Genomic DNA, 72089 nt, shown 5'->3' with positions numbered 1-72089 from the left:
GGGAGGATTCTGCTCTGCTGCCAGTGGGACATGGATCCTCTTGGCCCTTCAGCCCCAGTTTGCCCTGTGCTCATTCCCAGCACAGTGAGCACATCTGTGGTCAGGGGACTGCAGAGAAAGTGGAGGAGTTTGATTCTTCCACTTCTCATGGGCTACTGACAAGGATTGCCTTTCCTTCCCCCCTTCCACATCTATAAAACAACTGCTCCCATGGACTTTGAATTTCATTACTGGGAATACATTTTGTAATAGCTCCTGACACTTCTTTCCCAGCTGTTAATTTAGTTGAGCTCTCTGCTGCACAGGCTAATGCTTCAGTGTGGAGGCAGTGGAAAATCATTTAATAAAACTTAACGCTGCTTTCATTTCATGGCTGTTATTATTGAATATTAGTCATTGCTGAGAATCATTCCTTGAACAGTTTGTTCTTATCATCTGAATGCATTTGGCTATCACCCCTTTGAAATGCAGCAGCATCTTGGGTGGTAAAGGAAGGCAGCTTTCATTTTGTTCAGTTGTGCATCTTGAAAGCAGTTGTGATCTTAACAAACAGGAGTTGTTTTTCAGTGTCTTCTGTGGTAGTTCAGCATAAAAGATGAAGTTTTAGCTGAAGTTTCATGAAAGAACACCAGAGCTGAAAAATTTATGAGTGGTTCTGTTACCAGTGAAACTTGTTTCTCACCAAAAGTGTATGTGCTTGGTTCAGCCAAAGTTAAGAGACAAGCTCCAGAGTGGGTCAGAAATACCCTTTGCCTTCTGATAAAATGAATTGATAAGAGCTGGGAAGAAGAGACCCAGACCTTGCAATGCTGTCTATGTGTATGTTTATACTCAGGTATTGACTAGCACAGTTCTGCTGCCTATCTATATGAACAAAGCTCCATGTACAAATATTCAAAGCACTTTCAAGTCTGGTAATGTTTGCAGCATAGACTGAAACCCTTAAATTAATGTTTATTTTCTCCTTATAGAGATGTGTTTTCTCCTAATAGAGATGTGTGCTACCAGTGTTACTTGGGTGAAAAACCAGTGCATTCCCACCTGTGATATTCTATTGAAAAGGGTGCAGCTGTCTCATCAGCCACCCTGCTCTCTCAGGGCAGAAAAACATTGTGTTTTATGTTAGAATCTAGATCTATAGAAATAACAACCTACAAACAGCTGTTAACACTTGGGAGGCATTTCAAAATATACACTGCTTTGACATGTGTTTTTTCTTCTAATTTTCCATTCTTAATGCTGTGTTTTGCAGTCAGACAAAATCAATTTTTTTCTGTGCTTGATGCTGATATGTGTTCCACCCAAATGGCAGCACTACTTACACTATTTCTTTTCTACAGCTTGGGTAAATTCTAAGAACCTGGTCTGTGTGATGGTGCTGTCAGCTGCATTTTGCACTGCTGTGGTAGGGCCAAACCTGGCTCACCAGGAGGTGTGGAGGGAACTTTGGGAACACCTGGAGCATCCAAAACACACACATTAAGTGAGTTTGATGGGATGGTGCTTACAGCCTCATGGATCAAAATGTCAGTGGTGGAGGAGGAAGTGCCCCAGTGGTTTGTAGGGTTTGGTGTTTGTGTTTTGGGCTGTGTCCAAGCCCCCTGTTTCCTGAGGAGGAGTTTATTGCAGGCACTGCCCATGGCAGAGCCAGCCAAGCCTGTCCTCATCACAGCTGTTCTGTGCTCCCTCACATGCACCAACACAAACACAGGAACCCTTCATTTGCATTCTGGAGTGTGGGTGTGAGAGTCAGCTCCAGCAGAGATGTTTTCTTGCCCTCACAGCATTGCTGTGCCTCTGTGGATGGCAATGGCTCTGAGAAAATGAGGAGTCTGCCTGCTCAGGGGGCTCTCTGAGAAGGCAGCAAAACAACTGAAACTGAGAAGAGTTCCCTTGTTGTTTCCAAGGTCATCCTCACTCAAAGTTTACTTAAACATTAATTATTTGCTAAATGTTTAAATGGCTTTTACAGAAGCATCACAGACCCCGAGCCAGAGTTTTCTCCATCTGGCAGAAACTGGTCCTCCCCAAACTTTTATCCAAGATGTGTTGCCATTTCATGAGTCAGATAGAAAACCTGATTTTGTCAGAGAACTAAATCCCCTGCCACTCAATTTCATTTAATTTCTATTTGGAGTAAGATGTGTGGGAAGAGGGAATATCTCTAATTGTCACATTTAGAAAGAATAGGCAAACTTCTAGGTGCACAAGTGTTTCTCAGGGGACAATGCAACTTGTGGAAAACTGTGTCTACCTGCCAAGCTTCCTCTCCTCTCCTCTCCTCTCCTCTCCTCTCCTCTCCTCTCCTCTCCTCTCCTCTCCTCTCCTCTCCTCTCCTCTCCTCTCCTCTCCTCTCCTCTCCTCTCCTCTCCTCTCCTCTCCTCTCCTCTCCTCTCCTCTCCTCTCCTCTCCTCTCCTCTCCTCTCCTCTCCTCTCCTCTCCTCTCCTCTCCTCTCCTCTCCTCTCCTCTCCGTCAGATGATTTCTACATGCCCCAAATCCCAATAACACAGACATTACATATTTGTAGATATGATCAAATAACAGTAAATCATCAACAAAGAAAAAGAGAAAGAATTAAACTCATTCATCATTAACTAGCACATCTGTAGCAAATCCAGAGAAAGAAAAAAAAATTACTTCTGGATATTTCTTCCTAGACCTAATTTTTACTGCTGTAATAGATTAGATCAGCTTGCTCACAGTGAAATCTCTCTTTATTAGGACTTCAGGACTGTGTTTGTTCTTTGCTAAGCATCCCCTCTTGAGTATGGCATCATACTGCAAAATGTTCTTTTAAATAACCAGACCTGTAGCCATCCCAGTAAAGGAACTAGGAATGCTTTATGGAGCAAAACATTGTTTTTGTTGTGTTTTCCCAATTACTTTGTAATTCATAAGGTTCAGTAGCTCACAATGGGTCTCCCAGCCATTATTGCAAATTTGCAGTTCTGCTGTAGGTAAATTACAGGCTAGAGAACTCCAGCTAGAAAAGAAGCTGCTTTACTTTCTGCCATGCCTTCCTTCCCCTTGACTTTCTCCTGCCCCTCTGTGTTCTCTTTGTTCTGCTCTGGCCCCAGGAAATGAGTTTCTGGGTGGTGGATGCTTCAGAGAGCTTCCTGGAAAATCAGTGAGGTGGGACTTGAAACACTTCCTTTCTGCTTTGTGAGAGTCCTTTTCAGCTTCAGGAGGAGTGAGCACACAGGCTCAGCTGCCTGGGGCAGGAAAGAAGCCTGCAGGGGTGTCCCTGTGTCTGTCTGTGTTTACCAGGGGCAGCTGGGGTAACATTTCTGTCCTTCCTGGGGAACTGGGGACTTGGAGGAGAAACAAGCCTTTTCATCTTCTTTCTCCCCTTCTTTTTTGCTCTATGCTCTCCATTACCTCTCCCTCCACCATCTCTTCTCTCTTCCCATTTTCTCTGAGCTGTGTGTGCTGGTGCAGGCTGTTTAAACCCCTCCTGCTGCTCCTCTGATTGTTACAGCAACAAACAATGGCCCTGTGGAGAGATCAGGAGCCACTTTATCTGCTGAGGGCAGATTACCACAGCATGGCGAGGAAGGAAAAGTTTATTTGGAGGAGCAAACAGTAAACAACCACCTTTGCAAACCATCTCAGGACTGCTGGGTCCCAGAGAAGAGGTGAAACCCCTGACACCTCTCTCTGTACCCAGCCCAGGCAGAGTGAGCTTTCTTGAGTTCAGGTACCAGGTGCAGGCTTGACCTTGTTGCCCAGACTCTGTGTGTCCATCCATCCCTCCTGGAAGCTTCTGGCACTGTCAGGCAATGTCACCAGTTTGATAGAGGGATGGTGGCTTAAAGAGCTGGTTCCTACAAGATTCACAGCATAGATGGGCAGTGAGGTCCCTGCTGCCTGAGGTGAGCAGAGGATGCCATGGAGCCAGGTCTCACTCGATGCAGGAGGGTCCAGGTGGATTTTGTGAGTGCCCCAGGCACAGAGAAAGCTCCCACTGAAGTTTGTACCTTCCCAGATCCGAGGGAATTTTGTAGAGCTCCAGAGATGGATGACAGGGCTGCTTCTTGTTCTAGCTGTGTAAGTTCCCAAAGACTGCACAGGGTCCAGATGAAATCAGCACAGCCATGGGGCTGCACTGGCCAGGGCAGAGGATCCACGGGGGAAATGGATGGGAAAGAAATGCCAGCTCAAAGCAAGAAGGGAGACCTTGGGCAGGGGTGGGGGCAGCAGAGAGAGAAGCACTGGAATATGGCAGTGGAATATCTCAAACTGATAGAGAAGAGCACTTATGGCTGGGGCCAAGAGGAGGTGGCTCAAGGCAAGGTGTTTATGTCCCAGCAGGAGATGTCAGAAGAGAACGAGACACCTTTTCTCTTTCTGTTTCATCACACTTCTCAGGAAGAAACACAGGGCAAGGCAATGCTGAAATCCTCAGAGGAAGTTGGAAAAGCATTTATTTTCTTCAAATCATGAAAACAAAACTATCAGATGAAAACTGATCTGTTTCTCCTACTTGCATCTTGAATGTCTAGCATTTACCAAACCTTATCTAAGAGGGTGGCTCTTCCTTGATTACTTCTAATCCTGTTCACTACCAAAGATTAAACTGGGCTGGAAACTTGACCAGAAATTGCTGGTGAACCAAAATAAAAATGAGGGAAGCTGAGTAAACATAAACTAACTGTGCTAAGTGTCTGTCTCTGAAGAGTCATAAAATCTATTTTGGAGATCTCAGCTGTAAGTTTAAGCATCAGGGTAGCTTTAAGTAAGCCAGCTTATTTTACAGGTGATTTCAAGCAGCCTGGAAAGGAAGAGGAGGATTGTTCATGTTGCTGAAGGTCTCCAGGACAGGACACACTGTCTCTCTCCTGTGCTAGTGCAGGGATGTGCCATGAACATGACAGCACTCAGCTGCTTCCAGCCTGTGGAGTAACTGATGGATAACACAAGAGAGGAGTGGGGAAAGGACTCTGTGACCACTGTCTTTTATATTTACAGAAACATGACATTCTGAGCAAAGATTGAGGCTCATGTGATAGCTCTTTCTTTCTCTCCCTTAGATTTTCAGTTCTCATTTATTCTTCAGTCCTTAGAGAGGGATCTGTGTATTTACTGGAGAAACTCTGGCCCTTAATCAGAACAGCTCAGCTGACAGTAAATTTGATAGCTGTACCCATGAGATGTCATGGTTATTTATTGCAGGCTGACTGATGACAAAATGTTTGGGTAACAATAATAATAATTAGAGGCATTTAATCCCTTTTTGTTGCAGTAACTGCTCAGGGCTGCATGCTACAGGATGTGAACAATTGTTCATACTGCATGAAGCTGAGCTTGGACACCTTTCTGGGTGAACCATATTTATTTTAAGATAATAGAGCTTTTCACTCAGCAATTCCACTGATTATCTCAAGCATATGCCACATACTGTCATCCCAAAAGGTTAAATCCTAGCTCCTGCTGATTCTTCCCCCAGGGGATGTCAGCACTGAGATGCAATGTTTCAGGAGAGTCTGCTCCTGAGCAAGCTGCTTAAATCCCTCTGCAGATCTGCAATATCCACAGTCATTATGAGTTTCCAGGGGCCACATCCTGAGACAGCACATGGAGGTGATGAGGATGTGCAAACATGTGTCCATCTACTGAGAGGGAATTGATGTGGCTGTAGTCCCTCTAAGATGAGAGTGACACTGCTGTTGGAAAGATAGACTAGTCTTCACCAATGTTGTAGCAGCATTTGCCTACTAGCAGATCAAAAGTTACTACATATCAAACATAATCAAATATCTAATTGCAAATATTCAATAAATGAAGACTTTTAGCTCCAGTGCTAGCTTTTTTCCCCCAATATTTAAGCCCTAAGATAAAAAAGTTATCCTGTTATAGAAAAAGTACCATGCTTTTCAACACACTATTGAGACCATTCCTTACCTTTCAGTAAAATGTAGTCTACAGAACGCTCCATATTTTTCCTTTTCTCCATTTCAGCACTGACAGGTGGATAATGGAAATGTTCTAGACAGTCAGAGTGCTGCTGGAGATGACATATGAGAAGGTGAGTGAGCAGCTCTGCTCCTTCATGACAGATCTCCTCTGCAGGACCAAGAGGCAGATTTAAATTCCCTGCTGAAGGGCCCTGGCCAGGAAAGCTATTTGAGAGTATCTACTGCTCAGTATTCAGCACATCAGCAAAACCCAGATTTTTCTGTTCATTCTGGAAGAGGGAGAATGGCTGCTCCACACTGCCCTGGGTTTGCAGGTTTGTATCTGTTCAGGGCCAAAGTGGCATGAGCACAAACTCTGTCAGGTTTGTTTTCATGAGTTGTCTGAGCACAGGCAGTTCTTTGGTGAAACAACTGCTTTTCAGCTATTTGTCTCAAGTCTCACTTTCAAAATTTGCCTGTTTTTCCAGAAAAATCTCTGCTGGAGTGCATTTGAGGAGGGCCTAGATTCCAGTTATCTGTGTAACAGCTGAGATCAAAGAACCTTTACATGTGCTCTCTTTTTAAACACTACTGGATCCAGAGCTGGGCAGGGAGAGGTTAGGAGAACAGGAGCTCTGGAAAACTGATGCAGTTGATCCAGGAGTTGTGTTCCCAGGTGTCTTTCCAAGGAGCCAAATCTGGCAGTGTGGCTGTTTGCTGCTGCTGGGAAAGCTCCCTGTGTGTCCAGCACAGAGCCCCTGTGCAGCCCTTAACCCATTAACTCAATTAACTCATTATCAAGGTGAGATTGCCTGTTCAGGGCTGTGAACGTGCCTAGAAACACACAACACGTTTTTTCTCTAAAAGTTGGGCATAAGCCTAAGCATGGTTAAAAGTGGTTTAGGAAGTTTTTTCACAGCTGGCAGGATGCCCTGGGCAGCAGCCTGGCCCAGGCTGTGCTGCTGCCCCCAGCACACAGGCAGAGCTGGGGCTCTTGCTGGCCTAGCTCTGCTCTCCAGCTTGGCAGAGCATCTTCCCTGGGAGCTGTGAGAGGTTTGCAGAGGCTGCAGAGCTGTGCAGGGAGGTGGGGGACACAGAGCTCTCGGGGGTGCCTGCAGGGAGCTGTGCCCCTGAGTCAAGGTGTGCCCATGCACAGCCCCAGGTGTGGGCTGGAAGCAGCTCTGGCACTTGTGTGGCACTGGTGTGCTCCTGATTTATCTGGCCATGCAGGGCTTTGCTGGGGCTGGGGTCACCAGGTGATGTGTTTGTGGTTTTTGCTGCTTCTGTTGGAAAAGCAGAACTGTCGTGTCTTATTTGGGTAGTGCCCTGCAAGGCTCAAATTGTACATGAAATCCATGGTGAAAAGCAGTTCCAAATTCTGTGCTTGAGTGTATTCTGTGTCCTAGAAACTGTTAAACCCTTTCATGTAGTGGCAGGAGGTTAGCACAGCTGCAGAGGGAGGGAGACTGCTGGTGGTTTAGCAATAGATTAGCTGATGTAAAAAGATAAAGGTTCTCTATGTGTTTTAACCTCCTAAAGCCAGTTAGAAGTTGGGATATTGATCTAAAAGGACTGGAACAAATGTTAAGTAGCCTGAAGGCAAGGGTCAGAATTCAAAACCTCCAGCATGATGATGTTTCCAAAGAAGATGGGTAAAATCAGATTCCCCAGTGCCAGCAGAACATGCTGGAGTGCAAATTGTGTTCCTCGTCACAGGGTAGGGTTTAACTTACAACTGATGTGTCCAAGAAAGAGAAGAGAATTCTAGGTTGGGGGTCCAGTAAATGCTAAGGAAATGTGTTTCCCTAATGCACCTCTGCTACAAAAACAGTGCCAATGCTGTTTTCAGCTGTAGGCAATGGGATGTGCACAGTTATGATCTGTTAACACCCAAGGCAGGATCTTTGGTGCCTTCTCATCTATGCTAACCAGGCTGGAAAGGACAAACCAGCTGCAGCTGGGGGCAGACATTTGTGCAACCTTTCTATCTTCAGCTTTTGATAGGTTGATTCTGGGGCTTTTAAAATAATTTGGGGTTATTTTTTATTTGGAGCATCCCCAATTCATCAATTCTATGTTAGCAGGTGGGAAGGGAATGAGAATTCTGGCTGCACACTTTTCACCTGGACATTTGGTACCACCCAAGGGTTTCTTCAAATCTAAACTGGGTTGGTCCTGTACCTCCTGAGCTCACAGGTGTCTCAGAACAGTAAAGAAGTCTGAACTTCTTATATCTGATAAGATCTGAGCTTGTTGCAATATGAAGTAAAGTTTCATGGGAAGGGCTTATGTTCCTTTCCAACCAAACAGGGTCACTTTCCCTTGTCATGCATAATCCTTTATTATACCAGCAGAATTATGGTACAAAGTCCATTTAATTTCCCACACATAATGATGTCTTCATCACTCATGACAACTTGTGATGTCTCTTTGGCAAGCAAATATTTAATTTTTGAATTAATATATTTGTTTGTTGTTAGAAGATACAGAACTAATTATTCCCTGGGTGCTATAACAAAATTAAAGCAGCACAGCCATAGTGTACATGTACAATGAATTTTAATTGCAGCAAGAGAGGGGAAAAGTAGAAATTTCATTAGGGAGAGGCAATGTTTTACACAATTCCTGTGATAAAGCAGATCCCATGTATAGGATGAGCTCTATGAAGTATCTGGGCACAGGAGGTTGAGTTTTGTGAAGCCACTCCATGGCTTATATCAGCATTTGCAAGAGCTGCAGTGAATATTTCCACTTGAATAGAAATGAGTTATCAAGGATGCAGATGTAGAATTTCTTTGAGATATTCTATACACATCATTACAATCCAGCCAGGTTTTGAAGCATCTAGATCTCAGGATGCTGCATGAGCAGAATAGAGTGAAATAGCTCTCTGCATCTGCAGAAGGTCTCATGAAATGCAAAATGAATAGCTGAAAGAAATATTCCTACTAGGGGGAAAATGAGGCTTCAATGTGTGTCATAAATTTTGCTAACAGAATTTTAAACAAGGATACTGGTTATAGATTTCAACACCACTCCCCCACTTCCACTCCAGCAGCAACTAAATCTTCCTTCCCTTTCAGCAAAGTCCTGTTAAAACAACCCCATTCCCCACTAATGCTGACATCCTGATCCTGCTGCTGCACAGGAGTGTTCTCAAGGTCACTGCAGTCACTAACAACTGCTGTCAGCTGGAATTTGGGGGTTGAGAATGGAAACCACCATGGCATGGCACAGAAACCTTAGGAGAAATAGAGCCACTCCTCTTTTTCATGAAGGCACACAGAATGTGTTACCAAACCTTCTAGGTCCATTGTAAATGATGGGCAAAAACCTTGGAAATCTTGAGGAGCAGGGTAATGACATTCAGTGAGGTAAGACACAGCCAGTCCTGCCCTGGGGACACCCCATGGGCTGGCAGTGACAGCTCTGCAGAGAGCACCCAGGGGACTGGGGCACTGCAGGGGTGTTCAAGGTGCTGACACCTGCCTGTGTTTTGGGCTGTCCAGGTGTGTTCAGGTCAGACACTTCTCTCCACCCAGCACTTGTGAGGTTGCAGTTCACAGGTGGAAAACTGTGGGTTTGGTGGAAGCAAGTGCAGAAATTCAATGGGGTGTTCAGGAGAGTGCAGCCAGGTGTGCCAGGAGAGGCTGGGGTTATTAATTCTGGAGGAGATAAGATAAGGGGGCATCTAATCACTCTCTACCATTCATGGCAAGGCACTGGAGAGATGATGGGTTCAGACTCTGCCACAATGTGCTGGAAAATGACAAGGCAGTGGCCATACATCGCAGCAGAAGGAAGGAGAAAACAAACAGAAAGAATTTCTGTTTGTATATGGAAAACATTCCTCAGAATAAGAGTTATGCAGCACAGGAACCATATTTCTTGGGGAGGCTGTGGGCTCTCCATCCTTGAGATTTATCAGAAGAGAATTGGAACAACATCTCCCTTAGCATAGAAGTTGTCCCAGACTCAAACAGGAGGCTGAACAGGAAAATTTCATAGGTCCCTTCTCACCTCAGTTACCCCCTAATTCTCTGACTTTATTTCAGGAAGTTGCCAATACCTGTGAAATTTGGTCCTACCACGAAGAAATGGTTGTTAGCATGGCATCCATCCCTCAGTAAATATGTTCCATGTGGATATTTATAGTCCTGCCTGCTCCCTTCAGTGAGAACAGGACGTTCTTCCTCCCATAAGCTCTGTACAGCTGCCAGCAGAGATGGTGGAAGCCTTTCCTCCCCTCACCTACTGTGGATGTTCACTGGTTTCAGCTCCACAGCCCCTGCAATACCCAAGGATCTGTGAAAGTGTTTGAAAGGATCTAATTTAGAAAGAGAGCTGTCTCTTCTAGGCACTGCTAGTATCCGTGGGTGAGTTTGATTGGCTCTCAGACCATGTGCTGATTTCAGGGACAGGAATAAAAAGAGGAAAAAGCCAGTTTCCATCTGCTCATGGAGCTGCTGCTGTCCTTGGGGACACACATGTCCTGTGTCCTGGTGCCTCTCTGACAGTGCTGGGGTCCCAGGCAGATGTGGGGTGACCTGCTCCCCTCCCTGTCCCTGTTGGTCCCCGTGCCCAGACCATTTGCTGAGACCCTTCAAAGCCACTGAAACACAAATTGTGCTAAACCAGGAAAGAAGGAGCTGAAAAACAGAATACCAGGATTAGAAAACCCAAGATAAATGTGGGTGGTGAAGTTCTGAATAGCAACTGATCACCACACCTGAGGGGCTCGTACAAAGTGCATAAACAGCATAAAGGCACCAATCAAAAATGTGTGATCACGTGGACTGTAGTCTTAAAAGGAAAAATTAAAGCTAAAAGTAGCTTCTGCATAATCACATTAATTTACTGTCCAAAAGTTCCTCCCACAACCACCCCTGGAGCCTGGGGCAGCTGGATCAGCCCTGGGGGTGAGATAAAAGGGAATTCCTTGGGCACCAAAACTTCCAACAGATGCACCTGGAATTTGTGAGAACTGTTCTCTGAGGATGAGTCCGGGTACAGAGCAGCAAGAAATGCTCAGGAAGGTTGGATTTGGATGGGGGTGACTCCTTTTCCCTGCCAGCTGTTTCTCTCTTAGCTGTGTTCTCTCTAATGAAATTGCCCATTCAGCACTGGGTTTGTAATTTAAACTGAGTGCTATAGATTAAGAGTTGTTGCTGCTTTATTATTGAAATGAGAGTCATGGGATCAATTTAGCTGTTCCTGGCTTCATTATTTGCTTAAGACAATAGACTCATCCCTGCAAATTCTATTGCTTTGTGGGTATTTTTAGCTTGATTATCATAGATATTAGCAACAATCAACAAAGATTTCTTAGGTGCAAGTGTTTGCTCCTTGGAACACTAGTTTTTTACAGATTTTGTGCTTTTAACTTGTCTTCCTTTTTGGTAGTCAATCCAATCTGCTCTCAGAAAAAAGCAACCAAGCTGGAACAACAACAAAAGCAAAATAATCCAACTTACTTTGCAACGACTTAAATGTTTTCTTAGTAGTTTATTTTCAGAATTAAAGGCATGGTGAAAGTTATGGCTTCTGTTATACACATAGCTAAATATTCAGGCAATCGAGCCTGTGCAGGTACAATGGGCACTTCAGCTGTTTGGGGGGAGGTATTTAAAATGGTTCAGAATAAATTAAAAGCTTACTTTGACATGAGCTATCAGTAAGGCCTGGCTATTCCAGCTTTCCCTTGCTTAGCAGAGTATGAAAAGCTAAAGGCAGGTTTGTTGCTCCAAGGTTAGTGGCTGAGCAGTGATCACAGGTCCCAAGGCAGAGTTAGTGCCTCCAGTGAAGGGAGTTAAAGTCAGGCTCATCCAAGCTGCATTGGCACAAAAACCTAGTCTCTGGTATTGACAACAATTTTAAAAAAAAAATCTTTCAGTGTAACTTCCTAGACTCCTAAATCAGACATTCACCTCTTGCTGATAATTGGATTAATGGCTGAGCAGGGGGAGTAGGTGCCAGGGAATGTGCTCTTTGCCCACTGAACACACAGAGCTTTGGATCCTGGCATGAGTTAAAGGTTCTTGGGCAACTTTATGCAGAATATGTAAACAAAAGTCTGTCTGGTGGGTTGAAGGATACCCCAGCAGAGCAAAGAAATCCATCTACAGTTTTGTTTACACCACCACTTCCATTTAAAATACAGCAGGAAAAAGTCTTATTAACATTTCTTAAGAGTGACAGTAGGACTACACAGCTTCCTGCATTTGAAGTGCCAAAAAAGCAATTTTAATATCTAGTTTCATATAAAGATGTTTATCTTCCAGTCAACATTCAACATTTTACTAACCATTTAGATTATTTCTACATACATTAGCCATAATTGCTGAAAACCTCTTAGGCTGCTTTCAAACTGCATCTCTCACAAGATAATATTCTAAGATGTTTTTCTTTATTAAATAAGCAGAATTATTTTTATGTCACATCATCCTTTCTCCATATTTTCTGTTTTTCCCCTTGTTCCCAAACAGGTAAGACAGTAGGAATGCAGGGCTAATTTTATATCCATTTTAACAAATGACAGACTAGTAAAAAACTAGTGGAGAGTGCTGTGGGGGCTCTGTTTAAACATTGCACCGTAAATCTTGTAGGACTTGGATAGCTGGATATTCTGCTGCATTCAAACTAAAGTATTTTGCCCAAGAATGCAAAGAATTATTAAAAATGAATAAACAAATTAGGGTTCAATGTCATTTACATTGGAGTGTGCTTTCAATTGCTTTACTTTTAACTTATTGGTTTGGATTTTGGTGAAAATTTTTGGAAAGGTGAGCTTTGGCAGGTGTCCTTGCCAAGTGAAGCCTTGCTGACTGGAATTCTGGTGTCCAGAGGTCAGGCACAGGCAGGAGGCAAAAGTGGCTCCATCATTTTGCCTCAGTAGAGAGGTTCTCTTCTTGAAAACAACAACTACCAAGATTTAATGAGGAGATTTAGCTTTCCTTTGGTAAGACTGTGGCTGTAATAGAGTTTGCCTGCCAGAATAGTCCCATGGCACAGGCAGAAATTCCAATATTTCCTTCTTTAGCATTATTTGACCAACTAAAAATTCAAGCCAAGGATTGCTTGCATTGAGAGAATACAAATGGGTTTTTTCTCAATATCAGAACAAAGAGATGCACACATATCTGTAGGTGGTATGGAAATGAGTGTTTGTGAGTCTATAACAGCAGGAAATAAATTGCTCCCAAATGATTGTTATTTTTTTGTCATGCCAGTTTAGCATATCCCAATTCTGAGAGATGCTAAAGGAAATTTTCAAGTAGAAGCTTCCATGAGACTGTGGGGTCTGCACAAAATAACATCAGGCCAGAAAATTGAAAAAAATATGTATTTTAGTGCTTTCTGGAGCAAGTGCTGCAGTGAGCTAATACTCACCCCAGCCAAGGTGGCTCTGCAATTCTCACCACCCCTGTACAGTGAGCTGGTATTCCCAAATCTGCTGCAGGCTGTTCCTATCCTCTGATATGCTGTTCCTTTGCTGTGCTGGGCATGGTTCCTGCCCTTCAGCCTCACCTTGGAGCAGATTAGCAGAAACTTCCAGTGTGTCTCCACTGTGCATCTCTCCTTTCTTCAGCTGTTTTGTTGTAACCATGACTTGGCTTCTTGAAATAAATATCCTGCAAGTTGCTAACCTGTCTTCCATCATCTGAAGGCAGATTTTTCATCTGGACTCTCTGAGGATGTCTAAAAGGAGTTCCAAAAGTACAGGAAAGAAGGTGGCCCTTTGCACATCACAGAATTTTTGGGAGCAACGCTAACTCATTCACACCCTGGTCAAATTAGCATTGACTAAGGAGGTGACAGAAACAAAAGACTTTCTCTTACAGCCATAATTCAAACTCTGACACTCACTGATTTGGATAAAAAGCTTTGTTTTTGTAGTAAATGCTCTCCTGTAAGAACCCATTGTTCAACAAGGTGAACTCTGACTTACACCTCTAAATTCAGTCCATGGTTTGAGCTTAAAACAAATAATTTCTGTACTACTAATTTGATTTCATCTGCCATGAGCACAGAGCCCTCTTCAGTCCTTACTGTGATTCTTCTCAGGTTCTATCTCACAATGTGACCATGGTGGGGTTTTGAATAGCCCATTTCTATACAGAACATAGATTAGGACTGTACAATGAGATATGTTGATGGCACTGTGTGATAGTGTTTGATCCATATGGATGTTTTTGTTCTTTTTACAGTGCATGGCTTGTGTGAACTGGAATAGAGCCTAGCAGAAGAACCTGACTTGCAGTCCTGTCCCACACAGCCACAAAGCACAGCCAGGGGGAAAATTGTGCTCCTTGCACCCAGCAAAGTCAGGCTGCAAGAGGGAACACACCTAACTCAGCTGGCCCCAGAGGAGAACTTGGAGAACACTAAAAAGTGTTTGCCTCTTGTTAGCAATCCCTTACTGCACACCCTCCATTCTTACTCAGCTGCTCTGGCTGTGTTGGGACAGGAGATTTTCCACATAATTAGCTAATGCAGAAGGAGAAGAGGATCCCTACTGATAATTTGAGTGCAGATACAGTAAGATTAACAGTGTGGGACAGCTGGGGTGGAAACCAGGTATGATTATTTTCCATGAGCCAAGCACAGCTCTTCCCTGATGAGAGTGGCTATTGCATGGCTCCTGCCAGATCCAAGGAAAACACATCTGTCCTCTTTGTCCAGGCAGTTTGTAATGTGCTTTGGGATTTTCTGAGGTGAGGAGAGTGTTTGTCACTGCTGTTCAGCTGAGAAATGTTTTAGGAAGCAATTACCATCTGCCTGCTGCCTGAAGAGTGAGAAAACCAATAAGTTCTGGTAAGATAATGACCACAATCTCAGGTCACAGGTTTTCAATCAAACCTTGATTGGGATGACGAAACCATGAGGGACCATTTAACATGGCAGTGACTCCAATTACAGGATCTCCAATATCCAACTGAAGCCAATGGCTGTTCTATTTCCCCCCATGATGGTCCCTGCTCTCTCAGATTTCCTGCAGTGAGGATCCTTGTCCTCAGTGATTCATGGGTGGGACAGTGTTCTGTGGGACACAAGTTTTGCTCCTGTGATTTATCCATCTAGGCCATTGCCAGTTGCTGCAGTCTCAAGGCTCCTTCTGCAAGGACAAAGGACTCGGCCCTTGGTCTCACAAATATATTTGCTCACTGGAACTGGGTTATTATCCCATAAAACTTTTCATCCTGTTAATGAGGAGAGCATGAAGCATGTCAAATAGACAGTAATTGATATGAGCTGAATGCTGCAGCCTGGCCTGATAGGGAATATTCCATCCTACTTTATTTTCAGAACTATCAGTCTAAAAAATATTTGTGGATGGGTGGATTTTCCTACTCTTTCTAAGGCTGAGAAGTAGGTGGCTGGTACAATCCTACCCATTTGTTTTCAAATATTTATTCATCATTGGATGGCTTTCTCAAAGGGATATAGAAGCATCCTTTGCTCAGGACAGCAGAGAAAGCCAAGAAAACAACAGCATGTTTGTTTTTGCCTGGCTCATTTATTGCTTACAGTTTGTCTGTGCATTTAGCAAGACAAGGTGAGTTTAAATGCAAAGCAGCAGAGAAATCCACTGAGAAGAAGACAAAAGAGTCTGAAGCCATTACAGACAAGTGGAATAATTGATGGTAGGAACCTGAAAAGAAAGTGCACATGAGACTTAATGACATCTCTTATTTTTGGGATAGTCATTTTCAATTGCCAGCACTTGAGTATGGCTGGGATAGGTACAACCATGCAGCCTCTGCTCATCAGGAGAGAATTCCAGAGGCTCAGCACTGAGGCTCAGAGCAGCCCCAGTGCTCACTGCTCTGCTTCTGGCCCCAGGGACTGCTCTGTGCACAAAGCCTTGGGGCTTCTCAGGCTGCTGAGTGCTCATCTGAACCTATTCCATGTGCTGAAAAACAAAAGAAATGGTTCTTGACAAGGGGGTGAGAAAAGCAAAAGGCTCTCTAAGTTTGCAATTCAGAGCCCTATGCCAGCAGCAAGTGCCCTCTGCAGCAGTGTGAGCACTCACTGCCCAGCAGCAGCTACTGACACATGGCAGGGCATTATTCCTGCCAGCCTGGCTGTGGAACACACCCAGGCACTGCTAAAAAGTTCCACACAGTTCCTGTGCTCTACCAGTGCAGAAAGTCTGGTCCCCTATCCTGAGCACTTTAGGTGCTTCAAGGCTGCACTGATTTCACTGTGGTGGAAAAGTACAACAGCAACAGTACTGGAACTATTGCCAGTGACAAAGAGCTGCTGTTCATTGCAAAGCTTTCTGTTGCAGGTCATAAAGCTCAAGTGGAGAAATGCTTTCTCAGGTGATCGTTCACTTTTTGCTGCTAATTTTCAATATTAGGAATCATCTTGGCCATGGTTAATAATGTTGAGTGATGTGTTGTTCCATCCCATGGGATAAGATGCAAGAGATTCAGCAACTTGGAGTGAGCTGAAAAATGAAGGGGAAGAGCTGAACCAACCAGAGCTTTACAAATTCACCTTATGATAATGAATACCTGTTCCCTTCCTTCTCAGAGGAATCAATTCCATTTCTCCATCCTGAGGGGCAAAGAAAATGCCAGTCCAATAGACTGTTAGTGTGGATTGGCTGAAAGTGCAAAGAAAGAAAAATTGTCTAAATGCCCATATGAGAGCAAGAGCAGCTCCCATTCTGCATCCTAAAGGCAGCAGAAAATGTCCAGCAATTCTGCAGCAGATTAAGGGTCACATCTCTCATTACTGTGGGGTATGCAGAAGGCAGAGAATGTAACTACAGATCCCACAGTCCTGTCTGCTTCACAAAATACTGCTCATTTCATTGCCTTCTTTCCCTTTTTTTTTAATAGCAATGGAATATGCTGAACTGCAGATGCTGCTACTGGCTGTATTTTTCCTCATCCCTGGAGTTATATATTCTTTTCCATCTTGTAAAAATAACCTGTTTATTCCATTTCTAAGGCCTGCATGAGATGGTTCTCATTTTCCCCGTTCCCTGTGGTTTTATCACAACTGCCTGCCCACCCATGTGCTTTGTCTCAGCTACAGAGTTTTCCTTCTCCAGAAAGCTGCCAAGCAGTTCTCTCCAGAAAAAAGAAAGAGAAGAAATTTCTTTTTATTGAATTAATTGCAAGCTTCCCTACTAATTTCAGGGAAAGCAGTACAGTGTCCTAACTTATCCCAGGTGATCTGGGAGCTCATTTATTTCTCTGGTTGTCTCCAGTCAGCCAAAACAGATGATGGTAAGCTCTGTGCTCCCACCTCCACACACCTCCTGCATCTCACCCCACCCCATCCCTGTGGGCTGTGCCAGCCCAGCCCTCAGCAGGAGCAGCAGAGCTTCAGCAGCACCCAGGCTGGTCTCCAGTGCCAGGGGATGGACAAGCAATGCTGTAGTGCCAAGGCAGACTGAGGATGGATGGCCAGAAAAATGCACTTTCCACTCAAAAATGTTCTGAAGCCCAGGGATATGTCCTTAAGAGGTGGTAGATTTTTTTCTAGGATGGTTGATCATGTCTCAGCCCCACTGTGGCCATAAATCTTGGAGCTGGAGGGTGGGCTGGCTGCCCAAACTTGGCAAACTACCTGCTTTTCCCTAGCTGTACAATTCTTTGGTTTCCAAAAATAAATGTAATTTTATTACTAGCTGCCTTATCATTGCTCTATTATTTTCCATTCAGAGCCTGCAAAATTGAATTACTGAGCATCCCCTAAATCTACCACTTCTCACACAGCTCTGGTCTCTTCTGAACTCAACCAGAGCCATCAGCTCTCAGGCAGGCTTGTGCAGAAGGATCCCTGGAGCATCTGTAGGCCACACTTATGAGTAATTACCTATCATCTAGAAGGTTACAGAGCAGCAGCTTAAGTGGGACCAGCCTTCTGCATTTGTATCCAAGTCAAGACTAAGAAACATCTCTAGCAGATGGGAACACTCTCCAGCCTCTCAAAGCTCCTCCAAGATGGATTATTTACCATCTAGCACCTCTCAGAGCAATGAGAGCTTATCCAACAGTTTCTCCTACATCTACTTATTCTGCCTTCTTTATTCCATAAGGATCCCAACCAGGTGTCACCAAAACACTGAATGAGGAACCAGCCAGCATAAGGGGTGTATATTTTTTTACTACTTTGTGTCCTATTTTTCATTTGTTGCATGCTTGGTTTTGACACCCTGTGTGTGACAGATGCAGAAATATTTCCTGACCAGTCTGTGCCAGAGCCTTTCAGTCCCTGGGCTGTCTAATGCTGTGCTCACTCTGGTTATTTGCTGCTCCCAGTGCAGGACTGTCCCACACAAGGCAGACAAGTGGCACAGGCTCTCTCTGCCCTGCAGGACAATCTTGGGACCTGTTGGGACCCTCTCCATGAACCTCACCAGGAGCTTCACACACATCTCAACAAATTTACTCTTCTATCTCTAATACTAATATAATAATCTCTCTTTTTTATGCCACTCTGGCAGAGAGTGAAAATACAAGCTTAGCTTTATTTGGCTTAGGCTGCTTTTGCAGATTCAATCCTGATCTGAGATGCCCTTTAGTGTGGAAAACAGGTGCTGTGAGTAGAGAAAATGCTGTAACCAGCTGAGTGAGTTTATGGTGTTAAAAGGGACTCCTCCAGCCAGAAAAGGTGTTTGTGCTCCTGGGGCAGGACATGCACTTTGCTCACTCCCTGTGCTTCACTCTGAGCTGGCTGCAATCCACACCCACTCTTCTTTGTTGTTAGCTCCTCCCAGCAGCCAAAAATCATCCAGATGGAAATCACTTGTTTGGCTCTCTGTGAACAAAACCAAATCCTTTTGGGGAGTTCCTATCCAGCAATCTAAAAGCTTGGCACAAATTTGGAAGTACAGAGGAATTTCTTGAATTGCAACTTTCTAACAACTTTTTCCAAAACTCAGAGGTTGAATTTGGCCTGAGTTTTAGAAAATACCCTGGCAAAAGCTTGTTATGTGCAAACTGTTTTGCTTTCCTTTAAACCAACATAAAAAAGGAAGGAAAAGCTGACATTTCAGTTCTACAAACAGTTCAGCACTGGCTCAGGGGCTCCACTCCAAGACCTCTGTTGCCTCTTCCCTTTCTACCTGGAGTGCCTTGAGACTACACATTCAGAGATTTTTGGGAAATTTATGAAGAACAACTGCTATGGAAATCTTATCTCATAATTTATTTTTTTTTCTTTAAATAAATCCAACAGTTAAAACAAACCATGCCTGTATTTGCAACACCAAAGGTAAACACATTTTAGAGATGATGATATTCATGGGAAGCAAAACTTACAGGAAATATATGAAGCCTTTCCAGCTGTAACCTCTGTTCTTTCCCTCATTTCATGAAGTCATTAATTCTTTAGAATTTCCCAAATGTACCCACAGTAAAAGCAGTGCCTGGCAGTGGGTTTGACACTATTTTTGCCACAGTCAAAGTGAAAGCTCCCATTGTCAGCAGCAAAACCCTGGAGGGAATGTGCCAGCCAGGAGAGATTAAACGTTCTTTGTATTGCACAACAAAAGGTGTTGTAAGGTTGATTGCAATAAAAGCTTTCCAAAGTGGCAGCATCGGGTTCCTTCTCCTTTTTTGCTCCCTTTAAGCTGTTATAAAAAGAAATAACATTTCAGCAAAGGGAATGGTCATTCAGTGCTGAGGATAAAATGTACATTCCTTTTTCAGGGACAGAGGGACCACTGCAGTCCCTGGGGCTCAGTCCTGGAGCTGGGTCTCTGGCAGGAGGCTGTGCTGCTGCCTTGAAAATGGGAAAAATTACCTTATACGTACCCTGATGATGTTTTGGGGTAGGACAGGTTTATGTCACACTTCCCAGTCTCTCCAGAAGGCAGTTTCATTAATGTCACAGCAATCTGATAAGGGTGACATGACTTCTGTTTGTGGCTTTTGTTCAATTCTTTGTAATATGCCTGGTTTAAAGTCAGAACACTGAGAAATAGAATAATCCCAAATAGACTCACTGCAGTTTGAAAATCTTCCAGACACCTCCAAGCAGCTAGAATTAGTCTGGGCCCTGCTGAGAGCTTGTAAATCCTGTCCTGTCAGTGGGTTAGACCTTGTTTTCCTGGGACAGACCAGTGAGATGGGATCCCAACCTCTGCTGAGAGCATTCAGAATGGTGCAAAGTGCAGAAATGAGTGGCACAGACCACTGACTCTTTTTCTCTTCAGTTGACTTCAAGAAATTAAATTTACTTTTGTTTATCTGGGGAATTCAAGGTGAAAGTCAGAAAATTAAAACTAAAAGAGTCTTCTGCCCTGTTGAAATGAAATATATGACCTGCAATTCCCAGCCATCACCAGCACACCTTGGGTTAATGCATCTCTGTGCTTATCCAGTTAGGAAAGAATGGGGCAACAAACAGGATCTCATCAAGCTGATAGACCAGGAAATATTTGATCTGAATTTTCTCCATGGAAAACCATTCCAAGTGATATGAAGGCATCCCTGCATTTGTGGTAACTACATTTGCTGTGAGCAAATCATCCTGATAGAAATTTCCCAGCTATCTTTTTCAGGAATAATTGGGTCATGATAATGCAGTGCCTTGAAGAGAGCCTGGAAAGATTAGGCATGCTTGCCTTGAAAAGATTAGCCATGCTTGTTTGGGAAAGGAGGGGTCATGATAAAAATAATGACTGCTTTATCTGAGCATCTCAGAAATCATTAATTGTGGTTTTATACAAGGTGGACAGATATTTGTTATTAAAATGACAAATTCAAACTCATAGAAGGGAAAAAAAATATTATAAGATTTGACACTATTCTGTGATTAGCAGGACAAGACAAGTGACAAAGGTGGCACTGAACATCTGCAAGTGTGGAGTGCAAATGTTCCCAAATAGAAAGAATTGCTGAAACAAACCTTTCTGTGTGCAAATGCCATAAAAACTCAAAATACCCCAAAGCTGTGGTCTTTTTGTACTATGTTTTGGTTTTTTTTTTTTTTTTCAGATGGCTGAGCACTAGCAAGTCCAGGCCCCACATAAATCCACCCTATACCATTACTGCCAACCCCTAAACTTAGAGCAGCAATACACAAATATTTCCTTCACTTCACTAAGAACATTTCAGGTTTGGTCATCAGCTCAGGTGGCATCACCTTATGATCAAGGGGGTCAAAAATCACTGTCTAGAATCATGAATTGGCCAAGCAGCAGCTGGCTGTGATGATTTGTGTCCCAGGTGAGGTGGTGGCCAGACACACCTGAGCAGGACTGAGCCCATGTGGGGCTCCTAAGGCAGGCAGGCAGGGCAGTCAGCTCTTGGAGGGGCTCAGAAAGAATTCTCCCCAAGAGCTGGTAAGGAGCTGTTATTGATGAAGGTCCTGTATGTATTTAGGGGCTGTTATTGTTTAAGGTCCTGTAGTGCATTTAAGGGCTGTTACTGATGAAGGTTCTGTATGTATTTAGGAGCTGTTACTGATGAAGGTCCTGTACTGTATTTTAGGATGTGTGCTCAGCTCGTTGCCATGAGCTCAGGTGTGAGCACTCTCCCAGGAGGGCTGGGGGAAGCAAACCAGCCTCTGGATCTGCTCTGGAGCATTTGTTTCTCACCTATTGCCTTCATGTTGTCATAATTTGCTTTTAATTACTCTCTTGGTGCTTCTGGGAGCTGCAGTGTGGGCTGGCAGAGGCACCACACTCAGTATTCATGCTTTTTGGGTTATGTGGTGCCAGCTGTGCCAGGGGAACTGTGTTTGCAGATCAAAACTTTTTGATTTTTTTTATTTTTTTTCCCTAAATATCACTTTAATGGTTTATAAATAATTGGAAAAAGAATTTGTGCCTGAGCTTTTCTATTGTGTCCTCCCTGTGAATGAATGCAAGCTGCACCCCTGCTGGAAAACTGCCAAGGTATGTTTCTGCTTGATCTGGCTGTGTTTCCTTTTTGATGTTCCAGTGGAGCAAATAACAACATTTGCAATTCTCTTTCAGTGCAGCAAAGTGTGTCAGCAATGTAGTTCTGCAGGTTTTCCTGGATGGTGCCAAGTGCCTGATTCCCAGTGTGGGCCTGGGCTGGGATCCCTGTTGAGCTTTTAACACTCCTCACTGTAAATCCTTGCATCTCACAAAGTGGTGCTCTGCTGGGTCCCTGCTGTGTGCCACACTGAGGGGCTGCTGTTCCCACTTTGCAGTGCAGTGTTTCTTTTGGATTTCAGCTGTGAATATGGATATAGGATATATTTGTGAAAACATAATTACAGAATGCCCAGTTCCAGGCACAGTTACAATTAATTTTGTGAAAATCTTTAAAGACTTAATCTATGACCACTCTATTTAACCCTTTCTAACTTCTGCCTTGTCAACACAACTTCTGCCATGAAAGAGTAATGAATGCCCAAGCCATGCTGGCTTGGTGCTGGGGTGCACACTGTGTCCAGAGGACAGGAAATCTGTGAGAAGGTGAGAACTCTGTGTAGCACTGCTTTCAGTGAGCCCTGGGATGTGGAATAGCTGGGCTTTTATAGCAGCCCCTCACCTCTGTCAAGGCCACCTCCAGAAGGGCTTTCTGTGGAGGGAGCTGTTGTTCCTGTGCTGTCACCTCCCTGTGTCACATTAAATGGGTTTGTCCCACAGGGCTGGGGTGCTGAGAGGTGAGTGTGCCATCTTCTATGTAATTAGGCTGTAAGGATTTAAACACTGGTTTTAATGAGAAAAAAAAATCAATTTACTTAAATACCTTAGGTGGGTTTTTTTCCTTCAAATATTTAAGGCCAGTAGATGATGCTTTTGATATTAATGAGACTGGATAACTTGGGGGGCCTTGGGAGAGCACTTAGGTTTCAAAAATAATTTCTCACCTCTGGTGCCAGCAGTGATAGCATGGCAGTGGCTCCTCCAGAGCTCCAGGCCTTTAAATAAGAATATTGATGAACTTCATCAATAAAGTGTGAGTGTGTCTAGTAAGAGCTTAGGCTAGAACAGTTTCATGTTTTTCAATCTTTGTCTCTAATTTGCTTTGAACCTGGCCTCAGCTGATTATGTTCTGTGCAATAAAGAAGTTCAAATAAAATAAAAGATTAGGCAATTAATGCACAAATATTTATTGCTATATGTAAATTAGGATTGTATTAATACTGTGCTTAGATAATGCTGACTGTGCCATTTCTACAACTGTATCTAAGAAAAATGTAACACAAGGTGCCTAACACAAGATCAAAGGCAGGAGCTTATCCCTGAGTTCTCATATTAAACATATTTCAAACAAGTCATTCTCAAATTTATTTTTCAATAGGGAAAATTTTCCCTTACTGATTTTCTTAAAATATTCAGTAGATGTGGACACCCAAGCTAATCTCATCCAATTCATGTTTCATACTGAGACTAGTCCCTTTTCCAGCAAGGCACTTGCAGTATGAAATCCTGTATTTACTCACTACCTTTGGTTTTTTGACTCCTCCAAGGTTTTCTGTAAGTACACCAATGTCTTCAGCCCCAGTCAGCAGTGATAGAAAACCCCGTGGAATTCAGGTGAATTGTCCTTTTGTGAGGGATGGACACAGCAGGGTATGGGAAGGGTTTGTGCCATTCAGAGCCATCATACATCCCACAGAACCCAGTCTGGCTGGGGGATGGGGATGGAGATGAGTTCCAGCCAGGAGATGTGCAGAGTGCCAGGGTTTTATCTCCCCTAACTGGCCCATCTTCACTTCTTTGAGAGAGAACCACGTGTGAAAACATTTCCTCCTCCCCTGCAGAGTGATCTGATCCCAAACCTCTCCAGGGGACTGGTCTGGCTCTGTAGGAAAGGGAGATAAATAATAATAAATACCCTTTAATCCCTTTTACCTTAAACATGAACTCCTATATTAATTAATGTTCAGGTAACAATTGCTGAAAATGCTGTTTCCAACGTTAAGATTCTTGATAAAATGGGCACAAGAAACAGGAGAAAGAGTGCGGTACCTGTGAGCAGAACTCTCTGCTTCAGCCACACCTGAGACTCAGCTCTTGGTTGTCTGTTGTCTAATTCTGTCAAGAAGAATTCTTAAATCATCAGTCCTTGTCGTGACAATTGAAGGATCTCTGAGATAGGAATAGTAAAATAAAATAAACTGCACATTGTGAGAACATACTTGTATGTTTTTAATTTAAAAAGTGGATTTTATTGCTTGAAATGCTTTCACCAGATCTCCATATCACTGAGCACTCAGATGGGAGGAATTTTTTTTTTTAATTTCTATTTTGTAACCTGTGTAGGTTTAGTTTCTCCCTGCACGAGTTCTTTGCAATGGAAACAAGCCATCTGCACAGAAACCTGTGAGGTCTCTGACCCAGCAGTGCTGGAAAAGCACAGGCAGTGGAGATCTCAGTGCAGGGGAATTTAGATTCACTATCAACACTCCAGATGAGTGCAGGAGCACAGAAGCCATCTGGAAATCCATGGCAGCAATAAACCCAGGCACCTGAGGGTGGCATTATTGGCCTGCTTTTCACTCTCTGCAGGACAAGAAGCAGTTCCCGGCCTGCAGAAGCAATATTGGTACAAATGGAAATGAATGGGTTCAGCTTCTGACAAATTTCTTTCTGTACAACACGGGGATTTTGGAGAGAGAAACACTGGTTATGAGTGCTTTGTACTCCACTTTCTGCCTGGTTATTAAAAGCTGCATGAGGGAGCACAGCAGTCTGGGGTGCTGTCAGCAAAGCTATTTGCACCTGCAAGCAGCAGAGAAATCCCTATATTCCCACAGAAGATCTCTGTAGTCTGTAAGGCTCTGTCTGGAATAGGTCCCAAGGGTTATCTTGTCCAAGCTGCATCCCTGGGCTGAGTGCAGGCAGGCCATGGGAAGCACAGAGCTCTCTCCTGCAGTTTGGGTGCCCTGTCCCCATCACCTGCTCCCACTGGGAGGGGTTCCTCCAGGACCCCTGCCCACCTCCTCCTCTCTGCACCCACACCTTGTCTTGTAACATAAACCCAGCTCCATCTCTGCTGGTGCCTCCCACTACCTGACCCATGTTCAAGAGAATATCCAGGTTTTTCTGACACCTTTTCAGAGCTCTGGAGCTGCCAGGTCCAGCTCCATGGAGCTGCAGGCAGGTTAATCTGTGCTCCCACCTCACTGATTTACTAGAACAGCCTGGACAAAATGCTGTCTGTGGGGTTGAAGCCTTGTCCCTGACCATAACTTTCATGTGGATGCTTTTATTTGGCCAATGTCTAAGTCTTGCTGATTCCTGCTGCAAAATACTTCCCCACACACACATTCATTTATAAAAACAGGGCCTGAAATGCTGTTTTGCCATATTCCAATTAGTGGAGGGATTGTTTTTCTCTCCTTGGTGACTGCCTTCCTCACAGCTGCTGGGAAGCCTCTGGAAAGGTGATTTCCTCTAGCCTGTGCCTCAGACCATGTCACTGGCTCTCTGTGCTCCTTCCCTCTCCCCAGTCAGGTCAGGAATAAGGCAGCAATTCCCATTTGCAGCACTGCTCATGGCTCTCCCCCTCCCCATATCCTTTTTATTATTCCTGAGTTACCAGCTCTCACCTGGGCCCTGCTAAAACCCTTAAAAATGCTCAGAGATGTATCCTGGAGGTTTTCCTGCACCCAGCAGGAGCTCTCTATAGCCAAACTCTGCTGCCAGCCTCTTCTCCCCTCGATAAAAGTTTTCCTGTGGGGTTTGGCAGTGGGTGGGCAGGAGTGAGCTCAGGCTCCCTGCCCCATGGACCTGCTCAGCATCTCCTGCCTGTTCCACAGCAGGCTTCAGCTCTTCTTATCTTCTCTACTTATTTGTCACTTTGAAGACTGGAATTTGTGTTTATAGATATAATATAGATAATTAACTGCAGCCCTATGTGGCTGCCACTGCCTAAATGACAGCTTTCAGTTCTCTGGCATATCCCTAAACACTGCTGTGGCCAAAGCTGCTCTTGGCTTAGTGTACACAAGCTGCCCACTTCAGTCATAGCAGGGATTGTTAGCAAGAACTGCAGTCTTGTTGCTGCTATTTCACTATCAGGGCAATTTATGGTGCAGTGAGATAATAGGAGCAGACAGGTTTTAGCTCTGTTTACAATGACTGCATTTAACAGTAAGTCAAAAAAGTTGGCACTGCTGACAAAAGGCATAAAAGAGAAGGAAATCGTGTTTGATTGTTTGTGAAAGGGAATGTGATTTCATCTCTTTTGTTGACATTAAACTTGGGGGGAAAATAATGTATGGGCTCTCCTGCCAGAAATTAAAACTCTCATTTAATTTCTTTTTTGGCAGGCTATTCTTTTGTAAAGTTGATCTCCAGATCTTGGAGGGAGAAAGGGGAGTTCTGAAACCAGCACTAAAGGATCTAACAGGGACTGTCACAAGCTTTCACTCTGACAAACTGAAAGAGATAGCAATCTCAGAAAAAAATCTCAGTTGTGACTTTTTTTTCTCTTCTTAAATGCTTAAGGCTGCATTTGACTTTATTACCAAAATAGGATGAAGCTAAATCCTGACCCATACTCATTGAAATCTGTGATTACTTCCAGGAGCCATTAAGGTCTTTGAAAGCCTCTTAGGTGAGATTTGTTCCATTGAGCTTCAGACACTCTGCTGAGGCTCTGGAACCTGGAGCACACTCAACCTGTGCTCCCCACAGATAACAGGCTGATTGGGTCTGCAGGGCTGAGCTGCCCTCTGGAGATGTCTGCTCAGTGATTATCCTTCACTGATTGTGCTCTTCATGTGCCTGGAGCTCGGTGGGATGGATGTGGAGCTGTGCTGTGAAATGCCCAGACTGGGGCACAGGACACCAGCCTGTGCTGCTCACAGGAGTCACCATTCCACCCAGCCAGGTTTTTAGAGCAATGAAGATTCTGCTGATTCCACTGCAGGGGGTTTGGTGTGGGGATGACTTTCCAGGCTCCCTCGTGTCCTTCTGCCCAGGGGTTTGATTCAGTATTTGGAAGGAGGTGGTTGGGAAGTCTCTCATGTGCTTGCATCTCTCAGCTCAGACCCTTTTATTCTAATAGCCCCATCCTCAACAATCAGCACAAGCCTTGTGATTCATTTGGGAGGAGGAAAAAGTCAAGTTGCCTTAATATAATAACTTCCCCTGTAATTTTTTGGTGCCTGCACAGGCAGTTTTGAGCTCCTGTGCTGACCCTGTGTGGGCTTTCTGACACTGTGCTGGTGCTTTTCTCAGGCACCCAGCAAAGAGCAGTGTCTCACACCAACACTGACAGGGCCTGGAACATCTCATGTCTGTGCTGCCTTTGCAGCCTGAAATACCTCCAGCCCTGGAGGAGCTAAGCAAAGGCTGCATTAAAGCTTCCCTGCAGTTGTTTTGAAAAATCTTTTCAGTTTTTTCCCCTATGTTTCAAGGTCAGAAAAAAAAAATTAGCTCTGAAATATAAATCAAAGTCTTAAACTCCAGCCTTAGGAAAGAAAGATGCTATAATAAACAAAGCTGTATGAAATGAAGGATTGTGAGAGGCTCAGAGGTCTGTCTCTCCTGCTATAAAACCTCCTTTATTCCTGTGCCTCCTACATGGACTCTCTACTCCTCCAATTTTCCTCATTGCTTCAGTGCTTCACAGCTTTCCTTAGGTCTCTCCCCCTCAGGCTTGGGCTCAATTTGTCACTGTCCTTGCATCATCTTCACAGCAATCATTTCTCACTCTGATTTATTTAGTATTTTGCAAACCTCTGCATTAGAACAAAAGAGTGAAGTGACTGCAAGGTAATGATAAATAGTTTTTTTTTTTTCCTTCAGGGCCCTGATTCTCATCTAGGTAAGCTGACATTTCTTCATGGCAATGAATTCCTTCCATGTTCTGGAGCTGCCAGCAGCAGTGATTGAGGGGTGCTGGATGAAGTAATTCCACTGGAGAAGGGCTCTGTGCTTTGCACAAGCTCAGGTGTGTTACAGCTCTGGTTCCAGAGGAGTTCTTTCCCAGCTGTTAGGATGCATCTGAATTTATTTGGTAGTATAGAGATACTATAAGTGCCTTTCCTGGAACATACACCTGGGACATAGGGGTTCCTAAAACCTAAAAGCAGCCAGTAGTGCTGGCAGCAAAATAATAATGTGATTTCACATCTGTGTAAAGCTGTGGCAAATCCCTGTGACTTCTGGAAATACCACTGGCACATGTACCAGGGCCCCCAGACAGAATCCAGGGGCTGTCAGGGCTCCACACACACACACAGAGTTCTGACTGTGCTGGCTCTGCTGGGGGAGATTTAATGGCTGGCAGTCTGTGGTGTTAATGACTGAATCACTTCTGCTCCAGAGCTTTATTTGATGTTATTTTATGACTTTCCAGTTGAATAGCTCCAGTAGCAGTGGGGTGCAATATATCAAGCACATCAGGAATCTCCTCCTTTGCAGCTCAGGACCCACTGAAGCTGTAACTCCCCAGGTTTATTGACCTCTCTAGCTGAGACCTCGCTGGTGAAAGGATTTGACTGCTAAGAAGCTGCTTGATGTAAAGAGCTCAATATGCTACAGAAGACACAAGTTTTAATTGCTAATGGAGGAGCAATGTCCTCTTCCAGTGCTGAAGGGAGTCATTTTGGAGCCCACAGTGTGGTGGCTGGTCCCCAGAACAGTGTAATTAATAAAATCCACACAGACACTGTCACTGCTCAAGGTTTCTGTGCAGGGTTCACAAGGAAATGGAGATTGAGTGGTGTTAAAATTTGGTGGTGTTTATTGGTCCAAATTTTCACAGTTGTTGCATTTGCCACACAATTTTAAGATTTAATTATGTGCTGTGACACTCCCAGATTAAGGTATGATGATTTATACATAACATAATGGGAAAAAAAGCAGAGAAATTATTCCAGTGTTCTGGTTTCTCAGAAGGGATAATTTCCTTGATCAAGTGGCATTCTCAACTGCTAAAAAAAAGAGTGGATTTTCAGGTAGTTAAAGATCTGGTGGTGTAGCTGCATTTGAATTTCAAGAACCTATCTGAAACAGATAGAGCTTTTTTAGAATAAAGTAGTTTTCAAAACCCCTCTGCAAACAGTGAGGTTGCACATATAGTTTAAACAGAGGAGAAAAAAAGTAATCCCATCTGGCAGGAGGCTGAGCACACAGTGTTCATCAGAACATTTTATCTACTCCAGGAGATTGGAGTTTCTCATTCTCAAGCATCTCACATCTTAAGGTCAGGAGAAGACGAATGCAATTTTTATTTTTCAGGGAGTTGTGTTAGTTTATGATCTAACCTTTTCTGTTCCCTGACCTGCTGCAGCTACCAGCATTTCAGTGGATGTTCCTTTCTGGCTCGTGGAGCTCCAGCAGCAGCTGTAATTCCTGTTCACATCACAGTGTCTGTAGGTGTAGATATTCAGCTGGGTTTGTGCAAAGCTCTGCTGCAGCTGCTTCTCAAATCCAAAACAGACCTGCAAACAAACACACAAAGCTGAACCATATGGAATGTGGCTATTTTCTATCTGGCATTGTAATGTAATCAAATGTAGCAACAAACTTCTTCATATAAATTTAACTTTTAGCAGCCCTAAGAATGCTTCCTTCTCACCCCACCTTTATTTCTTAGCCATTCTCTGCAAGCCCTATCTCAAGGAAAGCCTGAGAAAGCAAGGTATAAATAAAAACATAAGGTGAGATGCCCTTAATCTCATGAGAAATTTAGATTGAAAAAGAAAGACAAAGTTTGCAAGATATTTGGCAGAGCTAGAGCAGATCTATCCATGCACTAATAATCAAGCAGAATTCTCTGCAACTTTTTCACCCAAAGGCAACTAAGAACAGGACTGATGGGAGTAATCACAGACAAGAACACTCAGTATTTTGGGACACTTACCACTGAAATGTGAAGGGAGAACAGGAGCAGGGAAATTCTGTGGAGCTGAGTCTCTTGGGAAGCATATTCCTGCTCTGTTGGTGTTTTCCTCTTGGCCAGAGGACTGCACAGACTGCAGCAGGGGCTGGAACACCAGGCAGCAGCCAGTGGTGCCACTGCTGAGAAACCACTCACTGCTAGATTTATCAGCCTAAACAACTTGACAGAAGTTTGAGCTCATGAGAAACAGATAGACAGAAACCAAAAGACAGATTTTTTTTTTTTTTTTTTTTTTTTTTTTTTTTTTTTTTTTGGCCACTTGTCTTCATCCCAAAACTCCAATTTGTGCCAGACCAAGAGGCAGCCTTGCATGGCTGCATGTTGCTCAAAGGAATCCACCACAGATGAAGGTGTGGGTGTTTTGTTTTTATCTGCCTTTTATGAGTGCACTCCACTTCATGTGTCTTTCAGTGGTTCAAAGTGCTGGGCTCCCAAAATGGATGAAAATTTAGAGGCTGCCCTCCCAGTGATGTGATTTACCTCACCCCCAAGGAACATGGGGATGTTTGCTCTCATGTGAAACTCCTTTCAGTGCCTCTGAAGCTGCTGCTTGGGGAAAGGATAATGATAAATCCAACCTTTATCTAAACTGCTTGGTGCCTCCTGTGCAGTATGGGGAGTTCACCTGTGTTAGTAGATATTTTTATTATAAGAATGGAGGCTGTCTGCAGTACTGTGGGTTTGGTTGGTTGGTTTATTTTGCTTTGAGATGGGATTACCTCCTACCATCCCCTCTCTTATCACACTGGCAGCAGCAGGACATTCCTGGGCTCAATGCACTGCAGCTCTGCATTACAAAAATGTAATCTTGTGAATCTAAATATCTTAACATTTCCTTTACCTTAGCTTGTTATTGCCAGTTTGAGCATCCTATATTCTCTGGAGTGTAGACTTTGTCATGGAGATACAGTCCACAAAATATTTGTGGCCCTGATTCCCAGAGATGCAAGTTATAACTGGAAAGTCAGCATCTCATAGGGCCAGCTCAGCTTATGAGGCAGGGTGAAGAATGGGCATGTCTCAATAAATCCAGCCTGTTTTTATTTGTTTTATATCACAAATATAGACAGTGCCTTTTGAAAGGAAGAGTGGCCCCAGTTTTGTGAAGACAAGGCAATTTTTTGTACAAAGAAATAAGAAGTGAGCATTAGGCCACTCCAAAGGTAACCCAGTTATGTGATGTTCCATACAAAATGAATACATGCATTTTTCAGCAGAGAGAATCCAGTCTCTCCAGGGAGATGAAAAAATTATTCCCTTTAAAAATGGGGGAAGAAAAGGTTATTTGCACTGCCAGCTGTCCTAGCTAGCTTCTGTCTGCCTAAATTTCAAATCAAATGAAATCATACAGCAACATACAGATGGGTGACAGTGTGGAAGATTGAAGTTGTATCTGGTAGCCTTATTATCTTTCCTTCTGCAGCAATTTCTTGTGCAAAAAAGTTGCCCAGCTCTCTGTATTAGCCAAGGTGTGAAGATTGATCCTAATGCACTTTTGAGCAACTTAAATCTTGGTTTTATTCACAAATTAACGTCTGCTTTGCACACATTCTGATCCATCATGTTTTACTTCCTCAGAAAAGCTGCTGCATGTTTAATGTCCTTCCATTCTGGGACACACATGCCATTTATTGGAGCTGCCCAAGAACAAGGTGCTGCTGTCTGCATGACACAGCTGTGCTGCCCGTGCCTTGATCTTTGTGCAGAACCAGGAGTCAGGAGAAGGCAGAGTCGTCTTTAAACAACAAACCTGAATGGTTTCAGCAGGAAAAACCACAACATCTGTCTCTTATTTCCATGCTAGAGGGGGATGATTCTGGAGTGAGGGATCCCAGCTGCCCATTCCCAGCAGGGACAGCCCCAGGGCTCGGGAGTCAGGGACCCTCTGGTGTCAGAGCACCAACACCCCCAGCTGACTGCACATCTCCCCCTGGTCTGGCATTCAGGATTGCCATGCCAGTGCTTTATAAATGGTCCTGCTCACTCTGGGCTCTGTAATAATGATCTCAGTGCTCTGCAGTAGTTTTACATCCTCTTAGAGATGCAGAGCGAAAGAATTTTTCCTCTTCAGAAAGTAAACATAAAACACTTCAACTTGTTTACTGCTTTCAAGAAAGACTTAAAAGTTGCCATTGTTAAAAATGAGAAACAAAAAGTCTTGATATTCAGCAAAATTTAGATTGTTTTATTTTATAAAGACAGAGCAAAGCAGCACTGGGGAACGTGAGGGGTCACTGCCCACTCCACACTCCATCAAACCTTGGTTTGCAGCCTCTCCTTATATTATGGGCTCTCATTGTCATCAATAATTTTTGGTTTTCTGCTGTGATAAATTTGCCAGGTAAGCAGTGGTGATGAATAAACCTCTAAAGTCTCTGGGCAGTAGTCAGTCTCATAGATAACCATCTGCTCTTGGTAGATAAAACCAGCAAAAATCAGGAAGTCTGGTTTTTGCAGATCACACAAAGTCAGGAGCTCTGATTTTGCAAACTGCTAGTAGATACAACTTACTTAGAAAACATAATATCCATAACAGGGGATTTAAAACAGAATGATTTAATCATATAATTACCTCTAGTGTTCATGCTTCACTTCAGACTTTAGTATTCTGATTTATACAAACCCCAATACTTCTATGAGTAACACAAATCTTTTATCAGTTATCACACCATGGACTTTTGCTGGGTCTAGATTTTCACCTTAATGAAATAAAGCTATTTAATCTTTTATATATTTGCAATAGTTTTTTTTTCCCCTGTAAACTATGAGTAATAGTAAATCTCAATTTATCCTTCTACCCTAAAATGAGGACAGCAGAAAAAAAACTTGGAAATACTTGGCTATGAAGAATTTTGGAAATCTGAAGTGTGTTGGCTGAGAGCTCTGTTATGTGGTGAATAAGGAATGACTCTGCCATGATTTGATACTTTCCTCTGAGACTTTGGTGATCACAGGTGGTGCAAATTCACCTCAGGATGAGCTGGGGCCAGAGTGGCATAGGTGATATCAATAATTTGTAATTTTATTCCTGGATGGGTCCTTCCCCCTTTGCTTGAATGTAGGATTTAACTAATGCTGAGAGATTAAAACTGTGATGGAATGTGGCTGTGGACAGTTATTGAGGGAGAAGGATCATTTTAATTTTAGAATAATTGATTGTTTTGTTTGCTTTTCTGTATAATCTGAACAAAAAAAAAAGTTCCTCTCCAAATCCAAGGAAGATAAACACCTTGGTCTCAGTCTACAGAGTTTGTTATTCACTCTTGGGGTGGGGCTGGGCTGGCTGCACAAATATTTGTCAGGCCTTTTGCTCAAGCTGGATGTATAAAACTCTGAGGTTTTTAACACAAGTCAAACCATTCAATCTGAAAGGAACAGCTCTCTGTTTTCTCAGGGAAAAAAAAAGAAACCCTGATTTTGACAGAATTGCCTATGGCAGTAGTTTTCAAAAGCAGTGGAGAAAGTAATAAAGCTGATTGTATGATCCTTCTTTTCAGAAATTCTTACCATAAATAAAAAGAACATGGCATTTTATCAAGCCAGGATCTTTCAAATCCCACTGGTTACACAGTTATATAGACAAAAACTCCAACCAAGAAAACCCTACTAAAAAGAATAATGGCATTTAGTCTGGACTTTTCAATGGTAATTTTTTTTACATGTAGCATTTCTGAAATATTAAATTTTTGTCTCTCTGCAAGATGATCAGGCAGGAATATGGCATCCTCTTTTTTAATCTGAATGAAAAGAATATATCTAGATATAAAAATCTAAAAATATGATTTGTATTTCACATTTCATTTACTCTAAGCATTTATGAAATTAGGCAAGGAGATTAGGGTTAGGGACAGAAGGGTCAGGTGGCTGGGAAAGGGACAGCTTGAGGTAAGCCAGACATGTAGACTGGAGGGAAGGAAACTTGCAGAGAGGAGAGGAGGAGTCAGGATCTGCCTATGAGGGAAGGAGCCAGAGCTGCCTGAGAGAAGTTCATTGAGAGAAGGCATGTAAAGTTTTTAATAAAGGGCTGGTGGTGCCAGTCGTGTCCATCTCGATGTAATTACTGCAGCGTGTGCCCAGCAGTGCTGGAGGAACAAGAGCAGCCATCAGGACAGCACTCAGCGTTTTCCTTCTGCTGTTTGGGGTATGGCAGGCTGCAGAGACCCTTTACAAACCTGCAGGGCAGAACTGCTCAAAGTGGAGAGTGGCTGTGTGCATTTGCTGTTTTATTTGCTGTTCTGCCTGCTGCCCAGGGCACCCAGGGCACTGGGGCAGCCTCCAGGGAGGGCAGGGGAAGGGAAGCTGCCTCTCCCCTCCAGTGGCAGCTTTCACAGAGTGTGTGTTCAGAAGCAGGACTACAGGTATTTGCCAAATAAAGGAGTTATTTTTCTGTGCTGAGGGAGGCAGAGCCAGGAAAGCTGTGAAGTGTCAGCAGGTCATGCCAGCAGTGGGTGGGATGCAGCACAGGGCTGCTGAGCTGAAGGTGCTCTGCAAGTTGAGTGCACTAATGTTCTGGAAGAGACATGTGAAATACAAAGGGAATTTGGACCTCAAATAAGCCAAAGTTTACAGAAGTGTCTTCAAATCTCTGGAGGAGCAGGGCTGAAGCTTGAGAAACAGGGAGCACAGATTATTGAAGTGCATAAACTGTGGAAAAACACAGCAAGCAATTTTTATTTAATTGCACAATATAAAATTGACCCCTCTGTACCTGGGTTTTCTGTTCTTTACAAATCCTCTCCTTCCACTTTACACACTGCTATCCAGCTGAGCCACTGGCTCAGTTTGGGAGTGAATATTGTGAGTACCATGGGACTTACACTGCTCCATATATTGTTGCTGTAAAGCTTTAAATGGTAAATCATTGCAATGATAAAGAATGCAAAAAGCCATATAATAAGCTCAGCTTTCAGTTATTTACCATACTACAAAAAAATATTTTTAAATGTCACTGGAACCAGCTATAAAACTTTGTGGTACTCGTTTAATGGTGTGATAAAATCAGTAATATATATTTTGGGTTGTAGAGAGAGAGAACTGAAGAGGGACAGATTTTGTGCAGGGTATTTTTAATGGCTGCTGGTCTTGGACTTGTAAACCTTGTACTGAATTATGAAAATCAGGGCTGCAGCAGAGTGTTAAATTCACATTTTTTTATGTGACAAAGGCAGTTATAGTAGAAACTGTGTGGCTGTGAATAAAGAGCTACCCTCTGCAAAAGGAACCTGCTGTTGTTGCAACTAGAAAAATACAATCTTCAAACTGAGAGCTCATTCCAGGCCCTGGTGACCTCTACCTGCATCAGGGAGAGGAGGCTGCTGTGGGGTGAGACAGAGATCCTGCTGTCAGGAATGGCAGGGGCACTGCCTCCAGAGCAGGGGGAGCACCCACTGCCTGGCCCTGGAGAGCCCAGCCTGGCCCTGGAGAGCCCAGCCTGATCCTGGAGAGCCCAGCCTGATCCTGGAGAGCCCAGCCTGGCCCTGGAGAGCCCAGCCTGACCCTGGAGAGCCCAGCCTGGCCCTGGAGAGCCCAGCCTGGCCCTGGAGAGCCCAGCCTGATCCTGGAGAGCCCAGCCTGCTCCTGGAGAGCCCAGCCTGCTCCTGGAGAGCCCAGCCTGGCCCTGGAGAGCCCAGCCTGGCCCTGGAGAGCCCAGCCTGGCTCTGGAGAGCCCAGCCTGATCCTGGAGAGCCCAGCCTGATCCTGGAGAGCCCAGCCTGATCCTGGAGAGCCCAGCCTGGCCCTGGAGAGCCCAGCCTGATCCTGGAGAGCCCAGCCTGATCCTGGAGAGCCCAGCCTGGCCCTGGAGAGCCCAGCCTGGCTCTGGAGAGCCCAGCCTGCCCCTGGAGAGCCCAGCCTGATCCTGGAGAGCCCAGCCTGCCCCTGGAGAGCCCAGCCTGGCCCTGGAGAGCCCAGCCTGGCTCTGGAGAGCCCAGCCTGCTCCTGGAGAGCCCAGCCTGGCCCTGGAGAGCCCAGCCTGCTCCTGGAGAGCCCAGCCTGGCCCTGGAGAGCCCAGCCTGCCCTTGGAGAGCCCAGCCTGCCCTTGGAGAGCCCAGCCTGCCCCTGGAGAGCCCAGCCTGGCCCTGGAGAGCCCAGCCTGGCCCTGGAGAGCCCAGCCTGATCCTGGAGAGCCCAGCCTGCCCCTGGAGAGCCCAGCCTGGCTCTGGAGAGCCCAGCCTGGCCCTGGAGAGCCCAGCCTGATCCTGGAGAGCCCAGCCTGGCCCTGGAGAGCCCAGCCTGGCTCTGGAGAGCCCAGCCTGCCCCTGGAGAGCCCAGCCTGATCCTGGAGAGCCCAGCCTGCTCCTGGAGAGCCCAGCCTGGCCCTGGAGAGCCCAGCCTGCCCTTGGAGAGCCCAGCCTGCCCTTGGAGAGCCCAGCCTGCCCCTGGAGAGCCCAGCCTGGCCCTGGAGAGCCCAGCCTGACCCTGGAGAGCCCAGCCTGACCCTGGAGAGCCCAGCCTGACCCTGGAGAGCCCAGCCTGGCCCTGGAGAGCCCAGCCTGGCTCTGGAGAGCCCAGCCTGACCCTGGAGAGCCCAGCCTGCTCCTGGAGAGCCCAGCCTGATCCTGGAGAGCCCAGCCTGATCCTGGAGAGCCCAGCCTGCCCTTGGAGAGCCCAGCCTGGCCCTGGAGAGCCCAGCCTGATCCTGGAGAGCCCAGCCTGATCCTGGAGAGCCCAGCCTGATCCTGGAGAGCCCAGCCTGGCCCTGGAGAGCCCAGCCTGATCCTGGAGAGCCCAGCCTGGCCCTGGAGAGCCCAGCCTGCTCCTGGAGAGCCCAGCCTGCTCCTGGAGAGCCCAGCCTGATCCTGGAGAGCCCAGCCTGCCCTGGAGAGCCCAGCCTGATCCCTGCAGGGCTGGCACTGGCTGAGCCTCCAGGAAAGGAGCTGCTGCAGCATCCCTTCAGCAGGGAGCCCTTCCCAGAGCCTGGGTCCTGTGGGGTACAGGGGGGCTCAGGGCTGTGCTTGGGGTACAGGGGGAGCTCAGAGCTGTTTTTGGGGTACATGGAGGCTCAGAGCTGTCCATTTGTGCTGCTCCTGAGCTGTACCTGTGCACTGGCAGTTCCCACCCTAGCTCTGGGGAGGTTTCCCCAGCAGCTGGAGTCTGTCTGAGCTGGTCTGCAGCATAGCTGTGGTGCAAGGGAGTGTGACCTTTAGTTCATAACCACATCAAGATCTGCTCTGAAATGTGCTTAGTAGTGCCTGAGAATTGATGTCCTGTCCCCTTCCCTGGACAGTGGAGCACAGATCTGTCTCTCAGCTGACAAATTAGAGTGTGGCAGGATGAGAGAGGATTTCTTCATCCCCATCTTGCTGGTCTGCAGCTTGCATGATGCCTTGTAATGTACAGCCACAACACAACTCTCAAATAACTCATCTGGCTGTGCTTCTGCCTCTAGATGCTGTGTAATTTAAAGGATAACTAGGGCTCAAATTTCAGTGGAAGATAAATGTTACAGTCATGGCACCTTGTACCTGTAGAGCAGCTTTCATCTTGGAGCCATCCTGCTTGCTTGGGGAATGATGCTCACAAATAAATGTGAGTGTTGTCCTGCTGGGAGCAGCCAGCAAGGCTCACAGGTGCAGGGCTGTCTTTTCTTCCTGTAAATGCAAGATTTAATAGTACTGTTGGGGATTAATCTCTACCTTCTCATGTAAATATTTTGTTTGATTAATTTTGATAAACATTTAAAGCAGACACAATTATTAACTTTCATAATAAAATATCTATATATTTGCTTGCTGTCACAATGATACTTTTTTCCTGCTACCTATTATAAAAAAGATTAATGAATGAGAGCATAGTCCATTGACTTCTGCTGAATCCTGTGCTCTCAGTCAGCTGGAAAAGGATTTGTCTCAGCTGATTTTCTCTAAGTAGGATTCTCTTTGTGACTGAGAAAGAAGGCAGTTCTAGAGTGCTGTCATTTTCCTTAGGTTGACATTTGGCACAGATCAGATAGTGCTGGAAATGCAGCAGTTTTGCTCAATTTGCCATAAAGATATTTAGTAGAAAATTAGGTGAGAAACTCTGAAATTAATCCCATAGTGTAACCCTCCTTGATACCTCAATGTTATCAATATACATATATTTTGAAGACAAATGCACTACTCCTGGGAGTACAGATGCTATGAATGCTTTAAAGACTCCTGTGAGCAGTTCTACAGTAGTAAATACAATTCCACATCACTTTATTTATTTATTTTTGTTACACATGAGGTCTGGTTGGTTCCAAAGCAATGTTTCATGGCTCAGGATAGAAGGATAGGTATTTGTTTATACTTGGCTCTATTTTCTATATCATATTCATTATTAGAGGTCAAGGTTTGAAGTGCTTGTTCCTGGGCACATTTCAGAGCAGATAACAAGTGCCATGGAATTTCAGAGCAGGGATGCCAATAAAATAAGGCAGCAGGGCAGCAGATGAAAATGGGTTTTCAGGCTGTAGTTTCCCTACAAGGGAGCCCTCCTTGCCTTTGGCAATCAGCCATTTCATTAGTGCCATTTAAAGGTCTGCTAAACACCCTACTCTTATCTGTGCAAGATCCTGCTCGAAGGCCCTGCTTCCCACATGATGAATTGTACAATTAATTTCTAATGTATTTATCTGTTAGTTTTCTTGTCTGTCCTGAAGAGGAGGAAATGCTGCTGAGAGCTCTCCCCGTTATCCCTGGTGCATGAACAGCTGCTTCTTGTCATTTCTTTGTGATGCTTTAGCCTTTTAGGATGGTGGAACATTGAGTGTAAGAGATATTTATGAAAAAAATCCACTTTTTATTTTTAGATCTAAAAGTCATGGTTAGCACTTACTTCCATTGCTTTGGTGGCATTTCTTGAGATGCTTTTGTCAGGAGAGCTGCACTGAATCCAGTCAGAGCCTGTTGATTTGATTGGAGAAGCCCCAGTCATTCCACCAAGCAAGTTTCTCTGGTTTCAGAGTAACCAAAATGTGGAGTTTCATACCCACAGTACCAGTTTTGAGCATGGATATTAAAAACATCCAGTCCTTTTTAGAAGAATTGTTGCAATATTGATAATGAGTCCTACTTCCCTCAGGGTAATTGCTTTTAAACAACCTTTTGTCCTGTCTAGAAGTAACCTTGATTTTTGATAGATTTTTTTTTTGCCAGTTTTTTTGCTCAGAAAAATCAGAACAAACCCATACACACCATCCACTCAAACACATCTTGGATGAGCTGAGTGCTGTGTGCATCTTAACCTGTTTCATCCTTTGTGCAAAACATGTTCTTGCACAGATTGCAGTCCACATCATCAGGAACTGCTGGGTGAGGCTTTACACACAGAAATAAATGTCAGCTGTGGCTTTCAATTCTCTCTTCAGCTCTTTGACAATATTAAGAGTTAGGAAATCTGTTTTATTACTCAATAAACCCTAATTTAAATCAGGCTTTTGCTCTACTACTATTCCTGGAAGCTGGAGAAAACCTCCACCAGAAATGGAATAAGATTCTAGGAAAGGAACTGCCAAAGAGGAGAAAAAGGCTGCCCCTCTTGGCATTGGGAAAAATTGAAGAGATTTTCCTGTTGGAAGCCCTGCATTTGTCATTTGCAGTAAATTATAATAACCTTCTTTACCCATCACAAGCAAGAATGGATTTGCTAGTGGCTAGACATAAGTCCTGCCTCAAGAAGTGACCTTCTTAATTTATTCATCATGGAGTGTGCAGAATCCATTCTGCATGAGCTGGAATGACAGAATAAACCCTTCTCCCCCAGAGAAATGTGTGCTCCATATTGCAGCAGGAAAATGCAGGCACATTCCAGAACCAATGGATGCACATCCTTCGAGTCCAGGTGCCTAATTTAATATTAAAGATGCTCAATTAACTGAATCCCATTTAAATAACTGCTAGAGAGGCCAACATTAATATTATATGCACTTCTGTTTCTCTATTACCTAACCATTGGGTTAAAAATATAGAATTGTGTTTTTTAATAAAAATGCCTTTTTATACAGTGGGGAACTGCAGCAGCCCAGGCAGGGACAGGCTCTGAAGGTGAGAATACAATGGAGTTGTTTTCACTTTCCATCTTTAACCTTGGCAGGAGGTGTTGGCTTTGGAATCTTTTGAAGTACTGTGGGACAGGCCTCATTAATTCTAGCCCCTTAATTTTCAGAATACCAAGGAAGTAGAATGAAAAAGTAAAATGAGCACAAAAGAAACTTATAAAGGATTATAAACAGATTACAGGCCAATTTCATCTTCAGAAGAGCACCTCTAATGTGTCTGAAATGGAAGCTGAAGAGGCTGATTAATGAATGTACAACCATTTCTAGATGAGCATTTATTTTAAATGCTTCAGGCTTAATTCTTATTTATATGAAGCCAATTTAGGACACTTTGCAGGTCATTTATGTCCAAGTCTTTACACCAGAGAAAGCCTAAGTGAAAAGTCTTTCAATAGGGAATAAAAAATTACTATATTTTAAATCATAAATAACCATATTCCTTATGTGCACTCAGTGTCAAAATGGAATTGTATGTATGCCAAAAACTGAGTTGTGATTTGAAGGATCATGGTAGAAAAAACAGAGTTAAGAAAATTTTTCCTCCTTTCAGAAGTGGTTGAGAACAACATCAATAATAAAATAAGTGAAAATAAAACGTGCTTTGCCTGTCTCTGTTCACAGCCTGGTTTGAGCCCTGTTTGGATGGCATTGTGGCTCAGAATTTGGGCTGGCACCCAGCACAGGGGAGCTGTTCCACCAGGAATGGTGTAAACCAGGCAAGGGCAGGAATTGTCCTGCTCCAAAGTCTGCAGTGCTGGTTTGGGTGAAGAGAGCAGAGGGAACAGGGGAGGAGGAAGGCCAGTACATGGCTGAATTTTATCACCTCTGAATCCAAGAGAGAAAGTTTAATGTTCCCTTAGTTCCTTCTGTACACTCCCAGGACCTGAAGTATGAATCTTCTGGCAGATCAAGGGTGAAGGATGGATACAGCTCAAGTGCAATTTTTTACTGTGAATCCATAGAAGTTTTGAATGCACATATTCTAATTTTGACCTGGCAGCTTGTGGAGAATGGTTATTCCTGCCTACGTGCTCCATTGTTCCTAGCAAATCAAACAATGCAAATAAATATAACTAACTCCTCCACTGAAGGAGTTGTATCATGCAGAGCTGCACATGCCAGCTGCTACCATGTAGCCAAGGCTTTCTTTTAGGGCAATTATTGACTTCCACTCTTCAAATTCTCTTGAAGGTCAAAGCTGTGGAATAGAGCACATGTGAAATCTGAGATGCTGGTGGCAGTAAGGTTAAACATATTCTGAAGTAGGACATGTGCTCCCTATTTTTAGCTGTAATCTTGGCTGAGTGGCAGAGTTAATGCACTAGTTAGAATTTGAATAAAACATGAGCCTTGTACTATGAGAACAATAATTTAGTGTAATCTGATGCATGAAGTAATGAGTGGTAATTTTCTCTGGAGATGCAGTAAGTCACTGTGTACCTTGGTAAACAAGTGTGAATAGTTTGGTGAGCACTGGTGGTCCTCAAGGACTCATTTAGCCTCTTGTTGGAAGCACAAAGCAGGATGGCAGGGCTGCTTGTCCCAGTGTCCTGCAGAAGATTTGCAGTCCTAAAGGGATGAAGTATCCATCAGTAAATTAAATGTGCTTATACCAGAAAAGTAATTGAGAATATTTATTTGTATCTTGATTGTTCTTGGGAGACAAAGCTGTTGTTTGTAACAGCTTCTTGCATAAATTTTGCTTTACCTCAGTAAAAGCAGCAACTTGCCTGTGTTCATTTCTCATGGGTTGTCCTGGCAAAAGAAGATGTAAAGCCAAACATAATTAAACAATGGCATACCTGCAAGATAGGCATTGAAAGCAGAGCAGTGATGAGCACCCTGCATTCAGCTGGCTGAACTCTAATCTTGGGGGAAGGATCACCCTAAATCCACAAACTGCCCCACAATCTCCCCTAACACTCTTATTGACATTTCTTGCAATTGGTAAAGCAGTTAGCAGTTAGAATTTTGGAGAGGTGTGCAATACATCCATATATATTCTTATAGAACCCCAAACACAAATCTTACAGCTCACATGACAGCTGCTGCATGCAAACTATTTGCATAAGATTCTCTCTGAGCCAGAAGTTTAAATAAATTTAGTGTCTGTGGTGGGGTTTGCTCTAAAATGAACTCTCTTGAAATTCTGGTCTCAGGTTCTTCATTCCTGCCATTCCCAATCCATTTGGAGACCTCACTTTGTTTTCAGCAGCAGTGTTGCAAGGCACTGGTGAAAGTCTCTGCAAGCCCTGAACTGTCCCAAAGAGACAGAGAAAGGAGAGCCTGAAGGTGCAAAGAGAATGAATCTGTGCAGTTAGGTCAGTGCATGCAGCTGCTGCTGAGATCTGCCTGGTGTGAGCACCGAGCTCTTTCTTTCATGGCAATGATCGAGTAGAGGGGAGGTGAGCACATCCTTTGCTGGGAGTGCACAAAACAAGACACCACTCCACTAGTCTGAACTCTTAGGCAAGAGAGAAAAAATCCAGATTTCTCCCCAGCTGAGGGGTTCAGTCAGGGCTATTTCTTCTGTCTTCACACTGCAAATTGACTAATATTTTTATTTTATTATATGCACGTCATTGCTCTCAAACTTGTAAGATTATATAAACATGACAGGGTTTAATCTGACTTTGATTGAAATTTAGCTTCAATATATTTTGATCAAATTAAATAAATAAAAGTAACATGACTTACTTATTCAATCCCAGAAAAAATAAATCCTTTTTTGTTTTTGCTTTTTAATAGACCGATATAAAAGAAGGACAATTCTAAATTCATGCTACAAGACAGTTATAACAGTTAAATTGTTTTCAACATCTTTCCATTTTTGTTAATGGCAAAGAGATAGTGTGATATGTAATAAAAGAAATAGCATTGTATTGGATTAAGTGGTTTGTGCAACATGGCAGAACCTGTGGCTGTGATGTGCATGAATCTGTAATTGTGAGTTCTGTTGCCTGTGTTACCCTATTGTCCTTATTGTTGGAATTTCTACAGTGCTTCTCTAAGGCAGTGCCAGGGGGAACCATGAATTTCACAGAAAGCAAGGATGAAATTCAAGCAATGAAGGGAACAGTGGCAAACTGGTCTTACTGATCATCTAAATCAACACAGACTGAGATTTGGTGAAGGGAGGTTTGTTTGAAGATCTGGTTCTGTTCCTCTTTTGGTTTTCTAATAGAATAGACTTCCACAGGCAAAGAAATTATTTTAGTCCTCTTTTTCTGAGCTATTCTCTTCTCCTCAAAACATATCTTCCTTTCTTTTTTTTTTTTTTTTTTTGTTTGTTCTTGAGGATGGAGGGAAAAAATGAACTGCCCTCAGGTTTTTACGAAAATCAAAATCAAAATTAAGGGGAAAAAAACTTGAATGAAATATTTTTTTTGGTTCAAAGTGGGATGAGAATGGTCAAGGGCTTTCTGGAGTAGAGAACAGATTTTATACAGGTGAAAAGGCGAAACCAAAGTTTGGTGCTTTCTGCTCTCCACAGCTATGATAACAGAAACATCATTTTGAGAACTCATTTGAAGAGGCTGATTACTTCCAAAGCCTTGGCTCCCCTATGAATTCATTAAATGATACTTTGGCAATTTGAAAAGTTCAGGAAAATGACTACTAATCAACAAAGTTTTGAATTATTCAGCTCTCTCTAGCAGTGAGGGTTGTGTTCCCACCTGCTGGAAGGAGCCTCTGGGCAGTGGGGGAAAGCTCACAAAGCCCAGGAAAGAGGAAGAGCCATTTCCTTCCTGATCTGAGCTCTGAAATGAGGTGTGGCCTCAGGAAAGCAAGCATCTGTCCAAATCTCAAATTGGAAATGAGTCATAAAAACAAAATAATGTTTGGTCTACATCCAGTTGCAGCCCCCCAGTTTATTCCTTTGAAGTTGCCTTTGCTTTCTCTTTTATTTTTTATGGTTTTTTAAGTGCCAAAGCTCAAGACCTCTTCCTCTGACCTTCCAGCATCTAATTTCCCAGAACACAGCTCCTTATCTTTGACAGCTACATCATGTTCATCTCATAGAAATCAAGCAGAACAAAAGTCTATCAGCTTTAAAATATGTGCATAGAAAGAACAAAATCTTATCTGTAAGGCTTCTTCAGTTTTTATTTGCAGTTTTAGCTCTTTATAAATGAGTTTTCTTTCATGTAGTGCCACAACCAAACTGTAGTTAAGGAATTACAAGAGGAAAAATATTGTGGGTACGGAACTATCAGAGCTGTGTCACAAGAGGAGCTGCTTTCACTGTGGTGTTGTGCTTCAGAATTCCCAGTTTGCTAAGTCAGAACACACATCTTGGCAAAGCTCAGCTGTTCTTGTCCCAGAACAGCATGGAGGTGCCTCTCTGTGAGATCTGGCAGTAGCTGCAAGAGAAAACCTCCTGGGGGATGAGAAGAGCTGAGACAGGTCTGTCCAGGGGGTGGCAGAGGGACAGGGGCACAGGGCAAGCCCTGAACCTGCACAGGGTGATGGGGGCTCGAGTGCCAGGAGAAAAGATGTAAAAAAGGCAAAAATTCTGCAGCAGAGATGAGGGAAAGGAGAATAGTGAAGCCAGAAGGTTTCAAGATTTATTCAATATACAGAGCAGCACAGGGCTGTGCTGAGCTGTTCAGTGTAGGCACAACATGAAAAAACAGAAAATAACCAAGGGAAACAGTTTATGGCCTAACTTTATGGTGAATTACATAGAGATCATCTGTAAGTACAGCTCAGCGTGGAATAAGGCACAATTCTCCTTTATTACATCCCCATAACAAATTTCAAACAGCTCTATTGGGTGCCAGATGAACAGCTGTTAAAATAAGCTCTACCCTGTGCCAGATTCCCAGCCATGGACAGATTTGGTCCAGCAGGAGATGAGTCTGAAGTCCATCAGGAGGTGCTCTGAAGTCCATAACCTGTATTTCCAGGGTGGGATGATACCTGGACAAGGGTTTTGTAGTGCTGATGTAACCACATCTCACCTGTACCACATTCTCTCTGTTCCTTCTTGCTGCAAGACAGAAATGATACAGATTAGACAATGTTTACAGTGCTCACAGTAGTAAATGGGAGTTCTTTGGCCATGCAAAATAAATATAAAAATAAATATTTCATTTTCATATATAAAGTGAAGGCAACTCACTAGTTATATACATATATATATATATATATATATACACACACACATATATATATATATATACACACACACATATATATATATATATATATATATATATATACACATATACACACATATATATACACACATATATACATATACAACATATATACATCTGTATATGTAAATATATATATAAAGTCTAGGGCAACTTTACTGGAATTACACCTGGAGGAGAATCCAGTGCAGTATTTATGATGGAAGCAATTAGTATCAAAGCACAAATGTTTACAGCAAAATTCACTGTAAATTACATAGCAGAAATTAAGTTCTGATCCTGCCACTTGGGATTCTGGCTTTCACAGTGTGCAGGACCAACCACCATCTCTAGAGAGCTCCCACTGATGTTAGACCTGAGAACATTCAGCATTTTCCAGGAGCACCTCAGCTTCTTACAGGATGTGCTTGTTGAAAGCAATATTATGGTGGTGTAATGATAAAACCTGATGTAAAATGATTTTTGAATCTGTCTAGTTTTATAGAAGTTTCAAGCAAACAAGTGTGATTTCCTCCCTTAACTGCACTATTTACACTCTGCCACCCTAACACAACCTTTTAGGATTCCCTATTAACACCCTGCTATCTGTAGCCAGCTGCTCTGGGTACCACTTAAGAACATGTAAATCTGAATGAAGGTCAAGGGTTGGGAGAGATTAAAGAATTAATCCCTTAAACTAAGGAGAAAGCCATTTTCCTAGTAGAATAGCTTCACTGTAAAAGATACTTCTTCCTTATAATAGCAACATAACATATTCCTAGCAAAAGTTAGGAAGAGCTGAGGAAATATCTCTGTCTCTTGCTGCTGTCCAGATCACTGCAGGGCCATTTCAGCATCTCTCTCTGTGAGAGAGACTTGAATGTCCCTCCCAGTTACAGTTAATAGGTTGTATGCTTGATCTAATAATTAGTGTCCTGCTCACGTGAGAAATGTTACAGAGCACACCTAGAGAAATAGTTCTGTTTATCAGAATGGTGTGGCTTTCCTCTGGGGCTGAGCAAATTAGCCATGTGCAATCAAAGCTTGTGGAGCTGAGCCAAACTGCTGCAGCTGAGCTTTCTGTGGACTGTGCTCTCTGAATTTCTGAGCTAAACACTGATGTTACCCAAAATTCCACCTTGTTCTACCCAAAGCAAGAATCCATCTCTTGGTTTGTGTTTTGAGCCCTGTTTCTATCTGCTGTGCAGGGCAGCACTTGCTCCTGACCCCAGTGCCCCTGCAGGGAGCTGGAGATGCCCTGGCTGGGAGCACAGACCTGGGCTGAGCAGCACAGCTCTGGCACATCCACAGCAGAGCATCAGGGCAGCTCTGCATCCTGTGCCTGCTCTGGAGCGTTTCCTGAGGCAGGGATCCTCCCCGTGGGAGTCAGATGGAGCTGCCTGGGCAGGGTTTAATGCACAGGGAGGCTTTGCCAGAAGAGATTCCCCTCCTGGGAAGTACCTGCACACAGCTGATGGATTCTCTGGTGCAGCATGGCAGTGACATGGGCTTGGCAGAGGTGAAGGCAATGAGACTCTTCAGCTCCACTTGCCTTTTCCTCTTCCATGGGAACAGTGAATTAAGTCTATGGAGTAGAATTAATAGTAGACTAGTGAGTCTATGGAGAGTTCATGCCCTGAATCCAAACAGCAGCTCCTGCCTCTCTTTGTGTATGAAAACATGGAGACTCAAGAGAGTTCCAACAACTTGAGTTACTTCTACTTCTCTACACAGGAGAGAACTCCTTACCATTTTTTCCTTTGTCCTTTCCAGAGTCTATTGTCAGGGAGGTTTATTTAGCAAAACCATTGACAAATATGCATATCTATTAACTGCCACATCATGTTAAGTCTCAGCTGGTCTGTTTTCCTCTGTCAAACTTAATTACAGTCCAGGAGACAATGTAACACGATACAAGTGACAAAAAAATGACAGAACATGTCAAAACAAAATGTGTCAGCCTGGAATATCCAGAAGGCAGTTCCTGAAGCAAAGAAGTGATCCCACTCATCCCCCAGCTCCTCTCTTAGCTTCCTCTCCTACACAGATGAGTTCACAGTCCTCAGCTTGACTCACAACGTCTGAAAATTGAAATAGTTTTGTTTCCTGAATGCCTGTCAAATCAGAAGTCACATCCTGTGTATCATTTACCAAATGTCCTTTTGTGTGTGTTATGGTTCCACAGGGCAGTTCCTGCAGCCTTGTTCACATCTGGCCATGTTTCTGTCTCCTTGCTCAGAGCTCTCTCCATCAAACCATCTCCTCCTGTCAGACACTGCATCTGCTCTTTTTCCTTTGATCAGCATTAATGAAACACCCACCACTATTCCATTCCCCTGGGCTTCATTCTTCTTGTCCATGTAGTAAATAATTGAGGATCTGAAAGCAGAATCATTTGCAGGGTTTTGTTTGTTACTCTGCTGAAGCTACAGCCAAAGCTGGAGCTTAGAGCCACGTCCTCACTAAGCAGTGCAGCCTGTGTAGGTGTTGGGACTAGTATGAGAAATTTGCTCTAAATATATTTGAGGGAGGAAAAGATTTTCTTCAATCATGTTAATGATGTCCTCATGATCAAGAAATATGTGAAACAGGCAGATTCTCCAATAATGAATCTCTCCCTAAGTCACTTTTGGACTATTTTTGAAAATTCACATTGTTGAGGGAACAGCAATTCAATTTCTCACATGGACCAGCCTCTGCTGAAACTTGGGTTATGAGCTGCTGTGTTTTAGAATGACTTCAGGAATTTGTATTTGTTTAAGTAGGTGTCATGGATATTTCCCTTCAGAAAACCCAGAGGTACACTCTCAAAATAATTCAGTGTTAGCCAAAATGTGTGGTTCTTCACAACTGCAAGTCCAAGGCTGAATTATTTTCTAAAGGGAGACTTTCTTTCAACACCAGTTACTGATTTGCTGAAGAAGTTTTCCAAATGATATTCCTTGAGCTGAGCTGTGCAGGGATAAAAGCTCCTCCTATATCATTATGTCATGTCTGATTATAAAGCTTCTCATCTCTGTTGTTCTCAGCTAATTTGTTTTATTTCTGTTTTCCTTTGATGTTTGAATTGTCCACAGTGCTAAAATGAGGATTTTTTAAAAAATGTTTTTTCTTTTTGGCTTTGAAGTGAAGCAGACTGACCTTTTTTCTTCCATTTCCATGCATTAATTGCCTGTATTTTATGTTCTCACTGTCTTAAAAATGGCTTAAGTCTTAACATTTTCTATGATTAAGCACTATTGACCCATTCTGGGTATATAATTTTTATATCTTTTTATCTTTTTGTCTTAATCTCACTCCCACAGAACATAAGTCTTCACAGCATTGTCCATAGTCTCCTGTATACCTGGGGACATCTTTTTCTCCCATTAATTCCATTTTGTTTCTCCTTTACAACTCACCAACAGTTGATAAAACATCATTTTTCCTATGTGAACATCCAGGAATTAATTTCTTTCTCTCTCTCCCAGAAGACTGAAGAAATCCATTAAGGTCTTGAAGTTAATGTAAGTCACTTTTATTTTCCTGAAGCAGAGGGAGAAAGACTGAAGGAAATAAAGCAGTGTACTCATATTTTGCAGAGCACGTACATGGTGTGAGTTTCATCATAATCAAAAACCCATGAACTGTGTATGATAATCTGGAGAATCTTTTTAGCTCTTTGAAATCCTTCCCATGGTGTTGTGTCTCTAACTCTAGAGTAAATCTCATTTTGAAGTCAGCCCTGCTTTAAGCATGGGGCTGGGCCAGATGCCCTCCAGAGGTCTTAGCCTAAAGTATTTAATGATTCTTATGTTGGTTCTAAAATATTCTGCAGCATATTAATGTGGAATATTGTTGTGCCCATCCCAGACCTGCTGATCCCAAAGCTGCTGCTTTGGCAGCTGCTCAGCCCAGAGGTTTCAGAGCATGTTTTGGATTATGTCAGTAGGGTTGACCCCTGCATCACCTCAGGCTAATATGAGTGAACAAGCACTAAAAAAACAGTGGTTTTAGTCCTCACCAGGAGCAACAGTTTGTGGAATTATCTCAAAGAGAAACACAGTGAATACAGGAGAGAAAATGCTCTGTTATGCATCTGGGATGATTTCTCTGCAAAGTTCAGTATTAATGCTCCATTATCAGAGCTTATGTGGAGTATGAGGGAGGGAAAATCAGCTGCATTCCTTTCTTGAAAGATTAGATATGATTTCAGGGGAATATAAAATGCAGTTGTATGAATCTGTGAGCATCCAGACCCTGCAGAGGTTCAAACACCCTCTGCAGTCAGCTCAGCTACACCATAAAAATGGTTTCTATCTGTCATTTTGGTGTTCACCAGACTGGCTCTCATCCTTTCACCACTGAATTTTCTTTTCTCTTCTCTTCTCTCCACTTTTCATTTATTCTAAAATATTTTGTCAGACATAGGAACTGTAAAAATGTGGATTCATAAACCTAATTAGTTAACTTTCTTTTTCAATGTAAAAGAAAACAGACTAACTATATTCACCACTTTCACTGATTTTTAATGAAAGAGAATTACTAACATTAACAAAATTTTGGTGGCATTTCATTAAGAGAAGTAGAAATTCCATGGAGATAAAAATTTAGCAACATTATCCACCTGTTGGTGAGTTAGGACCAGGCAGGTGGTGCAGTCACATCAGTAAACAGAAAAAGACTGAGGATTTCAAGGACAGCCAAAGCTTTACAAGGTGGAATTCACTGTAAGCATGTGAGTGCCTCAGCTTTGGTTTCAGCTATTTTCTTTTGTGAATGATTTTACTGTCCAAGGAATTCCTGTGCTTCTTTCCAAAGTCCAGTTCCCTCCTCCAAAAGTCCAGCCCAATTTTCCACTGTCTAGATTTTCTCCCAGACTCCACTTCATCCATTAGTAGGGTCTTGACATTTATCCAAGGGGAATTGCTTGGGGTATTTTTTCCCCAAAAAGTGATATTCTCTTCCCAGCAACCTTGTTCTTGTCTTGCAAGGCTGTGATCATATCCCTGTTTTTTTCCTGTAATGACTTGATATTTTCTCTCCTGATCTCTTTCCATTACCTAAGGCTCTGTTTTTCTTCCAAAAATGTTCTTGCTTTCTCTGGTAAATCTGTGATTATCTGACTTGTCATATTCCTGAAATAAACCATTAGCTTGTAGCTGAAGAAGGATGATTTAAGAAACTGGGAAACCCTGAAGTATCACCTTGAAAGTGCCATTACCACAGGCCAGTTTGTGATGTGAAGAAAGAGCCTAAAATGACAGTTATGAAACTCCCTTAAAAGCCAGAGCCATAATCCCATCAATGACATTGAGCATGGAAAGGAATTAAATAAGTCTATTATCAAATTTATTTTTATTGCAACCCCTATAGGAATTCATAAGAAATATAGTGCAATTTTTAAATTGATTAAATCTAATAAGGACTGTAAAAATATCAAGTAGACAAAGTAATCATTGGAGTTGTGTATTCATTTTAAGTCCTTTGAAAAAGCACCTACTATGAATTTAAAGCTTAATTTTTCTCAGGGTAGAAAAAAAGAGAATTTTGAAGGACAGCTTTGATGTAAGTTTTCCACAGTGCCTTGCTATTAGTCCTACATCAAATCTTAGAGTGAGATGTAATGATAGCTCTCTTTAGTGACAGAAAATAATTTGCTTTTTCAGTGGGTTTGTTGTCATGGTTGCCTCCATGATGTGAAATGTAGAACTTATAAAGGGAATCAGAAGTACTTCAGGCAGAGTTCCATGGTGTCAGTATTGATGCAGCAACCTTTATATAAAGAATAAACTTTTGCTCACACAGGATTTAGGGCTTGAGGTGAGAATTGCTGGATGAAATGTTTATATCTTATCACAAATGAGCCTGATTAGAGAGTGATGGTGTTTGTGCCCTTCAGGTGTGTGGGCATCCACAGCTGGCATGGGGAAGGATGGAAATGAAACCCACCTGCAACAGACAAACAAACAAACCAACCTGCCAGGGTGCTCAGACATTCCTGTTCCACAAGCTGTCTGCAGAAACTGTTCTTTGATTTGCATTCCCTTTCCATGCACTGCAAGCTGGAGCTGAGCTTACAGACAATTTTGGAAGTGGTGGTGGAAAGAAAAAAGAAAGCAAAGAAAACCAAGCCAGGCTCCTGAGAGGTGCAGGCTGCAAAAATTAAGAAGTAGATATTGTCCTTCAGGAGTACACTTTGTCTTGGCTCTGTATTTTCAGGTTTTGCCCTCCTGATTTAGACTCCCTTTTCCTGTGAGTCATAGCAGTAGATTCTTTCCTGAGAATACTTGGAGTCCCTGTGACTAAAAGGTCAATAACAGAAAATCACTCCTCTTTGTTTTGCTGTTAAAGTGTCTTGGAGCCCCTAAAAGTTGAAGGAGCACATCAGTCCCTCTCTCCCAGTGCCCTTCTCCTGAACTGATTGCACTGCCTTTAGGACATGCAGGCAGCTGCACAGCATGCCAAGTGCACACTTAGAGCAAAGAAAACAAGAAAATTATATAATAATAAAATCATGTAGGTAATATTAATACAGTCTGTTTAATTTGAAGTGTTCAGATGAAATGTGGCTTTGGGACCAATTTGGGATATGGCAGAACTGTCGAAGTTTTCTTTGGACAGAAAGAGCCTGAGAGGCAGAAAGCTCAGGAGCTGGAAGCAGTGGAGCCACCACTGTCCCCCAGGTGTGACAATGTCCCCTCCTCTGACAGGGTCAGGCAGGCTCTGGCTCCATCCAGTCTGTGCTCTCTCTGCTGCTCTCCATGCACACGGGGCTGCTCATCCATCTCAGCTCCTGGCTGCAGCTTCAGCAGTGACACAGACATCTCCTGGTGCTTTGGAATGCCCTGGAGGGGGGCAGGCTGGCTCTGTTTCTCACCTTGTGCTGCAGAATTCAGCAGAGTCCCTAAATACAGATACTGTGCCTAGGAATTTTTGCTTTCATTGTGACAGACATAGGGGTAATTGTATTTGTATTTTTGCTTTTATGGATATGAAATTAGTCTGGGATGTCTTTGATATATGAACTTGGTTTGGATACAGATCTTCCCCAGCCTGCTAATGCAGAACTGTGCCATTCTGAGGGACAGTAACCCAAAACACTGAAAGAACCAAATCACTCTCTATAGACATCTCAAATTGCACTGTAAAAGTGGCACTACTTGCTCTCCAGGTATTTCTCTAGACACAATCTCTTTTGCTATTCTTCCCCACAGGGTCATTATCAATTTTCATACAATATATAAAAGCTATCAAGAAAACACAGTGTTTGTAGTGTTACATTAGGGTCTTTATATTAATAGACAATTCTATTGAATGTACTTCAGAAAAGAATGAATTAAAATGCTTTCTTGTATCAGATCATCTTCTGCCCCTTTCAGTGCTGCCAGTGGCTCCCAAGCAGATTTCTCCCATGCCCTGTGTAGTTACTTAAAGCTGTGCAAATGAATCCCTAAGTATAATGAAGGTTCAAAAGCTTTGTATAAAGGAATTAAGGTCTATCAGGGTAGGCATTCTGTCATGTAAGCACTGGAGAAATGTATGGTCACAGACTAAATGTATTTCAGATTCGACAACACACAGCTGTTGGCAGGGGTTTTTCCTTCCCTCCACATTTTCTTTCATGGTGCAAGAACGTGTTGAATGGGCTTTTCAGTGCTGGTTGGCAAAGCTTTTGATGGTCAGAAGCTGTTCCAGTCCTTTTAAACACACTGTTAATGGATTGAAGCAGAGGCTGGTTTCTCAGACAGTGTTTAAACCTTGAGGCTATGCAGCAGTCTTCCTTTCTCTGCTGTTAAAGATTTTATGCATTTCTCTTTTCCTACCCTTTTGTCTTGCCTGTTCAGATTGTCCTTTGTTGTCAAAGCCTTCCTTTATCAAATCCCAGCCCTGTACCTGGTTATCAGCCCAGTCCTCAAAGTGCCTCAGTTGCTGTGGTCTGTGCTTGGCTCTCCTGTGACCTGTGCAAAGGGTCTCCACCAAAAGAGAAGGGAGAGTCTCATCTGGGAGAAGAGGATGCTATTCTGGAATGAGTGTGGGAGGCTGCACCTCTGTGGGTGTGCTCCCTGTATTGTTTTACTGTGTCTGTCCCAAGTATCTAGCTGTCAGACAGTGCTTCAACAGTTAGTAAAACATCTGCAGGAAAATCTGTGAAAAGTTGTCAAAATTCTTACCATGAACCTGGCAATCAAATTAGGATATGTGGGCTGACATGTAGCCCCAAACTAATCCTTAAACTCTGTCAAACCTGAGCAGTTCACATACTTTTCTGTTGCTTCTTGGTACTTTTCCTGGGTGAGGATGCAATTAAGATACACAAGGTGAACATGTTAAGATCTCATCAATTCAATTATATTTCAAGGTCTTGGAAACAAGAGCAAACAACACAGAGATTATACAAAACCTTACAACTGTTCCATTCACCTCCTGTGTGACATAAAGTTGTTTCTTCCATCTCCCAGCAAGACCCCTGATAATAAAGTGCTAATTAAAGTGTGTTAGGCAGAGGATATTGATCCCTGAAAATACCTGTGATCCCTCCCTCACATGGGTGATCTCCACAGGCAGAGAGGCCTCGTGGTGCAGTGATTCCTACACAGAAAAATTGTGGCATCCTTCAGAATTTCTAAGCTTTATGCATTTAACAAAGGTGCTGGTTTCTGTCCTGTGTGTTCCCTATCTCAGGGCAGCAGCAATGCTGCCTCACAGCCCTGCAGCACACCACAAATACTGCATGGCAAAATACTTTGTCTAGGGCTTCTCAACACAGAAACACAGTGTTCCAAAAGCTTGCTCATAGCCATGGTTTATCAGCCAGAATTATGCAAGGCTATGTTAAATATTTCAGGAGAAATTAGAAGTTAATTCAGTGGCACTGATCATCTCCTTGTTCTGTTTGTGATTAAGGGATGCTGTCAAAATGGGTAGGTTGGGAATTAACTTAGTTTGACAACTGTCTCATTTAGTAGCTCTTTTCTTGAGTATTCTGCTCCTGCTTCCTTGACTTCTAATTCAAAGGCAAGCCAAAACACCAAAGCAGTGACAACAGCTTCCTCCTTGGTTGGGTTTCAGACAGCCCTTCCCAGAAATCCAATCTGCCTGATGGTGACACATCAGGAAATGAGGTTCACAGGCAGTTTCTGCCTCTTAATTTTCCTTGACTGCTGTACAGACTGCTGCCACTTGTCCTCAGATGGAGGTTGATGGCAGCAGGGCCAGCCTGGCAGGCTGTTCCACATCCAGCTCCAGCCAGGTCCTTTGCAATGACATCCTCTCAGCCCTGGCTCCTGTCTGGGCTGGCTCAGAATGAGGGGCAGAGTGGGTGACAGCCCAGGGAGGGGCACTAGCTGGAGATATTACTTCTGCTCCTTTTAATTCCTCAGTGTCCCCTCGTCTGGAGGAAAGAACACAAATACATCACTGCTGGAAACTGTGTGAGTGACTCAGCCAGGTTCACTGGAGGAGCCACGCTGCCCAGGAGAAGAAATTGCTCTGTTTATAATCAAAGCTACTAAAACTAGCTGACCTTTTCATAGTGTCTCCTAAAATACAGCCATCACAGCCTGCAATAGCAGGGGGAAAGAAAGGAAAGGTTCTTGATATAGAAAATGCTGAGAGGTCAGATTAAGGTGTTCATGTGGAGGGTACATGACACATTCAGACCCCTAAAGCTCACAGTCACTGGAGACAGGACATAAAGGCTGAGGTGTTTGTTATTCTCTCTCATGCTGGCAGTAATTGTGATGGGAATTATCAGTGACACTCAGCTCTTCCTGGAGTCTTGTAGGCTGTAATCTTGCTCTCTGCTTAAAATACTGCAAGGAGCCAAGGCACACAGGGGAGAAGGGCAAGGAGGAAATTCTTACTCTGAGAGGGAAACTTGGAGCACCAAAGCCAGCATTGGCAGAGCAGACTTCATTTTCTTTTTTGCACATACAGCAAAGCTTAGCTTGGGACTATTTATGGTAACCTGTCTGAATTGCATTATGTTATAAAAGCTAATAAAAGTTAAGGCAAGCATACAAAGTCATGGCTGAATCTCAGGCTTCATCTTCTCCCAGAAAGTGACACTAACAGCAGTTCAAGCATGGCCATGGCTGTACTTTTCTCCCCTCTATGACACTGTTGATAATAGAGCCTTTGGCTTCCTACTGTTTTCCCCACTGGCAGTGATTGCTATGTAGTCAGCCAGTACCATTTTCCCCATGAGTATAAAAGCTCTTTTTGCCCCTGAGATGATAAGGCCAAGAGGTGTCCTTTAAAGCAAACTAACAGTTAACTGTGCAATTGCTGTGTACAATTCAGTGTTTTCAGTGACAAGCTAGCACCAAATGTTATTAAATGGAGGTGGAGAGGGTGAGAACTTCTCCTCTGGACTCCCAAAAATGTTCTACGTCTCTTGTATGGTGTATACAATAAAAGCCATGAAATCCAGTAAGTGTTAAGACAACGATTTTTACAGATTTGTGCCATAGCTTATTTGCATGGAAAAATGATTTTGGTTTTTGTGTCCCTGCCCTGGAAATAGGTCGTGGCAGTGGTGGGCTGGGGGCTGGGAGCTCTGCCTTTGCCTATTCATTTGGGAATGAACAATAATTTTTCCCAAGTAGAGTTTGTTTCACCCATGACTGCAGTAGGAGAGCAATGTTCCTGTCTTTATCCCCAGCCATGAATTTTCTGACTCCATTGTTCCTGTTGCTCCCCAGGCTGTGGGAGTCAGACTGAGCTGATTGCCTCTCATCCCTGTCCCACTGCTATTCAAAGCCTACCAAACATTCAGACAAAGAAATGCCAAGAGCTGCAGCTCAACCAGAGCAAGAAGTTTCAGATAATTGCACCCTAGACTGGAAGGCAATATTTGTGTGGGCTGGGTGGAGAGGGGAATGTGTGTACAGGGAGAAGAATGAAGCCAAGGGGAAATGATTGGGTTGTGTTGTGCCCTCCACTTGTCACGTGTATTGCTGTGAGGAAATGGGAACAAGCTGAAGATAAAATGTGAGATGCATTCAGCTGTTCTCAAAACCAGCAACATTTTTGCCTGTGTTTTTGCAAAATTGTGTGCAATATCTTGAGATAGATAAGATTATAGCCACATGACATGGCTAATGTCAAGATTAGTGAGACACTTTCTAGGCTGGACATTACTGTTGTGCTTGTATCAGTGGGCTCCTCCAGAAGCTGCTGTCAGGAGAACAGAGGCTGTGCACTTGTCCTGCTTGTGTCCTCCAACCCTCTGATGACAGCAGAATTGCTGTACTTTATAGGAAAACTTTGAAGTGAAAAACTTTAGTTTTCTACTTTTTTGTTGCTACCACTGCAGTTTCACCTGTCTTATAAATTATGCACTGTTTGCCCTCTTGAAATTGTCTGGTTTCTGAGTTTTATGCTTTCCAAAGGTTTTTTCTTTCTGCACTGCTTTAGGTGACTTTGAATGGTACGTGACTCTGAGTGCTATTTATGGGGGTTTGATTTATTGCCTTACTCTCTCAAATCTAGCCAATCTATTTATGCATTTTGTTTCGCTCAGAACCACATTTCCCCCATAAATGATCTAGTCTGACTTGGGTTTGAAAGTCCTTTCTGAAAAAGACCTAGCTCATGTACAGACTCCAGTGCTTTTTCAGAAGAGAAAAACCAATTCAGCCAAACTGATCTTTCTAACATAATTTTTCTCCTTTCACTTCTGCAAACAGCATTAGAACAGTGCTCCATTCTGGTGTCAAGATTTATTTCCCTGAGTTCCAAGATGTATGTGCTATAGCAATAGATCTGCTCACATGTGGTACAACAGATGGCCACTGCTTGGGTGGGGGAGATTGCCACAACGGGTCAGAACCGTGGGCTGCTTAATGAGACTGGCTGTTACAGTCTAGGCTGCTTAAATAGCAGACCCTGGGTTACCCAGGGTTTCTGAAATGCTATTGAGCTCCTACCACTATTTTGCTGTCCTCTTTTCCTGATGCAATTGCATTTCAAAGCTGAGGTTTGAGGACAACATCACCCATGTCTTCAGAGGATGTAATCCCACTGATTTCCACAGAGTTGTTTTCATGCAAAAACGACTTGAATTTTATTCTGGAGATAACACAGCTCTTTGAAAGCTAGTGGCTGTTCTAAAAACATTTTAAAAATACCCACTACACACTTTTATGTCTGCTTTCGAATCAACACTGAGGAGCTGCTTTTAGAGTCCAAGATTAAAGTGGAAGGAGTTATGAGCACTGTGTAAGATAATGAACTTCTGGACAAACTACCTGCCTGAGACAATGTGTGCCTGCATGTTAATAAGGCCAATATGCAGGAACAGGCCATCTTGAGCACTTTGTTTCAATTTTTTCTGTGCTTTTTTTTTGGGCTCTGTGAATGCTCTGATGAGATCTTACCTACATTGTGGTTGTGTGGGAGTCAATCCTTCCTCCAAACTGTCGTTGTTATCCTAGCAGGAGGTTTGACCAGAAGGCTGGAGTAAATTAATGACTAGACAAAGGTTGCATACAATTTCTGCTTCGGGTGGCAGCGATGTGGTTTCACAGTTCTTTGTGATTAACTTTGTAACAGTAACAACTCTGAATTTAGAGAAGTTATTGATTTATGGAGGAAAAAAAATAAGAAAGAAGACATTTATAAGTCCTTTGTTATTCAAAGGAGCTGGAGAAAGGTGGCATTTCCATTTTGAGGGGAGTTCCTGCAGACAGTGGCTACTGTCCTGCCCTGCCTGCCCGGGTTAAAAGCAAGGAGCAGCAGGATGCTGCAAAGCTGTGGGGACAAGGCACAGGTGACCTGAACTCAGAGTGCCACTGTCTGATTAGGAACAGTGAATACTGCAGCAGCACACACAGCTTCTTCAAAGCAGCAAGAAGTGGTTTATTGAAAAGCCACTGCACTTATACGGGATAGATCGTGCAAGACAGAACAGAAAAGGCTCAGTGGTGCAAGAAGGCAACACCTCTTTGAAAAGATGCTTCCTGCAAAACATCACGAGACACAGGGCTCTGTGATCAACAGCAGGGCATTATCTGTGTTATTCACTCTTCCTTCTCTTGTTTATCTCTGAGAAAAGTCCCCAGCCTGGGAAAAACCCGAGTTGGGTTTTTCCTTGAGCCTTCAGCAGTGTCCACATCAGACTGATGCTCCTGACAGCAGCTCCATCTCTCTGCTCTGACTCTGTTTCTCCTCCCATCCTCTGTTCAGGTGATGAACTTCCAGACAGAATTGCCTCTTGCTCTGCAAAGACAAAGTGTGTAGTTTAGGGGGAGCCTTGGCCAAGTGTGAGCCTGTGGCTGTGCTGGAGTACAAAGTGGAGCCCTGGCACAAGCCCTGCTGGTCTGAGCGTGCTGGCACAGCTCAGCTTGGGGGCTGCCACCTCCCAGAGGACAGGTTATGCTGGGCATCACTGTCTTTTGTGTACCTGGCAAAAATATATAAATCTTAGAGCCATGCTGTTGTTCTGTGGGCAGTTGTTCATGCAGCAGTTTCATTAACCAGCAGCTGAAGCAGCCCCTTGAGCACAGAATTTGTTTCCAAGGAAATTGGAAACCTGGCCTCTAATCAAGTGGATGTTTTTTAATGCTATAATTTGAGATTATTCAGTGTTGTCATATGGGTACTCTGTACTGTTTCTCTGTAGTTATAACATTAATATTTCATTAAGCAGAATGTTATTATGCAGTTTCAATTATCTGAATCTTGCTTATGCAGATATTTCTAACAACTGCATGCTAAAGCTAAATGTTTAATTTATATATTTACCTGCTTTATGTGAAAGAGAGAACCACTTCTAGTTCTAGCCTAGTAGAGGAGAACTGCCCCAAAATATACCAGGAAGATTGCCCTAAATGTTGCATAGAAAAGTAAATTGAAAAAATTAAGAAAACCAGAAGAACTGATCAGAAAATTTAAAGAAAAAATTGCTCTTGGCAGAACCACTGATTTACCATACTTTTGTATTTTTGAATGTGTTTGGAAATGTAGGTAGAGTTGTATAGCCTGATGACTCACAGAATACCTCTGGGCAAAACAACCTGCTTAAGACATAGAAAAAAGATTGAATAGGTTTTTTAATGATCCAAAAATTACTGGCTGGGGTTTAAATCAGGTGAATTCTCATTGATATTCGGCACAACTAGCACGGTTGGATGCTGCAGCAATTAGGAAGAGGAAGCAGGCAGCAGGGGCAATCCTTTCTCAGGCAGTTTGTTATATTCACACAGCAGTTTTTTCACAGAGCCTGTGCCTGTGCTTTAGGGTGTAGAGCATGTAAGTGCTGGATCAGGACAGGGATCAGCAGAGGAGCACAGGGATTTGTGAGATGGCTTAGCAGGCTCTGCTCGTGGGAAGGCAGGTGCACAGCAGTGGGGAGGGCAGGTAAGGCTGGTGATGGAGCTGCAGAGAGCTCTGGCAGGAAGGGGCTTGGAAGCACTTTGGGAGCTCTCCCAGGACTGGGCTTGGGGAGCACTTTGGGAGCACTCCCAGGACTGGGCTTGGGGAGCACTTTGGGAGCTCTCCCGGGACTGGGCTTGGAAGCACTTTGGGAGCACTCCTGGAAGGGGCTTGGAAGCACTTTGGGAGCTCTCCCAGGATGGGGCTTGGGAAGCACTTTGGGAGCTCTCCCAGGACTGGTCTTGGAAGCACTTTGGGAGCTCTCCCAGGAGCTCTCCTGGCTGGAGAGGCTGCTGGACACCGGGCTGAGCACCAGGAGCCATCAGCTCAGCTCTGCCTTCCGTGGCAGGATTGGTGCTGTCCAGGTGGGGAGCTTTGTCTCCAGATAAAACCAAAGAGCAGAGCCTCGAGGAGCAGGGAGGAGCAGTCTGAGAGCTGTGACAGGTCAGAGAGGGGCTCCATTCCTGTCTGCTGCCACCACTGCTCTTTCCAGCACCTGCAGGAGCATTCACAGGAAAACTTCAAACTCATCTCATAACTGAAAGCAAACATAACAAGCAGGTTAACTCTGAGCTTCCCTTCATCAGTTAATAACTAATCCAGGCTGTCTGCTGTTTTTTGAGTAGTGCTCACATACACTCAGATTTCTGGCTACACTGTGAATTCCTTCCCAAATCTCACTCAGACATTGCCTTTGCCTCCTGTCCCGTGATGTCTCTGTAAGTCTTGCTTGAATTGTCTGCCCTGAGTGAGGGTTTTTGGGAAATGGCCTTGATTTTCATTACCATTTTTAATTGTATTTTATGTGGAGCATTGTGCTTGGTACCACAACCATGAGCCCCTTTAGATGATTAGAATATTTTTCAAAGTATCATATCAATGTATACTTGAAATAATGCTTGTTGCTTAAATGTTAAACAGTCGTTGTGAGCTCTGATAAAATTCCAGATCATTAGCTCAATTTACAAGCAGATCTGTATACATGGAGGCAGAGACTTCAGTGGTGCTCAGAGAATTTAGGCTCACTGGTTCCACGTGTTTTTAAACTGGATTAATGATTCAAATTGTTTAGATGACATTGAAAAATTGAAACACTGGTTATATATATTATATCAAATGCTGTGATTTTCATGGTGCTTCAGTATAATAAAGACTCTTTGTGGCTATACTTTGCCTCAGCTGCTATGAATCCACATGACTTCAACCCTGCTTTCAGCTGCCATAACATTGTGATTTATGTAGGTTTTTATGCTGAAACTAGTAAGTTAAACTTTCACAATAAGGAAGTTAAATCTCAAACAGGTCCTGACAGCTCTATTAATCATATAAAAGCCATGATTTCTGTTATGCATCCTCACAGAGAATTGTATGCATAAAGAATTGCCTGGTTTAATCTGAATAGTCTGCACAGAAGAAAAACAGCTCTCTGAGAATAACAGAGTGCAGTGGAGCTGTGCTGATGGACTAGAGCAGCAGGGTTCTGACAATCAAGGGAGGCAGCAACAGGTGATCAGAGGATTCCCAGGTAATTTACACAGAGCAGGCATTGTAATGAGCTCTTCAGCAGAAATGGGATGAGCTGCTGAATAGGAACACCACTAAAAATTCAAAACCGGTTCTGAAGTCAAGCAGGCATTGTCATGTCATGAAATCAGCTTCTTATCCCTGAACAGATTTCAAAAGAAAAAAAAAAAAGTAAGGAATGGGGTGCCGTGTTTCCTTGATCTGTGGGGACACAGTGACCCCCCAGAGGTGTTTGCTCAACTCAGTGCTTTGGGCAGAGCAGGGAGCTTGCCCCAAGCTGTGGTTCAATTGTTGGTGCTGTTGGGACCATGTCTGTTAAAAGTCTCTCTTCTTCCAAGTGTCCCAGCAGCTGCAGGGTCAGCAGCAGCCCAGAGCAGAGCTGTGATCACATTCCAGCTTTTCCCTAACTCTTCTGTAAATGCAAGAGCTTTCTTCAGTTTTAGTGACTATTTCATCCAGCCTTTGAACTTATCCTAGTATAGTGTCTGGAAGCTTAGAATGCCTCCTGCAGAAATGGCTCTAGAAAAAAGACTGTGCATGTAATGCTCTGATTTATGCAGAGGGCAGAACTTCAGTGAACTCAGTATCTGAGAACTTTTTCTTCCATGAAAAAATTCATAGAATATGCTGAGTTGGAAGGAACCCATCAGAGATTTTGTTTTCCAGAGCTCTCTTTGGTCTAGACTGTGTTAGTTTCCTACCAAAGAATACCTTCCTCTTAACTCTGTTTATTGCTCTTATCTTCTGTTCTTGGGTGTTCTTCCCTACATGTGTATTACAGAAATTCTCTTCAATTCTCTTGTGGTTGTGTTGGGTTTGGGGTGACTTTTCTCCTAGAACATGCTAGAGATACTGGATTCAAGAGAAAAAAAACCCTGGGGAGCTTCCTGGCATCAGCCTAGAAGTGTGTAAAAGAAACTTTGACATTCCCATTCACCACCTCTGCAGGTAAGCCATTTTGTTTGGTTCATTGATTGGAAAGAGTCTCCACTCTTGGTTACTCAGCTACTTTTATTGTTTAAGTATAAATCACAATCTGGTGGGAAATTAAATGCTGTTGTTTGTATGTTATAGTCTCTTGTCTTTGAGCATAATTGCAATTGTGTTCTGTAGTTATAGCAAATACTCTGAATGTATTACAAGGAGGCAGTAGGGAAGGAAAAACCTGCTGCAGTGCAGTTCAGAGCCTATTCCCAATCCCTAATATAATTTACTGACAATGAATTCTGCAAATTATTCATAAAACAGCAGTGGGCCTCATTTAGCAACATGACAGGGCTGCATGTAATTAGAACTCTTTTAAAGAGGTTGTTCTCCCCCTGTAGATCAATTGTCCCTGCTATAAATGTTGCTAAAATAAAACATGTGGATTTTCACTGTAAATGCAGTGCAGCCATCTGGCTCTTAGTCTGGGAGTGCCTGGTGGATGCTCCAGGTGATTCAGTCTCCAGGGGCCTGCCCTGAATATTCTCTGTTTCCTCTCAAGACTTAGCAAGTGCCCCCAGCCCTGCAGGAGCTGTGCCCTGCCACGTGTAGCCTGCAGGCTGGGCAGAGCCTTTGTGGGTCACCACTGCACCCCAGGGACAGTGAAGAATGACAGACTTCTATTTACTCCTCCCAGTATGAAAGGAGTTGTAATTCCAGCAAATCAGCCCATTCCTCTGCATTCCAAAGCAGAGAGTGTGCCCTGCTGGAACATATCTAGAAAAGCTTCTCAGCTGCCACTTAAATGACCACACCCTGGGTTTTGAATGAAATCTTCCTTCTGTGACACTTTTCCAGGGGCCTGGAACCCAGTGCCACTGAGCTGGCACTCACATACAGCCAGATATGTCTGAAATGACTGCTGAATATCAGCTGCTTTTCTGAAGCCAAGTACTTTATTGTCTGCTTAATGAAGAGGAGCTGCTGCTCCATGGCCTTTCTATTGCTGTTTGAGAGTAAAATGCTAAAAAATGTAAACCCACATTCATCTCATCAACCACTCCTCTCCCTAATGTTTAAAATCTTAATTCAAAACTGACTGAAGTCAAGGGGGAACCTGTTTGTTAACTTCAGTGGGGCTTACATCAAGCTGTGAATGTTTGACTAATGGCTGTTATGTTCCATTTAGATAATTGCCTCTTTCTTTATCCCTTTTCAATTTTTCAAGTTTGCTTTGCCCACAGCATTATTTTGCATGTCATTTGCTTCTCTCTATTGCTTCTATGCCAGTGGCCTAACCATAAATGGGACTTACATTAGCTATATAATTATGTTTTCCAAGTATATGTTGAATATTTATTCATGTTTGAAGATTACAAAACAAGCATATGTGTATATGAGTCAGACAAAACTCTACAGACTTGGGAGGTCAGTCCTGTTTAGTGGAAATTATGGGTTAAAAAGGTGTGATATTGATGATCTTTTATGCCAAGTTCAGCATTTCCTTTCTCAATTCCCCTCCTTGTCAAACCTTTGTGAAACTACTCAACCACATTATTTCCAAGATACAGGAACTAAGGCTGTGTATCATCCCAACTGAAAGAGAGGAGCTTTACATTAGATATTAAGAAATAAATTGCTTTAATGGGAGGGTGGTGAGGTTGTGGCTCAGGTTCCCAGAGCAGCTGTGGCTGCCCCTGGATCCCTGCAGTGCCCAAGGCAGGCTGGATGGAGCAGCCTGGGATGGTGGAAGGTGTCCCTGCCATGCCAGGGGTGGGACCACATGAGCAAAGCCATTCTGTGAGTCTCTGGTTCTGTGATCTGACTGTGGATGCTGAAAACCAAATCATCAGGCAAGGCTAAACCCTGGGTGTGGCATTAACTTCTGCAGGCTGTGGAGATTCATCTCCTCTGGTGACCAGATCCTGGCAGACTCCAAAGCAGAAAACACAATTTAAAAAAAGGGATGAGGCTGACAAAAGACAGGTCCCTCATGACTTTTGTTTCATCATTTCTACATAAATATGTTGTTCCATTGTACATTTAAAATAATGCCTGGACTATACAAGGCTTAATTTCCATACTTAATATAGTGCAAAGAGTAAACCACATGGTTAAAGATTTACAAGTTTGGTTTCTGTTCTGGCTTAGGGAAAATTTGGGAGGAAATTGGAGCACAGGCAGAAAGAGGGAAGCAGGTGAACAGAACCATGGTTGTGTAGAAAGAGGTAATGAGAGAGAAGCAGTGCTGTGTAAGGGACATTTGTTAACTGGAAAATATCTTGCAAAAAAAAATTCCAAGGAGGAAGAGGTTTTAACCAGGGAATTCTTTCTGGGGTGGTGGAATCCTTGAGAGCAGCAGGGAGCACTTGATGTCTTTTATCTGAAATGCTGGTGTCTTCTGGAATAAGAAAGTCTTACTTTCTCTCAAGCTTAAATGTCTAATTTTGAGACTGACAAAAAATTTATGAGAACTTTTCATGAAGATAGAGTATGTCCTAAAAAAAAAAATAAAAAAAATGGAGGGGGGTTAGAAGTAAATTTTCAATTAATGAAAATTAAATTTGTCCAAAACTTCTGGAACTGTTAGTAGAGAATGAAAGCAAAGCTTTGCAGAGCTGGCAGCTCTTACTGGCCTGCCCAGCCCTTGGCTCTACAAAGATCCTGCACTCCTGAGAGATGTGTTCTCTGCTTCTGGCCTTGGAACATTTCAAACAGGACACCTTGACAAGAGAAACTGAAGCAGCAGCTCAGGCAAGGACATTTGCATGAGATTCTTGCTTATTTTTGAGTAGGTATGTCTTGCCTCTTTCCCCTTATTGTGGTAAAAAAAAAAAATCTGCTGTGGACCACGAGGGCTGCTTGCACAAATCCAGAACAGATTGCACAGAATTGTTTCAGGGCAGGTTCCCTTCACTTAATCCCTGCTGTGCCTGCTCTGTTCTGCACTCACAGCTAACAAATCACTTAGGGTAAGGAAAAGACAGGACTGTGGCTCCCTTTCTTCTCTGCACTCACCTGGGGGATTTATGGGCAGTGAGAGGCATTTTGGCTGAGGTGCTGAAGGGGTGACAGTAGAAATGACATTTCCCTGAGCATGCCCAGGGACTGAGCCTCTCCTGAGCTCTGGCTAAGGGATGGCCAGGAGGTAAATCAGCCAGGGATCAGCTGGGGCTGCTGCATGGGGATGCTCAGCTGTGGCTGCCTGCATCCTGTGAACTCTGCTGCAGGATGGGGAAACCTGCCCAGGGCTGCTGCACACACACAGGACAGTGCACTCAGGCTTTTAAAGCTGCTTTTCCTCCTCTGGCTTCTGGGAATTTTCTAGATTAACATCCCCTGCTAAGTTTTTAGGGATTTCTCTTTGTTTTTATTAGTTTGTCAAAAGAACTGTGTAACTGCTGTAGATTTCCATGCTGCCAAAGCATCCCTGCACTAAAAATAGACAAAGTAAAGCATTTCAGGTTTTATTTTAAAGCTTTGACTTTTCAATTCCAAATCAACCTATGGCATACAGATTCATGACCAATGTACTCTTGTATATGGCCTCAGTCCAGCAAAGCACTTAAGCACATGCTTAATTTTAATTTTGAACTAAATGGGGCAGTGAATCACATGCTCCAAATGAGGTTAAAATTAAAATTAACCATGTGTCTCTTCTGGATGGGGGCTCTGTACACTATTTCCACTTCTTGCCAGCATTTCCATTAGTGAGAAATACTCATTCTTCTCGCTTTTCACCTTCTATTTATTCACTGCTCTTGTATAGGTTTCTTTGCCTCTTTGTCAAATGGATCTAATTTCTATGAAAACCTATGATATCAATTGTGCATACATAAACTGATAGCAAGATAGAATCCCAAGGCAAGTGCCCAGTGGATTTTTCCTCTTTTGTATTTTTGAGGTTCCTGCAGCTTATTCCTCATTCATAAATATCTATAAGAATTACAAGGCAATTTGAAACAGCTATTGCTTCCTCTTCTCATCAAAGAATTTTAAAATCATATTTGCCATATCAAAAAAACCCCTAGAGACTGGAAGGATTTGTGATGATTTGCAGTCAACTGATTAGAAGCAAAAAATCAGAAATTAATTTCAGTCACTTCTACACTCAGCATCTTTTGAAAGATGGAGATAAGGCAATCTCTTTCCTCTATCTTATGTTGTAAATCATTCAGCTGTGTCAAAATGATCTCTCACCCCTTTTACTAGCAGGACACACACTCTGGGATATCTATTACTATAACAGGGCAATGTGCAGAGAGAAGTGAGGGAACAAGGGTCTAGTTGCTGGGATTGTTTAATTTTAAGATGTTGTTCTGTGCAGAAAGGGCTGCTTTTAGCTTCTGTAACTAGCCTGAAACGTTGGGCTCATTGATCTCTGGGGGAATGAATGCACAGATTGTGCATAGGGCAGAGCAAGGCAAAACAAGGTGCAAGAAAAGAATGGCACCTCTATGGCAGATGTTCTTCAGCTGCTGCTTTGCTTTCCTTCCTCCCTTTGACTGAGTGATATGAACTCACTGAGGAGCTTTTTCTGCTCTTACTCTGCATTTCCTTACAAGATTGGATCCTCACTACCAGCTTCTTTCCTACTCATAAGGGGGGAAAATATCTCCTGTTAATATCATGATTATGTTTTCTAGTACAGTTACTGTGAAACTTGCTTTCCATTTGAATTTTCTGTGCCTCATTCTTACTCGTTAATACTCCAAAAACAGAGCTAGTCCTCATGCTTTTGCATCAAGAGGAAATTTTTGTGTTCCAGGAGATAATTTAGAATTCACTCTAGAACTTGCATGGGTTGCTAAAAATGTTTTTTAGACCTTTTCATACTTCTTTTTTTATTTCTTTCATGGAGGACTTTTTCTTTAAATTTGGCAATTACATGCTTACTCCTTGGGCCAATTCACAGAAGCATTAAATTTCATTTTTTGTTGGCTTGAGTAATTTCTGATGTCTACTTACAGGTAACATTTAAAAAACATTTAAGTTATGACTATACTCTAATAGTCCTGACTAATGATTCATTTTGTATCCATTCATTTGCTGTATATTTCCCTTGGTGTTTAAATCTTCCACTTCAGCTAAATTGACATTACTCAAACATTAGGTAAGGGCTGCTTACAAGAAAGGTTAATTTATGGAGAATTCTAAATGAGCCACCAGTAATGCTTGAACTCAATGTGGGAATTCATCTCTCTTTAAGTTATTGAGTGTACACAGTTTTTTGTGTCTCCCTTACAAGAACAGCACTTTGGGCAAAGAATCATTACCCTGATGAGGTTTAAGGACAGTAACAATGCAAAGGGGGGAGAGATATCTCAGTGCTCACACTCATAAAAGCTTTTGGAACTTCTATTAATTTAGAGTTCCAGGGGAACTGAGAATTCCAAGCAAGTGCATCCAATCCCAAGTGAATCATCCTTGGTCATTTTTTTTAATGCAGAGAAATGACTTTGGCAATGGTCTGGTCAAACAGAAAACCCATCTCAGTTTAGAATATGGGTAATTTCTGTGCTGCTCTGGCCAACATGGACAGAAAGAGGAAGGGGATTAATTTCATCTTGCTGGCTTTTGTGTGTGGTATTGCAGGATAGCAGCCAGGGAAGCCTTTTCCTCATCATGCTCCTCCACTCTTTTGTCTTCCTCAGGTTTTCATCTTAAACACTGAAATAAAAGCTGGTATGGCCAAATTCATCCCTCCTAACTCTGCCTGCTGCTCTACCTCTGCTGGAGGCTATTTCTGCATACACAGAGACACTTTCAACTCTTGCTGGATGCACTCTATGGACTTCTGTAGTTTCATTACCAAAATGAAAAGCAAGCTCAGGAATGCACACCAGGAACATCACAGATTAAACTGTAGGCCCTATTCAGTCAGTCCCACATCCAGGAGCTGAAGCTTGTGAGCCCAATATGTGCCAGAACTTTGCTTTAGAGTGGAGACTTCACAGATAATCTTTAGTATCCAAACATTTCTGGTTTGTTGGTTTCAGCCTACTTCTCTTTGTTCTAATTAGGTATGAAGAGAATAAGGAGATGTTTTTTCTTACCTATTTCTCCTCTTTCTAGTGTATTGATTGCTTTACACTTCCTTGGAAAGATCAATATTCCATTAGGAGCAGAGGAATAGCACTATAGGAGAAACAAGCCTGGCTGTTGCCAAAATTGAAAGCTCAGTGTTGGAAGACAGAAGTTTTTTTTTTCCAGAAGTGGAATGAAAATCTTTTGGATAACTGAGGAAATGATGGTGTATTTCTACAGACCTGCTGGCAGGACAAATTGGTTTGCCCATCTCCACCAAATATTCATTAAGGCAGGAAAGTGCCTGATAAATGTGCTAAAAGGAGCAATTTAGCAGGATGGCACCATCAGGGGTGCAAGAAAAGGCTGGAATTATTTAATTGCACTGGTACATGGTGCATAGAGTCTCAGAGATGCTGTCACACCTAAAACCTTCTTCTCCTAACCTTGTGTTTCTGTGCTGGGAGCTGCTCATGCAAGTGAAACCTTAGTTAGGCTTCTCAGAAGTTCTTTTTCAGAGATTTGGAAGGTGCATGTGATGTTTTGCTACTTTGATTTTCTTAATTGCATTTTTGTAATGAAGAGGAAGCTGTAGAATCATATAATGAGGCTTTGTAATTATGAAAGGTAGAGGTATAATTAAAAATCTTTACAATATATCATGAATAAAAGCAGGTTTTCTTCTATGAAGATATTTTAAAGATTAGCAGAGGTGTTATCTGTGTTTGCAGGTCTGGAGTCAAATGGGAGGTACCTATTGATTTCCAGCACTCCACACATTTAGCAAAAGATTTAGCTTGGCATTCCTGGAAATTTTCTTTAATACACCCAAATTCATCAGAGCCCAAATTCCTCCCTGCACAGATGCTGTACAGTGTGGGAAGTCCTTCAGAAATTTCATTATTGAGACTCAGTTTCTTTGATGTTCAAAAAAAGGGGGCATACAGAAATTTCAGAACTGGCCCCACTGAGTTCTCTGAGGAGTAACACTGGTGAGAAGTTTGACTCTTGATATACAAATGTTTCTACATTTGTTTAAATGCCTGAATGGACCCTGGAGGGACTGAATTCCTGTAAGTCCCATATATCAGGTGCAGCTTTTGACCTTAGAGCACAGTATCATCTTTGGTATGACCTCAGAATTCTTCTAGATCAGTATATATATATATATATAAAATAAAAGTTAATAATGAGCTCATTTTAGAATTATTTTTTTTCCTAAATGAGAATAAATTTCCTTAGAAGTAATATTAAAATGTAAAGGCAGTGTAATTTTTTTCAAAAGCCCCAAACATTTTTATTAGAAACAAAGTACATTATGAAAGCACACATGAAGCTTCCTTTTATCACATGTGGGGAATATTCTGGATAAAAAAAAAACCTTTCTTCCTGAACAGGGAGCAATTATAAATGTCAGAAAAATATATAAATATGATGTGGGTTGGTTTTCTCCTCAGATAGTATCAGTGGGGATTGTACAGCTGAATCTCTGCACACAAAACTCTTTATTGAGGGGAAAAAATGGGAAAGCAGGAAATTGTTACTCAAGGACAACATTTGAGGTGGCCATGAGCCAGCAGAGGAGAAGATGTAGCAAAGCCTGGAGTGGTGACCAACAGGGAATGCTGAGCAGTTGTCACCTGCATTGACACCAAACACTTGCTCTTGCTTTGTGCTAAAGAGGAGAAGGGAATAAATTCAATAAGCTAAAACAAGTGGCATAGATGGTTTTTAAAAAGATTATTTTAAGAATCTCACTTGTTTTTAAGTCAAAACATAAAATACACACCTTTCTCTTGCATCTCTTTTCAACTGATTCTGTTAAACAAGAAACATCATGTCCACTTACTCAGCCATCAGCAGCTAGTTTACAAATTCTCCTCTTTTTTCCACTTTTCTTTTCCCCTGAGAAGGGAGAATTACTGCCCTGTGTGAAATGTAGGATTGTCCTTATTGTTCCATTCAGTGGCTCCAGCTCATTCTTGCACCGTGGAGAGCAAGGCTTGGCTTCTGCTTTCATCCAGTTTCTCTCCTGATCTCTTTGTGTGGGGATGAAAAACCTCAGCTCACCCTCCCAGAACAGCAAATCTTGGTTTGTGGGCAAAATTCTCCCAGTCAGGAGAGCAAAGAGCAGTCTGAATTTTCAGTAGCATTTCAGGAGTGCCTTCTGCCATTACCTGCATTTACATTGTCAATAAAAGTGTTTGCTTGAAGTCTCTGTAGGAGAGCCAGGATCCTGGGCACTGCCTGTGGGAATTTTTGAGGCCTTTTGTCTGTAATTAATCACAGAATATATATGTTAAATTATTTATAGAAATAAGTTATGCCCTTTGAAGGCTTCAATTATTTAAAAGGCTTTTAATTTCTATTCCTAAATAACTCTTGCAGAGACCTCTTATCTGCTTCAGTGCTAGAGGGTCCAACTTGCACCATTTTTTATGTTCCTTAAAGTCAGGATTTCATGTGGGAAAGTGCACCCCTGAATTTTCTACACAGTGTGCTCTGACAGGAAAAATAGAAAATACAGAGTAGAGATAGCAGAGGTTGTTCAGTGTCCACACTGAAATGGGAAAATGACCCCATCAGGGGACATGGACAAGCCCAATTCCAGCACTGACACACAGAGGATTAATCCACAGCTTGGAAAATGGAAAGTTACCTGAAAAGTTCACAGTGTTTTCTTTTATTTTTCCCCCCTCTAAATGTAATATTTCTGTGTAAAATTCACACAGATTTCATATTTAAGGTATCCATGGGCACTATTTTGCAGGCATCTGGCAAGATATCTCCAGGAGGGACAATAATTAACAGCACTTGAAATCTGCCAAGGAGCATTTTTCTGCCCACATTATCATTAAAATAATTTTTCTCAGGGCTCCATTTCTTAGGAAAAAGCAAACAGTAAAGAAAGGACTAGTCATGGTCCAGGAAAACAGCAAAGTCCAATTAAAAGTCCTCCAATGAGCTATAAATCAGTAGAAACCAATTCTCCTGTATTATTTGAAAGCCAGTGGTTCTCCCCATTAATAAAGTGACCAGAACAGTAATTTTTTAAAGCTGCTGAGCCATGGTTTGGATTCCACTGGAGCAAAATTAATCCTGAAAAACACTTCCTGAAACCAGAGGCTTTGCAGCTGTACTGAAGTTGTCTAACTCAGTCTGTAAGTGATGAACAGCATTTATTACATTCATACCTTACCTTCTTCTGCTCTGGTTAAACACATCACAGAAATCCACCCACACAAGTAGAAATTGTACACTTATCTCCTTACTTTTATAAACCTTCTAGTCCTAAAAGCAGGTTTTCTGTGGCTGATGAATGCCAGGGTTTCCTTAGGATGCCAGGCTTTCATTTGGAAAGGATAACATTTGACATAATTGGTTCTTTATTGCAGAAACAAAATTATCTTGATTTAAACATAAAATGAAATTATTTGGAGATGGAACTTGCACAGAGTAGAACTCCTGCTAATGACTGGGAGACTGCTAATGCTGCTAAGTTAAAATAGTTTTTAATGCACATGCTGTGAAAAGGTAAATTTTAGCATTATGGTTCTTGTGAGGACAGGAATGAATGCAATCTGTTCCTTAGCTTTGCAGGAGGGTTGATAGAACATTTTCCTTGTCTTCTGGAGTAGCCAGAGAGGCAAAAAGTTCTGGGAACTCAAAAGTTCAGTGCCAGCTCAGCTGCCAGCTGTGACCCTGCTCTCTGCCTGGGCAGGTGTGGTTTGGTGAGCTGAGAACTGCTGCTTTCCCAGCAAGAAAAGGGAATATTAGGAATTTCTGACAGAAACTCCTGCTGCTGAGTCTTTACCCTGCATTTTATAAATGTGTTTAATTGTATCTAATCTTGCTTGTGAAATCTGTGTGACTGAGGCTGCCTTTGGTACTGTGCTTATGTGGAATATGTAGGGATGAGAGGAAAAAGTTCTGGTTCAGGGAACTGCAAAGCTCCATCAAAATTAGTGCTTGTGCTATTTTTGGCCTAGCAATGGCTAAGAATGAAAAATTGATTTCAGCTTTTTTTTTTTTTTTTTTTTTTTTTTTTTACTTTTTGTCCTCTAATATTAAAATTTGGGATTATTCCAGCTAGAGGAAGTAGGTTTTTCTTTTTACTCTTCAGTAACTTGATAGTTTAGCTTTTCAAAATTCTACTAAGTCAGAAGAAAAAGAAAGAGAAAAAAAACACCCCATAATTAAAATTTTTCTCTTTTATTCTGTGCCAGAAACAGGGGAAAAACGTAGGAACAAAGCTACAAAGAATAAATGGTCTTTTCTGAAACAGCATGGAAAAAACCAACACTGCTAGAAACTTCTAGCTTTAAAAAAGGCCCAATCTTCAAATAGAAGTGTTCACCAGCTCTCCTTTTAATGAAAGGAGTAACTAGGTT

Source organism: Oenanthe melanoleuca, chromosome 14, assembly GCF_029582105.1.
Source record: "Oenanthe melanoleuca isolate GR-GAL-2019-014 chromosome 14, OMel1.0, whole genome shotgun sequence".
Classification (NCBI taxonomy): Eukaryota; Metazoa; Chordata; class Aves; order Passeriformes; family Muscicapidae; genus Oenanthe; species Oenanthe melanoleuca.
This window is presented reverse-complemented; position numbering follows the sequence as displayed.